The sequence below is a fragment of the Callospermophilus lateralis genome, chromosome 9 (genome assembly GCF_048772815.1).
Source record: "Callospermophilus lateralis isolate mCalLat2 chromosome 9, mCalLat2.hap1, whole genome shotgun sequence".
Taxonomy (NCBI): Eukaryota; Metazoa; Chordata; class Mammalia; order Rodentia; family Sciuridae; genus Callospermophilus; species Callospermophilus lateralis.
This window is the reverse complement of record NC_135313.1, coordinates 59,048,971-59,121,059: the sequence shown is the minus strand read 5'-3', so window position 1 is coordinate 59,121,059 and position 72,089 is coordinate 59,048,971. Positions and strand designations below refer to the sequence as shown.

At 34.1% G+C, this 72,089-nt stretch overlaps 1 protein-coding gene across 3 annotated transcripts; it reads left to right on the top strand.

Moving 5' to 3' along the window:
* The first annotated feature begins 13,692 nt into the window (after positions 1–13,692).
* On the top strand, positions 13,693–69,445 carry Dync1i2 (dynein cytoplasmic 1 intermediate chain 2). Of its 3 annotated transcripts, none has more exons than XM_076866683.1 (16): positions 13,693–13,829; positions 15,894–16,010; positions 19,107–19,224; positions 31,325–31,415; positions 37,719–37,834; positions 49,206–49,301; positions 49,507–49,669; positions 49,971–50,070; positions 50,760–50,885; positions 51,734–51,880; positions 52,264–52,377; positions 52,657–52,790; positions 53,636–53,780; positions 64,767–64,907; positions 66,748–66,873; positions 68,294–69,445. In XM_076866683.1, the coding sequence occupies exons 2-16, from the start codon at positions 15,903–15,905 to the stop codon at positions 68,405–68,407; spliced, it is 1,839 nt and encodes a 612-aa protein (XP_076722798.1). In that variant the 5' UTR covers positions 13,693–13,829; positions 15,894–15,902; the 3' UTR covers positions 68,408–69,445. The 3 variants fall into 3 exon arrangements, with proteins under 3 accessions (XP_076722798.1, XP_076722799.1, XP_076722797.1); XM_076866684.1 differs by lacking the exon at positions 13,693–13,829 and adding an exon at positions 13,841–14,075 and having other exon boundaries at positions 68,297–69,445; XM_076866682.1 differs by lacking the exon at positions 13,693–13,829 and adding an exon at positions 13,843–14,075.
* Positions 69,446–72,089: the final 2,644 nt, after the last annotated feature.

The following is a 72,089-nucleotide window of genomic DNA, read 5'->3' as shown; positions in this document are numbered from 1 at the left end:
GTTTGTATGTTTGTTTAATATTCATAGTTTAATAGCTACGTTTTTCTTCTATATCAAATATAACATATGTATGGTAAAGAGAACCCATCTTAAGGCTAGAGTTTTATTAATGTTTACAAATATACAAATTGGTGTAAACCCCAGGAGAGCAAGATATGGAGCATTACCAACATCCAAGAAATCTTTCCATATCCATTTCAACATCCCTTTATCTCAAAGGCTGCTATTCTGACATATCATTAAATTAGCTTTGCCTGCTTTTGAATTTCATACAGATGGTCCCCAATTTATGATGGCTCAACTTAGGATTTTCTAACTCTACCATGGTGTGAAAGCAATACACATTAATTAGAAACCAGAACTGGAGTTTTGAATTCTGATCTTTACCCCATCCAGCAATATGTGGTGTGATTCTCTCTGGTGATGCTGGGCAGTGACAGTAAGCTATACCCCCCAGTCAGTCACACATCCAGGAAGGTTAAACAACCAATGCACAGTGTTCTGTGTTGTGATGCAAGGGTGTTTGGTAGGTTAGGTGTTTTGTATCCATTTTTGACTCATGATATTTTCAAATTATGATGGAGTTATTGGGACATAATCCTATTGTAGATTCAAGAATCATCTGGTAAATGAAATCCTGCACATCAATATATCATTTAATAAAAATTTTCTGTAAGTTAGCATATTGAATTCAAGTATAATTCTAGATATGAATTGTTCAACAAATGCAATTATGTCTATTTACACCATCTCCAACAAACCATTCTAAGAAGCTTTTTGTGGCAGGGGGAGGGGCACTGGGGACTGAACTCAGGGGCACTCGACCATGAGCCACATCCCCAGCCCTATTTTGTATTTTTTATTTAGAGACAGAGTCTCACTGAGTTGCTTAGCACCTTACTTTTGCTGAGTTTGGCTTTGAGCTTGAGATCCTCCTGCCTCAGCCTCCCCAGGTGCTGGGATTACAGGTATGTGCCACCACATGGGGCAACTCTAAGAAGTTTCAAAATGCAAATATACCCCCTCAGAAAACCCACTTTAACACTAATATATACTCTGACCCCTTCTCAGCCCTGCCTCCATAAGAAGTAGCAAATACATAGTAGTTTGAATGAAGTAATATTCATTTTTTAGTCTGTTGTTAAAGTCTTTCTAATCATGCTGATAACGGATTTTTTTAAAGTATTAAAAATGAAACAAGATGGGATTTTTTTCCTTTTAGTTACATAGTCACATGTTTTTTAAAAAATTCAGGTGGGTCACAGGAGAAAATCTGCTTCATACTCTAGGCACCAAGACATCTCTAGACACTTCATTACCACTCACTTCTTGTGTGTTCTTTAAAAAAAAAAAAAGTACACACATGTATATCTTTCTTCTTTTTTACTCAAAAAGAATCATTCTATATAAATTACTCTACATGTTATTTTTTCAATTAACAGTATTGGACTCATTTGCCATCAGCATATGAAGAACTACCAGGCTAATTTTAATGGCTTCATTGTACTATGTTATATAGCTGCACCTTAATTTACTTATTCAGATATTGGATTTGAAAAATGGATACACATCCCCTATCTTTCCAGTGATTCTTTAATTATAACAAGATATAAATTTCAGGACACTAAAAGAGATTAGTCAAAGGATTTCATAATATCCATTAGTACCTATTAGGTAGATGGAAATTCCAAACAATATATATAGATATATCCTTCACCCCTTTCAGTTCCCTGCCTAAAAGCAGGAGTTTTCAGTCCCTGGAGTCCAGCAGTGACATAGTTCCCTGGATGACTAGGTGAAAATAATGACTGAGGGGTTACCCATGGTCTTAGAGAACCCAGACTGCATAGAAAGACCTAGTGTACTCTCCAAATTAAAGGAAGGAGTATTTAGGTCTTTTTAAAAATAAGTAGTTTCAAGAGTGGAAAGCTCTCTCCCCTAAGAATGCCCTCTTTCATCTCTCTCTGTTCAACACCGTACCAAAAAGTTCTCAGCAAGTGAAAGAAAAGGAAACCAAATTAGAAAGAAGTAAAGCTATCTAACTCTATTCACAAGTGACATGATCTTATATGTAGAAAATCCTAAAGAATCCACAAAAAGTTGTTAGAACCCAAGCAAGATAGTGTGCACATGTAATTCCAGCTGCTTGGGAGATGGAGGGAGGAGGGTCTCAAGTTCGAAGCCAGCCCTGGCAACTTTAGGAGAACTTGTTTCAAAATAAAATAAAGAGGGCTAGGTATGTACCTAGTAGTAAAGTACACCTGGGTTCATCTCCAGTACTACAAAACAAAAACAAAACAAATAAAATACTGTTAAAACAAATAAGTGAATCTAGAAAAGCTGCAGGATATAAGATTAACACAAAAAAACTTAGTTGATCTGCTTAGCAGTGAATAATCTAAAAAGGAAATAAAGAAAACCATTCCATTTATAACAGCATCAAAAAAGAATAAAATACTTAGGAATAATTTTAATCAAGGAAGGCAAGAATTTTACGCTGAAGTTTTTAAAATATTGCTGAAAAAAAATTAAATAAGACCTAAATAAAAGGAAGAACAGTTCATATTCATAGATTGAAAGACTTAGTATTGCTAAGATACTACTCCCCAAAGTGATCTAGAGACTCAATATACTCTCTACCAAAATCTTAGTGGCCATTTTGGGGGGCAGAAATAGAAAAACATCCTAAAATTTAGGTGGAATCTCAAGAGACCGCCCAAATAGGCAAAACAATCTTGAAAAACAATAAAGTTGAAAGGCTCACATTTCCTGACTTAAAAATTTGCTGTAAACCACAGTAATCAAAACACTTCCAAGAGAACAGGCCCAGAAACCTGCGGAGGGGCAGAGCCACCCCTGTGCCTACAAGGTAGGTGGACCTGCGACCCACCGTCAGGTCAGGCCCAGCAACCCGCAGAGGGGCACAGCTGCCCCACGCGCCTGCAAGGTAGGCAGAACCGTGACCACCGACAGAACAGGCCCAGTGGCCCGCCAGACACATCGCCCAGGTTTGGGGAGGGGCAGAGCCACCGTGCGCCTGCAAGGTAGGCGGACCTGCGACCCACCAGCAGAACAGGCCCAGGAACCCGCGGAGGGGCAGAGCCGCCCCACCCGCCTGCAAGGTAGGCTGACCTGCGACCCACCGGCAGGTCAGGCACAGCAGCCAGCGGAGGGGCACAGCTGCCCCACGCACCTGCAAGTTAGGCGGAACTGCCACCCACCGGAAGAACAGGCCCAGAAACCCGTGGAGGGGCAGAGCCACCCCACACGCCTGCAAGGTAGGCGGACCTGAGACCCACCGGATGAACAGGCCCAGTGGCGCGCCATCGCCCCGGTTGGGGGAGGGGCAGAGCCGCCACCAGCACCTGCTAGGTAGACAGACCTGCAACCGACAGACAGAACAGGCCTAGTGGCCCTCGGAGGGGCAGAGCCGCTGCCCGCGCCTGCAAGGTAGGTGGACCTGCGACCACCCGAAAGAACAGGCCCAGCAGCCTGCCGACGTGGTAGGCACATTGCCCCAATTGGAGGAAGGGCAGAGCCACCGCCAGCGCCTGCGAGGGAGACTTTGCAACTATACAAGAGCAATATAAATATATAGGGGGAAAAATCAATAACACAACAGTTTCACCAAGCAGAAACAAACACGAACAGTATGAAAAGACAAGGAAAGAAAGGACCACAAGCAATGCAGGTCAACACAACTTTAGAAGAGGTAATATCTTCAGCAGATGGAATGTCAGATAAAGAATTCAGGATATACATGCTTCAGATGATCTGGAGTCTCAAGGAAGACATTAGACAGCAAAATCAGACAATGAAAGACCACTTCGACAATGAATTACATAAACAAATCCAAGAAGCAAAAGATCAATTATACAGGGAGATAGAGGTTATAAAAAACAAACAAACAGAAATCCTAGAAATGCAGGAAGCAATAAACCAACTTAAAAACTGCCTTCAGGAGACGCATTTGATAGAAAAAGACATACATAGACTGAAGGTGAAAGGTTGGGAAAAATCATATCACTCATATGGACTTCGGAAACAAGCAGGAGTGTCCATACTCATATCAAATAAAATAGATTTCCAGCCAAAGTTAATCAAAAGGGATAAAGAGGGACACTACATATTGCTCAAGGGAACCATACACCAACAAGACATAACAATCATAAATATATATACCCCAAACAATGGTGCAGCTATGTTCATCAAACAAACTCTTCTCAAGTTCAAGAGTCTAATACACCACCATACAATAATCATGGGAGACTTCAACACACCTCTCTCACCACTGGACAGATCTTCCAAACAAAAGTTGAATAAGGAAACTATAGAACTCAATAACATAATTAATAACCTAGACTTAATTGACATATATAGAATATACCACCCAACATCAAGCAGTTACACTTTTTTCTCACCAGCACATGGATCCTTCTCAAAAATAGATTATATATTATGTCACAGGGCAACTCTTAGTCAATATAAAGGAGTAGAGATAATACCATGCATCTTATCTGATCATAATGGAATGAAACTGAAAATCAACAATAAGAGAAGTAAGGAAAAATCATGCATCACTTGGAGAATGAACAATAGGTTACTGAATGATCAATGGGTTATAGAAGACATCAAGGAGGAAATTAAAATATTCTTAGAAATAAATGAAAACACAGACACAACATATCGGAATCTATGGGACACATTGAAAGCAGTTCTAAGAGGAAAATTCATTGCTTGGAGTTCATTCCTTACAAAAAGAAAAAACCAACAAATAAATGATCTAATACTTCATCTCAAAATCCTAGAAAAAGAAGAGCAAAACAACAGCAAAAGAAGTAGAAGGCAAGAAATAATTAAAATTAGAGCTGAAATTAATGAAATCAAAACAAAAGAAACAATTGAAAAAATTGACAAAACTAAAAGTTGGTTCTTTGAAAAAATAAATAAAATTGACAGACCCTTAGCCACACTAACAAAGAGAAGAAGAGAGAGAACTCAAATTACTAGCATACGGGATGAAAAAGGTAATATCACAACAGACACTTCAGAAATACAGAAGATTATCAGAAATTATTTTGAATCCTTATACTCCAATAAAATAGAAGATAGTGAAGGCATCGATAAATTTCTTAAGTCATATGATCTGCCCAGATTGAGTCAGGAGGATATTGACAACCTAAACAGACCAATATCAATTGAGGAAATAGAAGAAACCATCAAAAGACTCCCAACTAAGAAAAGCCCAGGACCGGATGGGTATACAGCAGAGTTTTACAAAATCTTTAAAGAGGAACTAATACCAATACTTTTCAAGCTATTTCAGGAAATAGAAAAAGAGGGAGAACTTCCAAATTCACTCTACGAGGCCAACATCACCCTGATTCCTAAACCAGACAAAGACACTTCAAAGAAAGAAAACTACAGACCAATATCTCTAATGAACCTAGATGCAAAAATCCTCAATAAAATTCTGGCGAATCGGATACAAAAACATATCAAAAAAATTGTGCACCATGATCAGGTAGGATTTATCCCTGGGATGCAAGGCTGGTTCAATATACGGAAATCAATAAATGTTATTCACCACATCAATAGGCTTAAAAATAAGAACCATATGATCATCTCGATAGATGCAGAAAAAGCATTCAACAAAGTACAGCATCCCTTTATGTTCAAAACTCTAGAAAAACTAGGGATAACAGGAACATACCTCAATATTGTAAAAGCAATCTATGCTAAGCCTCAGGCTAGCATCATTCTGAATGGAGAAAAGCTGAAGGCATTCCCTCTAAAATCTGGAACAAGACAGGGATGCCCTCTCTCACCACTTCTGTTCAACATAGTTCTCGAATCACTGGCCAGAGCAATTAGACAGACGAAAGAAATTAAAGGCATAAAAATAGGAAAAGAAGAACTCAAATTATCACTATTTGCAGATGACATGATTCTATACCTAGAAGACCCAAAAGGGTCTACAAAGAAACTATTAGAGCTAATAAATGAATTCAGCAAAGTGGCAGGCTATAAAATCAACACGCATAAATCGAAGGCATTCCTGTATATCAGTGACAAATCCTCTGAAATGGAAATAAGGACATCCACTCCATTCACAATATCCTCAAAAAAAATAAAATACTTGGGAATCAACCTAACAAAAGAGGTGAAAGACTTATACAATGAAAACTACAGAACCCTAAAGAGAGAAATAGAAGAAGATCTTAGAGGACGGAAAAATATACCCTGTTCATGGATAGGTAGAACTAACATCATCAAAATGGCGGTATTACCAAAAGTTCTCTATAGTTTTAATGCAATGCCCATCAAAATCCCAATAGCATTTCTTGTAGAAATAGAGAAAGCAATCATGAAATTCATATGGAAAAATAAAAGACCCAGAATAGCAAAAACAATGCTAAGCAGGAAGTGTGAATCAGGCGGTATAGCAATACCAGACTTCAAACTATACTACAGAGCAATAGTAACAAAAACAGCATGGTACTGGTACTAAAACAGGCGGGTGGACCAATGGTACGGAATAGAGGACACAGAAACTAATCCACAAAACTACAACTATCTTATATTTGATAAAGGGGCTAAAAGCATGCAATGGAGGAAGGATAGCATCTTCAACAAATGGTGCTGGGAAAACTGGAAATCCATATGCAACAAAATGAAACTGAATCCCTTTCTCTCGCCATGCACAAAAGTTAACTCAAAGTGGATCTAGGAACTTGATATCAAATCAGAAACACGGCATCTGATAGAAGAAAAAGTTGACTACGATCTACATACTGTGGGGTTGGGCTCCAAATTCCTCAATAGGACACCCATAACACAAGAGTTAATAACTAGAATCAACAAATGGGACTTACTCAACTAAAAAGTTTTTTTCTCAGCAAAAGAAACAATAAGAGAGTTAAATAGGGAGTCTACATCCTGGGAACAAATCTTTACTCCTCACACTTCAGACAGAGTCCTAATATCCAGAATATACAAAGAACTCAAAAAATTAGACAATAAGATAACAAATAACCCAATCAACAAATGGGCCAAGGACCTGAACAGACATTTCTCAGAAGAGGACATACAATCAATCAACAAGTGCATGAAAAAATGCTCACCATCTCTAGCAGTCAGAGAAATGCAAATCAAAACCACCCTAAGATACCATCTCACTCCAGTAAGATTGGCAGCCATTAGGAAGTCAAACAACAACAAGTGCTGGCGAGGATGTGGGGAAAAGGGTACTCTGGTACATTGTTGGTGGGACTGCAAACTGGTGCAGCCAATTTGGAAAGCAGTATGGAGATTCCTGGGAATGCTGGGAATGGAACCACCATTTGACCCAGCCATTGCCCTTCTTGGTCTATTCCCTGAAGACCTTAAAAGAGCATACTACAGAGATACTGCCACATCGATGTTCATAGCAGCACAATTCATGATTGCTAGACTGTGGAACCAACCCAGATGCCCTTCAATAGATGAGTGGATAAAAAAAAAATGTGGCATTTATACACCATGGAGTATTATGCAGCACTAAAAAATGACAAAATCATGGAATTTGCAGGGAAATGGATGGCATTAGAGCAGATTATGCTTAGTGAAGCTAGCCAATCCCTAAAAAACAAATACCAAATGTCTTCTTTGATATAATGAGAGCAACTAAGAACAGAGCAGGGAGGAAGAGCAGGAAGAAAAGATCAACATTAATCAGAGACATGAGGTGGGAGGGAAAGGGAGAGAAAAGGGAAATTGCATGGAAATGGAGGGAGACCCTCAATGTTATACAAAATTACATATAAGAAGTTGTGAGGGGAAGGGGAAAATAAACAAGGAGGGAAATGAATTACAGTAGATGGGGTAGAGAGAGAAGATGGGAGGGGAGCGGAGGGGAGGGGGGATAGTAGAGGATAGGAAAGGTAGCAGAATACAACAGTCACTAATATGGCATTATGTAAAAATGTGGATGTGTAACCGATGTGATTCTGCAATCTGTATTTGGAGTAAAAATGGGAGTTCATAATCCACTTGAATCTAATGTATGTAATATGAGATGTCAAGAGCTTTGTAATATTTTGAACAACCAATAAAAAAAATGACAAAATCATAGAATTTGCAGGGAAATGGATGGCATTAGAGCAGATTATGCTAAGTGAAGCTAGTCAATCCCTTAAAAACAAATGCCAAATGTCTTCTTTGATATAAGGAGAGTAACTAAGAACAGAGTAGGGACAAAGAGCATGAGAAGAAGATTAATATTAAACAGGGATGAGAGGTGGGAGGGAAAGGGAGAGAGAAGGGAAATTGCATGGAAATGGAAGGAGACCCTCAGGGGTATACAAAATTACATACAAGAGGAAGTGAGGGGAAAGGGAAAAAATATAAGGGGGAGAAATGAATTACAGTAGAGGGGGTAGAGAGAGAAGGGGGGGGAGGGGGGATAGTAGAGGATAGGAAAGGCAGCAGAATACAACAGACACTAGTATGGCAATATGTAAAACAGTGGATGTGTAACCTATGTGATTCTGCAATCTGTATATGGGGTAAAAATGGGAGTTCATATCCCACTTGAATCAAAGTGTGAAATATGATATATCAAGAACTATGTAATGTTTTGAACAACCAACAATAAAAATTAAAAAAAAAAAAACACTCCAAAGACTGTTGCCTTAAAACAGCTGTTAGTTATTGTTCAAGCTTGCTTTTCAATGTAAAATCAGTGGTGAATATGTGAAAAAATATGTGAAAAAATTCTCAGTTTATAAATCATGGACATTGCATGTGTGCCTACCACCCAGATCAGAGCATGGACAGCCCTCAGCAGCCTCCTGGAACACCTACCAGTTACTCCCCTCCCTCATCTGAATGGCAAGCCCTGCTCTGACCCGTGGCACCGCACTTTATTTTTGCTGCTTTTACACTTTATATAAATGGAATCATGCAGGAAAAAAAAAAAAAAAACACTTCCAAGACTCCAAAAAGTTCCCCCTTGTTCATTGTCAGTCAGTCCTTCCCACCACAACCCCAGGCAATCATTGGTTGGCTTTTTGCCACTTTAGCTCTACCTTGTCTAGGATTTCATATTAATGCAATCATATAGCGTGTATTATGTAGAAGTCAGGCATATGATCTTTGCCTGACTTCTTTCACTTAGCATATTTTCAGAATTCTTTCATATCATTGTATATATGAGTAGCACATTTCTCTCGTTGCCAGTACTATACTATTGTATATGTGCATCATGATTTTCTCCATTCACTAGTTGATGGACATTCAAATTATTTCCAGGATTTTTTGTTTTGTTTTATTTTGTTGTAACAGTTTCACTACTGCATTGAGGTCTAGATTTCTTTTCATTTATCACATTTGCAAATTAATTGGAATTCTTGAATCTGTGGATTAGTGATTTTCACCAGTTATGTAAAACTATCTTTTCAGATATTACCTCTGTTCCACCCTCTCCCTATTCCTTCTAGAACTTCACTACTGCTTATTACACTTACTTCTATCCTCCATGTCTTCATATCTTTCTTACGTTATATCTTTTTGTCTTTCTGTATGGCATTCTTGATAATTGCTTTTTTTATTTTTTAAAGAGAGAGAGAGAGAGAGAGAGAGAGAGAGAGAATTTTTTTAATATGTATTTTTTAGTTCTTGGCGGACACAACATCTTCGTTTGTATGTGGTGCTGAGGATCGAACCCGGGCCGCACGCATGCCAGGCGAGCGCGCCACCGCTTGAGCCACATCCCCAGCCCGATAATTGCTTTAATATGCTTTTTAATACAAAATGTTTTTCTTCCAGATCTGCCCCTTTTATTTCTAGGACCCTGGGTAAGAGTACAAATGGAAGGCCACATACTGTATAGATATATTTAAAAGTTAAAACTCAAGGTAAGAAAGCATAAGATAAAATAATCTTACATCTTTCTACCTTGACCAAGTCCAGGTTTAAATTTTAAATTTTGGGATATCTATAGCTCTATAATACTAGATACTCTATTGTGCAGTGGCACAGGGAGAGCTGATTTCTAACTGCCAACTCCAAACCCCTCTTTTTCTACCCTCAATTCTATACTACACTGCAAAGGACATAAAGTGAACACCGTTATCTGGGCACAGCTGTGAACACCTGTAATCCCAGGTATTTGGGAGGCTGGGGTAGGAGGATTGCAAAATTTTGTAACTGCCTGAGGGCAAGAGCAGACTCCAAAGTGTAGCATCTAAGAATGGACCTTTCTTTCCTTGATCAAAGGATTACATTGGTATCTTTAGCTATGTTAAACATATTTGTTGAGTTTTTTAATTTGTTGAGTTTTTAACTTGAGTTATTATGTTATTAATAACTAGAAATTCTAGTTGGTATTTTTTCAAAACAGCTCTGTTGATATTTTAGTTCCTCCTTTTATTTTTTAACATTGATCATACTTGTTTTATATTATGTGTCTGTTCATTCCAAAACTTAAGTCTTCATGAATTTGACTCTGTTATTTGTTGTTTGGGTTGGCTCTTGGATCTTGTTTTGGATGCCTTATTTCCTGATTTTTTTTTTTTTTTTTTTTTTTTTTAGTTTATTTTTTAAAAATTTATAAATGTTGATTCCTTCAAAGCCTGAAATAAAGATTGATTGTTTCAAAACTGATTCTTCCAAAACACATGTTTGTTTCTCCCAAGCACTGGAGGGCATGACAAGTTTACAACAACTTTAAGCCAAATTTTTCAGACTGTGTTTTTAATGTACTCTCCAGGTACTGAAATTTCAAGCTGCAAATCATGTGAAGCTCCAATTGTGATTGCCTAATTCAAATCCAACTCCAACTTTGCCAAGATTGTTGGGCAATTTTCCAAGAGGGGGATGGAGGTGCTGGTTGATTTCTTACATTAAGGGTATATTAGGTTTCCTTTTAAAATCCAGTTTTGGATAGGCCTTTGGCTTTGTCTCTCATTCTCTAACCCTAAGCAAGTTCACCAGTTTAGGCAAAAGCCATCTGGGTTTCCGCTCCCGTGTGTGTGTGAGTGTGTGTGTGGGGGGGGTGCTGGGGATTGAGCCCAGGGCCTCTCACTCTGGGCAAGTGCTCTGCAAATCTACATCCCAAATTCTTTCTGCCTTCTTTTGTCCTAAATATTCCTTACTTTCTTGCCAGCTCATTGAAGCAAGAAGGAAGGTGTTATTGAGCATTTTACTGGTTTTCAGTTATCTGCTTTGTGTGTGTGTGGGTAGGGAGTACCAGGGATTGAACTCAGGCACTTGACCACCAACTCACACCCCCAGTCCTGTTTTGTATTTAAAAAAAATTTTTTTTGTAGTTGTGAAGGACAGCATGCCTTTATTTTATTTGTATGTGGTGTTGAGGAATGAACCCAGTACCCATCTACTTGTCTCAGTTTCCACTAAGAATACATTGATTTATGCCCTTATGATTTCAGACTATCCAAAAGTCTTCTAACTACATTCCATGCTCAGTCTTTACCCTTCCTCTTCTCCTCAAGCAAGTTGTATTAGTAAGGGTCTTAGCAAGAAACAGAATTCACCTGAGCTAGTTCAAATGAAAATACTTTGGTGAAAGAACCAGTTACAGAGGGGTGAGCACTGGTAAGAGAGCAAACAGGAGATGAGGCACTCAGAAACTAATTAGAGTGTTTTGTGACTTTTTTTAATATTTATTTTTTAGTTGTAGTTGGACAAAATACCTTTATTTTATTTATTTATTTTTACATGGTGCTGAGGATCAAACGCAGGGCCTTGCACATGCTAGGCGAGGGCTCTACTGCTGAGCCACAACCCCAGCCTGTGACTTTTTTTAGTTCTTTTCTTTCTTTCTTTCTTTCTTTCTTTCTTTCTTTCTTTCTTTCTTTCTTTCTTTCTTTCTTTCTCTTCTTCTTTTTTTGTTTTGTTTAAAGAGACAAAAGGAGACAATAATTACTGGACACCAGGGAAAACTAGATGGAAGAAGTCACACCTGATACAGGCATCAAGCGATGAATTCATTACTGGAATTGTGACATTCAAGGAGGAAGCAAGTAGGGAAGAAGTGTCCCAACTTCACTTTCTACCTGCCTTCTGATATACTCTTCTAGGTCTGTCTCAATTCAAATCTAACCACAAGTTGGTCCTTAAAGAAGCCAAGTCAACCTCCAGAATCATAGATGTTGGCAAAGAAGGGCAGACAAAGAATTTAGGGGACAAAGAGAAAATAACCTGTACATCAGTCTTTCTCTAGGCCACTTTGAAAGAACTATCTAAAATACAAACTTTATTATACCATCTTTTTACTTAAAATTTGTCAGTGGATTCACATCTTTTGTACAGCTAAATCTAAACTGGGATATGTGACTTCACCCTTGATTATGACTTCATTCCCCAGTTCTTGTGTAGGCTACAGTTTTTTTAAATTATTTCCAGATTCTACCCTATTGTATTCTCTCATATGTCTGTATTTTGGGCATACTTTTTCTTCTTTAAGGTTTTGTTCTGCATAGTCTTTGATTAACTTCTACTCAACTTTTCAGAAGACATCTTGAAATCATCTTCTCCTAAAAAAGTTTTCCTTTCCACCGTGTTTCTGTAACTTCTTTACTTACGTTCATCAAAATACTTAGTTGACCTGAGATCTCTGCCTTTCTCCATTGAAAAGATAGATGTGTGTTTTATTTCTTATATATATGACACTTAGCACCATTACTGGTACATGGTGGGCAATTAATAACATTTTTGTCAAATGAATAAATGAAAACCAAATATTAAGAAAAAGCAAGACAATGTTTGTATATTTCTAAATCTCTTTGAAATTTTAAGTTATGAGGAATAAATCTTCAAATTTGAAGTTTTCTTTTCCAAATTAATTTCTGAGACATTTATATTGTATATAGGCATAGAAAGAAAAGGAAAAGATGATAAGCCCACAGACTGCGAATCTGAATCCCAAAGATCAGTCCTAAACTTGAGTAATGTGCTCCTTATCAGTTTTTTATAACATAGGAAAGATATTGTTTTGATGTTAGCTCTAATTCTTGACAAATAATACTCTAAATAATTTAAATATATTAAAAATATGTATCAATCCATAAATTTCTGGTAAATGATATATAAGTTATCTAACAATTATTTATATATTATATATTTGTATATTAAAAAATCAAACGATTGTGGAAACCATTCTTGCTTGGTTAAGATTCCAATAGTACAAAATGTTTTCTTATCAAAAATTTTGTTCCCTACGACACTGGGAACAAAATACTAGATTTTTCCCCAGATGCCACGCGAAGCCTCGATAAAGCCTCCCCCTCCCCCCGCCCTAGAAATTTTACCTATGGATTATATATCTATATCTATATATCTATCCTAAAAATGTTCTTCACCCTAAAATTCTGCCAATGTTGGGCCAAAAATCTCTCCCCCTCTGCCGGGTGCAGGTTCTCACACATGCTAGACAAAAGATCTCATATTGTAACACATACAGCATTGGGAGCATTGCCCAGCGGACATTGCTCTTTAAAGAGAGGGGCTATAAGCATTTCACTGGGATTTTGAACCCTCCAAGAGGGAAAACGAAAAGTCTATGACACATACTACGGATCCCAGCATACCCTGCGGTGACCAGTGACCACAACTCCCGGGATGCATTGCTCGCCGCATGCAGGTTTCTCTGGCCGCTGGGACTTGTAGTTCTCCCAGATAGTGTCAACTTGATCGGGGAGGGCTGTGGTTGCGTGCTCAGCCCCAAGATAGTAAGGGTGACTTCCCAGCTTTTGGTAACAGCCTAACACTTCGGGGCCCTGGGCCGGTTGGATTCTTTGTTTCGTCTCTCGGATTTAGCTTTACATAGGGTAAGTCACGGAGGGGCTACAATTACCCACTGCAGGGCCCCATCCTTTATTTCTGAGAGCGACCTCGTTCTGGCGGAGCCATTTGTCCCTTAGCTCTCGCCGTAGCAGCCGCCGCCCATCCCTCTTTGTGTGCGCTGGGAAGCCGCCCGAGCTTGTGGTGGCTACAGTTGGCGTTGGGGCTTAGACTAGGGACGTTGCCGGGAAGTTGTAGAAGGGACGACTCTTCCCCATCCCGCCACCTGACAGGTGAGTTGATGGTTCTTTCCTCAAGGCCCGTGTGCCTGCTGTGTCCCAAGTCTGAACTCGCCAGGTGGCTTAGCAGTTCCTGCTGACAGCGCCGGCCCGGCTTCTGGGAGGAAAGGCCGGGGGAACGCGGGCCGTGACTCAGGAGGTCTGGGGAGAGGAGTCAGCTCTTTTCTCTTTTTGACCCTCCAGGGGCATCGCGGGGCGCTTTGAGCTTGTCTGGCGCCCCCTGGCCCTTCCCCGGACGCCCTAGTCTGGACCGCGCCCTCTTGGCCGTAAGCCCAGGAGGAAGGGAATTCCTTTTCGCCTTGCTCCATTTTACGAATAAAGGTCGTTGCTGCTTGCTTGCATAGCGTTTCTATTCACCTTGTATATGTTGGAAAGTCGCTGAACGCAGAGGGTTGTAGCACATAATTCTAGAGACACTCTTTTCCCTTAGAGTTTTAAGAAAATGAAACGTGTCCGTCATGGAGCAGAGGCTGTGGGCTCTCTGAGGATGGGAGGGCCGGTCCGCTATAGCTCAGCCTGACAAACTCTTAGTGTTTGACCAAAAATGCACTTACTTCAACATGCATATTTGTATTGGCATCTCGTTGACGCTGAGCAAAAATAATTAACAAAAATTAGGCGTTGTGCCTGGCATACAAAGTTATGTATGGAATTTCTCTCCAGCTTATTAAGATGAAGCTTTTTATCGGTCCAGAAAAGGAGGAAGACCCACAGGTCTCTTGTGGGCCATTCGTTTTAGTTTGTTTGAATGAATCATGGTAAATATTACATGCGTATTTAAGGGTCTACTGTGTCAACTTTTCACCGTTTTTATATACTTGAAAATTCATCTCTCTTTTTGGTCTTTTGAAATTTCCTTTATGCATTTATTACTAGAGGGAATTGCGCCTTAAGCAACTTAAACTTTATTCAGATTTAATAACTGTTTTTTAAGAGATTCCTCCCAAATAGTTTTCCAGAGGTTATTCTTTCACTTTTCTTGATCTTAAAGCATTTAATATTTCAGTTATACAGAGACATTGACAGCTTGATCATTATGTTAAATCAGTAATATAGAGAAGGCAACAAGTTCCTGGCTTCTACCTTATGCTCAGCCCCTAGGTTACTTTTTTGCAGTTCAGAAAAATTCTAATCATGCTTCCTAAAACTGAAGGCCAAGTAGTGCACATGTAATTTTTTGAAGATATTTGTAACTCTGACTATCTTACCTATTACTCATTTATCCAGTGTCGATTTAATGTTAAAGTCACTCTGCTGGAAGCTATGAAGATATCAAAAATGACTAAAACACAGTCACTGATTTCAAATACCTTACACTCTAATATGGAGCATTTTAGGTGTGTTCACAGATAATTGTTCTAAAAGTGCCATATGATATGTAGAGAGATTTGATTTGATAATGCTGGTAGCTTGTGTTTTGTTTGTCTTTAATAGTACTATTTTTAGAATTTATAGGAATCTCCTGTTTTCCCTTCCATTGTTTCTAGGAACAAAAGCAAGACTTATAGTTTTCATCCATGTTATACAGCTTAAGATCCTCTCTACCTCTTAATGCCATCCCACAATGTCTGTTCTCGGTGCTAATTTTGACCTTTATCTCCAGTGACTTAATATATTGTCATCAAAAAACAAGACAATCTGTTAAATTTGGGAACATGAACATTAAGGCATTTACTATGTGCCAGCTATTGTGCTCAGTACAGGGTAGTATTTCTTACATACATGTGTTTATAATTTTTCTCAAGTCTTAGTATAAAGTATGCTGCTTTTACCACGGTAATGATTATTGTAAATAATTATATGCTTCTTAAGGTCACAAACATGTCGGACAAAAGTGAATTAAAGGCTGAATTGGAACGTAAGAAACAGCGATTGGCCCAAATCAGAGAGGAAAAGAAGAGAAAAGAAGAAGAAAGGAAAAAAAAAGAAGTATGTTTGACTTGGGGGGGGGGGAAATAATCTCAGTGTAAAATAATTGGATTTTATTTCAAGTACTTTTACCTTTAAAAATTTCAAAATAGTTAAAAATCTAGGAGTTGTGATGGCAAATATAGCACTACAAGTAAATCTTACTTTAAAGTAATCTTACTTTTAAAAAAGCCAGATTTATGAAAATGGCAAAACTGAGAAAATGTAGGTTTGGGGTTATTTTTACTGAATAAAAGTAATATAGATGGATACATTTATAAGATTCAATTTTTAGAAGTTCAACTTATATATGTGGTCTTTAAGGAAGGTGTTTGTTACACAAAGTAAGGGGCATCTGCATTGTATTAGACATAGGGCATATATACCACAATTGTAATTTGAACTTTGAACTTATTTATCTGTATATTTTGCTGGTCTAATATGCCAGTAATTTTGTCAGAATTTATAATATTAATGACAAACATATATGTGTATGTGTATATATATGTGTGTGTATGTGTGTGTGTATAGTAGATAGCTTACTTGATTATGTGTGTGTGTGTATAGTAGATAGCTTAATTGATTGTAAAATTTGTACTTGTCTCTTTTAAAAGAGTTAATCGTTGAAATATATTTACTGAGTAGTAGGTTTGATAGTGCCATAAAGGTAAACCAAATACTTTGGTCTTACAATTTTTGGTATCATCTATTTCATCATATATGCATATACATTGTCCTTGAACTGCAAATATTTTACTTATTCCTGTGTTTAAGCACACATTTATCCCTTTGGAAACTCTTTAGACATATTTATATACTTTCAAACATGGATATGTTTTAAATAGCTAGTGTAAGATAGTTTGTGCTAAGTATGCCTTTAGTATCTAGTTTTTTTTTTTTGTTTGTTTGTTTTGAGAGAGGGAATTTTTTTTATTAGTTGTTCAAAACATTACAGAGTTCTTGACATATCATATTTCATACATTTGATTCAAGCGGATTATGAACTCCCATTTTTACCCTATATACATATTGAAGATTCACATAGGTTACACATCCACTTTTTTACCTACTGCCATACTAGTGTATGTTGTATTCTGCTGCCTTTCCTATCCTCTACTATCCCCCCTCCCCTCCCCTCCGAGAGAGAATTTTTTAATATTTATTTTTTTAGTTTTTGGCGGACACAACATCTTTGTTTGTATGTGGTGCTGAGGATCGAACCCGGGCCGCACGCATGCCAGGCGAGTGCGCTACCGCTTGAGCCACATCCCCAGCCCCAAGTATCTAGTTTTTAAATGTAATAGTCTAAATAATAGCCAAGGCTTGTAGAAATTGCTTAAGGAAAAAAATCAGTTGGAAAATATCAAAGTTGTGGCATTGCTATGATTCTGTAAAGGTCTATAATTGAAGAATTTGCTAGTTTATGCTGAACCTTTCTATCAAACACTGTTATAAGAAGATTGGAGCTTTATATTAGATATATCATTAAAAATTAACTGATAGACCCAGGTGTGATAGTGATGCCTTGAAATCTCTTGGGAGGGAGCAACTTGGAAGGCTCAAGCAGAAGGATCGAAAGTTCAAGGCCAACCTCACCAATTTAGTGAAACTGTGTCTCAGAATTAAAAATTAAGAAGGACTGGGGATATATATAGCTCAGTAGTAGAGTACCCCAGGTTCAGTCCGCAATACAAACAAACAAACAAAAAAACGTGCTAATTGGTAGAAGCATGATTAATATCAATAGAGCCATTCCAAATACTGTCTGTGGCTTTAAACTCTCTCCAATGCTGAACACAAATTCAATTTTTGGTTTCTAAGTTGGGCCATAAGCAGCCTCTAAGGGATTTCTACTACATGATATCTAATTTAAAGTTTATATAAAACATTACAAGAGATAATAGTAATAAACAGTCTAGTAGATTATAAACAGGAAAGTTTTAGCATAGTCTATTTTGCTATCTTCATTGAATAATCTGATGACTTTAAGTTAAAATATTATAGAATATTATGATGAACAAAATTCACTCACTATATGAGTAGTAGTTGTCTAGTTGACATCATTTGAGACATATATGTATGTATATGTTATGTAAATTTTACTTTGAAAGCTTGAATTGTACATATGATATTTTGTGTGATCTGAGAATGTTGAAGTTTATTCAATTTAACAAGATTTTACTAAAACCATAAATAACTGAAATTTAATGGGCAAAACTTTTCATAACAAAAAAATGTTTTTATGTGCAAAAAGTAATACTTAATTTTAACTAAACCCAACATTATATTTATATTATTAAAATAAAACCTGAAATCTGGGCAGAGTGACATTTGCCTATAGTCCCAGCCCTTCACGGGGCTGAGACAGGAGAGTTGTTTGAGCCCCAAAATTTAAGGCCAATCTGGCAACTTACAAACTGGTCCTGTCTCTTATTAAATTAAAAAAGAAATAAAATAAGCCATGTAGTTTAAAAAATAAAAACTTTCTCTTGACAAACTTTTAATAAATTCTCTATGTAAAGTTGCATAAAAACGATGAAGATTTTATACAGAAAAGTTTGAAATAGTCATACTTTTTCAACAAATCAAATTGTTTATTCACTTAAAATTTCTTTTAAAATTAGGAATTTTAAGTTAATTTATTAACATATGCCAGTTTCATCTAATTTTTTTTCAGTGTTATGACATGGCTAAGCTTTTAATTCTACTCTGGGAGGAGATTGCCATGATTCCTGTCCATGGTCACCGATTTTATATTCAAAGTTGACTGTACTTTTTGAACTTATCTATCAGGGAAGGTTTTGTAAAAATTCCTTGATTTCATATAAACATGGCTCAATTCAGTACATATTATTTGGAAAGTATTTACTAGAACTCCTGAGAATGACTGTCTCATAAAAATATACAGTGTTAGCACTTTATTTAAAAAATACATTTTTTGCACATAGAAATATTTCCTACCATATTCAAACTTGAATTTTTAAAAAATTTTTATTATTTCTTTTATACATCACAATAGAGGAGTGCATTACATTCATAATTTTTTTGCATTACAGTTCTTAATACACCTTTATACCACAATTTATCAAACTTGAATTTTTAACTTAACATTTTTAGACTGATCAGAAAAAGGAAGCTGTTGCTCCTGTGCAAGAAGAATCAGATCTTGAAAAGAAAAGAAGAGAAGCTGAAGCATTGCTTCAAAGCATGGGGCTAACTACAGAACCCCCCATTGGTAAGAATAAGAATATATCCATTTATGAGAGATAAGCATATAGTCTGTTCAGCTGAGACATAGCAAGATAAGTGATTTAACTTGATATATTTTGCATATTTTTCTTATTTGTATCTCAATCATTAATCTTATTTATTTGGAATTGCCTTTTTTCAGATGTGCTAGTACATGGTTATTTTATTTCAAAAGACTTGCAAGATTAACTGTATTTATTAACATATACCAAACTACCAATTGACTCTTCTTAATTAATGAGTAATTTATTTCAGCATATATTTTGTTGAACAAGTTTTGTGTGCCATACTATGACTATTTCACCGTAATTGTATTCTTTTCTATAGGTTAGGTAAATTGGGGAGATAAAATCAGTAGCTTATTTTGGCAGATTTGAATTGTTCTTTTTCTGGGTTATTCATTTTAATACCTATGCTAAACCAAGATGCTGAAATAGTAGAGATACTAAGGACAATCTAAATTACATATCCTAAAACATTTAATGCTTACTTAGAAGAGGCCTGTGCTGGGTGCTGTTATATAGTATGTAGTTTAGTTTAACATGGCCTTGGTCCTTTGGGGACTGAAAATTTCAGGGTTAGTTTGATCTAGTCCAGGGGACAAATGCCAGAGACAGTAACTGGTGAATGCTTGTTGTGAGATTGCAACACAGCTGTCCTTAAAGCTGATGTTTCTAAAAAGTTTCAGGATGGAAAAAGCCAATTGCTTTCATGGTCTGCTTTGTTATTACTTCTTTTTTATTTTAATATATTTTTAGTTGTAGATGGACACAATACCTTTATTTCTTTTCATGTGGTGCTGAGGATTGAATTCAGTGCTCACACATGCTAGACAAGCACTCTACAACTAAGCTACAACCCCAGCCCTTGTTTATTATTTCTTTAAGCTTATTTTCCTTTTCCTTATTGGTAGAATTTGAAGACTGATTTTTTTCAGTGTTATGACATATGTAAGCATATTGATATTGATTTTTATGTCTGTAAGAAGCTTATTTGCATATTGGTTGTTTTGTTTTGTTTTTTAGGTGGTAGTGTTGGGGTCCAAAACCAGGGACTCAAGTGTGCCATGCAAGCATTCTATCACGTACCCCTAGCTCAATATATTTCATTTTTAAAAGTAAATAAATTAGAACACTTTTTTTTTTTTTTACCCAAATAACTGAACCACATTGCTTGTTATTTGTTAGATGTATAGTCCTTGAATGTTCTCTTTCTTTGTGTGCCATTAGCATTTATTTATTTATATTTGATACAGGGTCTCACAGTGTTACTCAGGCTGGCCTTGAACTTGCAATCCTCCTGCCTCAGCTTCCCAAGTCTCTGGGATTATAGGCAGGTTACAGCATCTAGCATACCACTGGCTTTTGTTTTCTTCTGTAAAAGTTTTTAAAAATATATTTTTAGTTGTAATGAATATAATATCTTTATTTATTCATTTTTTTAATGTGGTGCTAAGAATCAAACCCAGTGCCTTACGCATGCTAGGTAAGTGTTCTATCACTGAGCTACAACCCCAGCCTGGGTTTTTTTTTTTTTTTTCCTTTTCTGTTCAGTTTTACTGAATTCACTTATTTGTGTTTTCAAGTCTCACCTCTATACACTGATTTTTAAAAGATCATTGTTTAGGGATGTGTGTGTGTTTTTTTTCATTGTCTTACCCCATCTCCTGTCCCCTTCTTCATATTGGTGCATCAATTACACACTTCTGCATTTTTAACATACTTTTACATACTTCCTTTTTTCTGTCCTTTTTCAAGGGGTATTGCATATCCACATGTAAAACATAGGTTTAATATACATAAGAGCATTATGCTATATGTCTCATTCTATTTATTCCATGTTGCTACATACATATCTAGTTAGTAATTTCTGACTGATATAGAGTATTCCATTGTGTACCATATTTTTGTTAACCGGTTCCCCCAGAACTATACACTTAGATTGCTTCTCTTTTGCTACCATAATCCACACTACAAAGAATATATTCTTTTCCCTTGAGGACTAGAAGAGTTTCTTTGGGGTATATGGCCAAAAATTGACTTGCCATGTTATTGTATGTAGGCTTATTTAGGTTCTGTGTATCACTCTTAAGAATAGCTACAGAAGTTTATCTGCCTTCTAATTTTTGCCAACTTGATGGATATAAAGGGATATCCCCAAAATGTCTTAATATTTGTTTATTTGATTATAATGAACTTGACCATCTTCATATGTCAGTCATTCAGATTTTCCTTTCTGCAATTACATATTTGTATCCTTTGGTTAGCTTATTGTTTAGGTTTTCTTTATCATCTTCTTCTTTTTTTTTTTTTTTTGGTGAGTGTGTGGTATTGAGAATTGTATCCAGGGCCTCAAGCATACTAGGCAGGTACTCAACCACCGAACTACTTTCCCAGCTTTGAGGTTCTTCATCTTATGATTTGTAGAGTCCTTGTATATTTTTAGGATATCACACCAGCATATTTTTCAATTATTGAACTATTAATGACACTAAAATTGAATATTCATTTATGATTGTGATAACCAGGTCTTTCCATCATGGTTACTCCTTTTGACTAACAGGTAATATCTGGAGGTGATTCTTTGTCACAATGTGGATATTAATTTTACCATTAGTTTTTTTTAATCTAATACTATAAATACTTGATCTTATCTAAGTTATATTTAAGAGTTGCAAAATTGTTTTGTAATTCTACCATTCCCTCTGCACGTACTAACTGAAGTTCTTCTGGAAAGGGAAGATTTTCCTCAACAACTAGACCTGTTTGGTTACCCTAAGAACACTGCCAATAGAAAAATAGGCAAGTTGTTTCAGTTTAATTATACTATTCTTTCATTACTTGCCCTTATAAGTCACAAAGCACCACTTCATCTTTACATTGGAAGAGAATCACTAAGTCCAGCCCACATTCTTGAAAGAATTTGTGGGCATTCTTAAAACCACCAAAATATTTACAACAAATTCATAGTTTTCTTCATATTTTGAGATGATCACATTTTTTTCCTTTTAGTGTATTAATGTGGTTAACATTGATAGTTTTTTATTAATGTAAAAGCATTACAGTCTGGAAAAAAAACAACATTGTTATGAGATATATTTCTTGTGTATGTTGCATTTTTGTTTGATACTATTTAGGAATTCTTCATCAATACTCAAGAGAAGCAGTCTTCTTTAATTTTTTTCCTTTTAATGTATTTTGCCTGGATCATTAAATGAGTTATACAGTTTTTCTTTCTTCTTTTCTCTGGAACGGTGGTATAATTTTGAAATTATTTACTGAATATTTGTTAGGAATTTCCCATAAGATTATTTGTGTTCTTTTATCAGTTTTGACATTCATTTCTCATAGGAAATAATTCAGTATTCAGTTTTATTGACATACAGGTATACATGATTTCTTCATAATTTTGGACAGGTACCGAATATTGAACTCAGGAGCACTCGGCCACTGAGCCACATCCCTAGCCCTGTTTTGTATTTATTTAGAGACAGGGTTTCATTGAGTTGCTTAGCACTTCCCTGTTGCTGAGGCTTGCTTTGAACTCACAATTCTCCTGTCTCAGCCTCTCGAGCTGCTGGGATTACAGGCATGTGCCACCACGCCCAGATCTTCATAACTTTTTATTCTTATTATACCTAGAATTATTTTTTTCTTTTCTTTTAAGAGTTTGCTAACCTTCTTTTCTTCTTTTCTTTTCCTGTGCTCAAATCCAGAGCCTCCCACATGCTAGGCAAATACTTACCGCTGAGCTACATCCCCAACCCCTGCTCTTTTATATTTTCTTGCAAAAGGGTTGTCTTTTTACCTTTTGTCAAATAACTGGCACTTTCATTTTTCTTTTTCTTTCTTTTTTTTTTTTTTTTGTGGTGCTGGGGATTGAACCCAGGGCCTTGTGCATGTGAGGCAAGCACTTACCAACTAAGCTATATCCCCAGCCTACACTTTCATTTTTCTTACAAAATTTTCTTACCACATGTCTTGTTCCCAAGCTCTTCTATTCATGTACCAAATATTCTAAGTGATCTGTGAGGGTATAACTCAGATCACATTTTTACAATACAGTCAGAAGACAAACAAAATTTTAAAAATTGATATAGACCACATTTGATAGAATTTGGAGGTAGTGGTATTTAAGTTGCATGTTAAATCTCCATTTTTGCTGAAAGACAGATGAACTTTAAGTATAATTGGCTTTTTGCATAATTTTTTTTGTTCTGTGTTTTTTTAATTCTTATGGTAAAACTCACATTTCTTATCCTGATAGTGAATATGCTATTCAAACCCAGGAAGAAACTGTAAAAATAGTTAAGCTTATTTATTTTTTAAAAAATATTTATTTATTTACTTTAGTTTTAGGTAGACACAACATCTTCATTTTATTTTTATGTGATGCTGAGGATTGAACCCAGTGCCTTACACATGCTAGGTGAGTGTTCTACCTCTGAGCCACAACCACAGCCCTAAGCTTTTTTTAAAATGTTGAAATCTCATAGAATATCCTAAAAATGTATGTCTTTGGATTGATAAGTGAATATTATTTGTGAAGTATGATTTTTTTTGGTGCCCGTATCTATAGGATTTCAACATATACTAATGGTAAAGGAGAACCTTTCAGGCAGAAGAAATATGAGGAAAAACATGAAAATTGAAAAGATTAAAGTGTACTGAGAAATACCAATTTATTCACTTTGCCTGGCTGGCAGAGTAGAAGAAAATAAGGGAAGTGAAGGGTGAAGTTAGACTTGGAAGGAACTGTTAGGAGATCACACAGAAATTTTCCAGCTAGGAAAGGGATGTGATCAGATTTCATTTTATCCATCATAAAGTTTTTTAGGTGGATATGGTGGTACCTGTAATCCCATTATAGGCTAAGGCAGGAGGAAATCAAGTTTGATGCCAGCCTCAGCAGCTTAGAAAAAACTTGTCTAAAAATAAAAAAGGGCTGAGGATATGATGCAGTACAGGGTTCAATCCCTAGTACTCTCTCCCCCATAAAATCAATCCTAAGAGTATACACACACATTCATTCATTCTCTCTCTCTTTCTCTCTCTCTCTCTCTCTTTCCCCACTCTCTTCCTCTCTCTCTTTCCCCTCTTCCCCTGCCCCTTGGGCTGGGATAGAATCATTTTACATGACCATTATCTGATTATATAACTAATATGGGATAAATATATAATATAGATTCAGGTGACTTGAAATATTTCAATATATTTGACTTTCTTTTGACACATTGAAAACAATTTGAAACATTGCTTTCTGAAACTCAGTCGTATAATATTTATTTAGTTCTACTTTAAAGAACAATACAGTTAAATCTTGCTCTTTTGGAACTTATGATGTTCCTGTAGGGGAGATATATTATTATGATGATATGATAGCATGAGACTATGAGAGGTGACAATAGACAAAGTGTTCAGGAAGAGCTATATAAGAAATAGACTTATAAAGTGAGAGGTAGGATCCAGCCATGCTAAGGTTGAGAAGAGGATCATTCCATATAGAGGAAGTAGTGAGCACAGAGTTCCCAAGTAGTAGACCCTGGTTTATTTAAACTGGTATGGTTCTACTATTACCTAGAGAAGAGAGAAGAGCAGAAGTGGAGGCAGAGATCAGGTTGTATAGGGCCTTAGCTGTGATGAAGTGAATTTTCATATTAAGAGTTTTAAGCAAAATGCCCTTGATGGGTTATGAAACCAAGTTATTGCAGAGATTAAAGGCTGGCTTGTTTTATTATAACTAACCAGTCTTCAGTTATCAGTTTTATAGCCTCTCTCAGGAACTGATTTTTGAGAGTTAACTCTAAGAAAAATTATTTAATTATTTAATGAATATTTAATTATTGGATAATTTAATATTATTATCAAATATAATTTTTAAAATATTCTCTAATGGACCATTTTTAGCCAATAACAATGATTTTATCTTAATCAAGCAGACCTAGAAAAAAAGTGTTTTTAGCTGAGGTAAATATTATTGTATTAGTACTGTATTTTTATACATGTAGCATGTGTGTATTTAGACTAAACTTGAAAAGGATGCACTTAGAACTCATTCCCTTGATATTTTTCTTTATACCAAGTTTTTTGGTTTTTGAATGTATGTATGAGAGAAGAAGGGAGAGTGAAAGAAGAAAAATATTGCCAAGTCTCAAATAATTAGTTGAGTATTGTTGCTAAATTAACCTAGGGAGAAGCATTGTAATAAATTAGTTTTTTTTTTTTAAATGTGGTTTATGTGAGATTCACAAAAAAATATTTCTACTGAAAGATTTTAAAGTTTTAAACTTTTTCTATATTTGGAGAATAGGGAAATATAGTTTTATCTCCCGTCATTTTTTTAAAAATATTTTTATTTTTCTAGTTGTAGTTGGACACGATACCTTTATTTATTTATTTTTATGTGGTGCTGAGGATCGAACCCAGGGCCTCGCATATGCTAGGCAAGCCCTCTACCGCTGAGCTATAACCCCAGCCCTCTCCTGTCATTTTATAAGTAGATTATTAATACATTTTTTTACAGATAACATTTTTTTTTACAGATTACATTATTTGCAGCAGAAGTTTTTTTTTTTAAGATATGAGAGAGTAGTATCTTCTTGATTAAATATCAACTTATCTATTATACTATTTGATAGGTTTCAGTTGTCAGTAATTAAAGAGATTCAGTTCTGATGAGGATAGAACAGTTTAAGGGAGGAGTAAACAGTATGCTTTGAAAATACTGTTGAAAAAGTAGTGAAAGATTATTGCTTTCTTTTAGCTCATGATAGTTATTTGAAATTTTAAATAATGTAAAGATTATATTTTACCAAAGTAGTATAAGCTGATTAACATTGAATTAAGAGTCTCTTCAAATAGCTAGGTAAATGGACATAGGGCCTGCTGTTCCTTCTTAGATAATGTTAACACTGCATTTAGGATTTTATCATGTAGGGTTCCTAGTCAGATCGCTAGACATCTTTTCCTCTGAGTTTCTGACTTCTAAACTATTTTCCACCTCTTATTAAGCACATTTACCATCATAATGGAATCTATTAAGGACCAAAGGCCTTATGAAAATTTTACTGTCTTCAAAAAATTTAAGCTAAATGCATTTCGTAATCCTTAAAACATATGCCTAAACCTCCAATGCTAATGTCCAATGTATATTTATATAGATAAAGGCTAGACTGTGGTTATCAAGCTTTTTTTTTTTTTTCCAATAATGCACCGTTTAAAAAATACATATTTTGGGCTGGGGATGTGGCTCAAGTGGTAACGCGCTTGCCTGGCATGCACGGTGCGCTGGGTTCAATCCTCAACACCACATATAAATAAAATAAAGATGTTGTGTCCACTGAAAACTGAAAAATAAATATTAAAAAATTCTCTCTCTCTCTCTCTCTCCTCTCTCTCTCTTTAAAAATAAAAAATTTTAAATACATATTTTTTGTCATAACCCAGGGTAAATAAATACTTGGTTCTCTTTTCATTGTAGAAATACTCCTTGAGTACTTATTAAATGTTTCAAATTACAGAAATAGAAAAGCACTGCTAGAATACTCAAGAGGGTTTATTAAAAACATTGTTTTTCTAAAATTGGTTTTCTTTCTTTTTTTAATTAAAAAGAATTTTTTTAAAAAAGGTATTAGTAATAAAACCTCACAACTTTTATTTGCTGCTAGATTCTGATTTATTTAATCATTTGACTGATTATTGAGAGCAGAATCTTTCATTTTTATTCCTGGTGCCAGTACTGGCTAGACACTTAAATATTTGTTAGATTGTTATTAGGTCACTTGTCTTTCCACCTGGTAAGGCCAGATAAAAGCCATCCTTCTTTAAGATATAACAACAATCAAATCTTGTTAAATTTTAGGAAAATACATGATGGAAATTGAAATTTAAATATTTTGTAAAATGTGAGGTTTAACTTTCTTCTTTCACAAAATTTAAGTATTCATTCTCTAGAAGCTAATTTTAGGTACAGCTTTTAAGATATTTTGTATCAAATATGGAGTTCTTTTATATGAATGATGTTTAAAAAAATAACTTATCTGTGTGTGTTTATAACTACTATTTAACCATTTTTGTAAAGTAATGAAAACAGATATTGTCAGTTACTCTGTATCCTTAGACTGTATCAAGAGAGTAGAATACATATTGCTATAATTTAGTATCTGAATTTTCTTTTATAAGAAAGAAACAAAGTAAGTTTGCTATGTCAAAAAAGCATGACTTCATTTTTTTTTCCCCTTTCCTTTCCTTGAAACTTTTAAATATTTTTAATTAGAATTTTAGAATACTTTCCACACTGCCAGGTCATTTTTTTCAAGCATAGCTTCATTTTTACAAATTGTTATGTGAAAAGGAATATTGGTTACTTATGGTATTTTTAAAAAATATTTGTTTTAGTTGTAAATGGACTCAGTAACTTTATTATTTTTATGTGGTGCTGAGGATTGAACCCAGTGCTTCACAGGTGCTAGGCAAGTGCTCTACCACTGACCCACAACCCCAGCCAACTTATGGTATTTTAATACAATAAAAATTTTATTTTTAAAAAATTTAATGCTCTGAATTACAATGAAGATACTATTTCATCTTCATTTTTAGGAGAAGGGGCATATGAAAGGGAGAAATTAATATTTAAGGGCAACATCTTGCAGAAGGACAAAAAGTAATATATGAATAAAGTTAGTTTAAATGTTCATATTCTAGGCTATAAGCACTTGTATCCACAAGGGGGCATAATTATAATATGGACTGTGTTTGAGCCCTGAGTACCATTGATAAGCTGAAGAAACTTTATAACTTTGGGTTCTTCCTAAAGCTCACTCCTCCTGTTTCAATGTCTTCTACCAATGCTCCCACTCTATACATTCACTTTCTTTGGCTTTCTACCTTTTCTAGGTCCTTCTTCCTGGCAGAAGCCCCTTCTTTCTTCTACTTGAAAAATAATTGAGCTGTCATCATCCTTCATCCTTGAGATTTCTGTATAATTCTGAGTAGTTGACTCAGACTTAATGCTAATTCTAAATCTAGGTGCATTTCTTAGTGTCTTCCTGTTTTAAAAATATTCTGGTTGTTTCTTCACAGGCCAAAAGGCAGCAATGCTAATTGTGGTCCTTGGGAGGCCAAGGTCTTAACTGTCATGAAAGACCTTGGTCAGCTTTTTGTTCTAGAGAATTAGAGTCACATTCTTTCAATATTACTTACATGGTCAGTGAATTCCATGGTGTAATTTTTTTCCTATTTTACTTCATATATCTCCTCTCAAGGGAATAGTGGCATCTTTTTGCTCTAAACTCCTAAAAGGCTTACATTCATTATTATACTCACATGCTTATGTTAATTTCTTTATTTTGTACCATTTAAAGCCTGTTTTAGGCTACTTTATGCACAGAACTATGGAGTAAGGTAATATGAATCACCGTTCTTGCTAAGCAAATCATATTTCAAACACTTAACAAAAGCTCACTTTTCTTTTTTGTTTATACTTCCTTGAATACATGCCATTTCAATATTTCATACTACATTTTTGTATATTTTGTTAGATTACCAAACCCATTGTTTTCACTGCAGCATATATAAACCCCCTCTCAGGAATTTGTTGAAGTCTGAGAGTATAGTGGCATTACCTTACTGTGTGATTACTCTATGAATTTTTTTCAGGACTAATTGGATTCAAAGGTGGTAGTCACCAAATAACATTACCGTTCCTCCCCCCCCCCCCCCATTAACAGTGTTTGTTTTACAATGATAGTAATTTGCTTTTTCCAGGTTAGTCCCTGGAAAAATACATTATTTATATATTATTTACTATTGCAAGATGAAGTCGGTGAGCTAGATAATAGCTAAGAGTCTTTTATGAGTTCTCTGAATTGGTTGACTTTAAATTATCTTTCAGCACAAAAATATAGTTCTGAGATGGAGTTTCTTTTTTTTTAGTACTTTTTTAGTTGTGGTTGGACACGGTACCTTTGTTTTATTTATTTATTTTTATGTTGTGCTGAGGATTAAACTCAGGGCCCCGCACGCGCTAGGCGAGCGTTCTACCGATGAGACACAACCCCAGCCTTTATTTTGCATTATTTTGGTAAGAAACTGTGATAAGTTAGTAGCAGCACTCTCTTGATGTACTCTTTTTTTCTGAAACTTTTGTTTCAAAACTGACTTTGAGTAAATATATTTATTAATCTCTGTATAATTACTGTTGAGCCTTTGAAAAAAATATTTTCTCAAGTATGAACTGTGTAATTTAAAGATACAGAACTTTTCTTTGAAATTCTTTAATGTGAAAGCATGGTGGACTCACTATGATTCAATAAACATTTATTTGTGTTTACAGTAGGCAAACAACTCTTAAATAATATTCTTTATTATTGTATTATCTGGGACTTAGACTAAGAGGACATGAACAAAAAGATGAGGGAATGTGACCTAAGTTAATAACACATCTTTTACTTTAGCTGTAAGTCATTTTTAGCTATTTTGAATTATACATACAGCACCTAGCACAGTGCCATCAACACATGAATTATACTAAGCTGTCTGTGGTTGACATAATTGTTTCTGAAAGATTTAATCACAACATCAGAAATACTGGGTATGTTTTTATTGTCCTTTGTAATTTAAACAAGAATTAACCTTTGCATCTCAGGAAACAAACATTATAGTTGTAACTTTTTAAAAAAATCTTCTAATCTTATTGGTTACTAATAGAATTTGCTATTGAGAAAATGAAGGATGATCAGTTTTATATCTGTGTTTAAAATGCAGTTCATCGTTACTATTTTTGTAAGTTTTGTTAGATGACCAAACCTTTTGTTGTTAACTGTAGCACTTGTAAATATTTGAACCCTTAAATAATTTTAAGGGCTCAGTGAATATGACTTCTAAAAACATAGGCATTTAGTTAAATATATAATTCTTAAGTTCCTATGTAACTAGGAACTTAACCTTTTCTTCAGTAGACCAAAAGGCAGCAATGCTAATTGTGTGTCCTTGGGAGGCTTTTAGCTCAATATCAGATGTATTTTAGTCACTTAATATTGTACATTGAAAAATTATTTTAAAAAGATACTTGGTATTGGGGACATTTATGGTAAAATTTAACCAGAAGATGGCAGTGATGATCCTCCTATACTCCCTGCAACGGTAATCACAAAGTTTTCGAAATGTCCTGGCATGAAAAGTGCACGTTCAACTGCTATTGTGTAATATTAAAAGATGACAATTTAGGGGAAAGTGTTTGCTATTTATTTTATATACTATGAAAAATGTATTTTCTATAAGAAGGGATTAAGAATATTTTGGGTGTCTGTATCTTTGTCTGTACACTTCAGTTTTTTCTGAATACTGGGGTAAGGAAGTTACCATAAGTCTTGCCTTGTTTGCATGCATCACTTTATGTTATGCATCATGTATAGAAGGCATGCTGTATTATGGCCTGTTTGCATTTTTCACCCAAATTGCTGGAAACTAATGGACATTTTAAAGGAGCCATTCCTTTAGTTGTAGTCATTTCTCTAAATTTCCCCACTCCCACCCCCCACCTCCACTTTTTTTGTTTGAGGGAAAACGAAATAATTTGAAATATTAATTTTTGAAAGAAAAATCATTAAACAAAAGTTAGCATTTCAAAATTTTGGAAAACCAGAGATTAAATGACTTAATGAAGCAATTTCTGGGTTTTAATTCTGATAGCAATTGTAACTAATACTTAAAATCTGGTGGTCTTGAAAATAAGAAGTTAGAAAGGGGAGAAGGAATGCTCTCCTTTGAAAATTAGTAGCCACATTTGGTGATGAATGAGATGAAGATGCATCCTTTCATAATCTTGCCTTTTAAAAATTTTCAGAATATGAAGTCCAAATGCATTTTGCCAAAGAAATTGCATGAATCTTCAGCATGCATTGTTAACGGTGTCTTTTCCCCTTTCTTTCTACTGTTCATTTTCATTCATATATTTTTGTTTTTTGATTTGCCATTATTTTTTTCCTTTTTTGTTAATTACTTCATGTTAAATTATTTTTGAAACGTCATAAGCTGAGCAACCTCTCCGTGTAGTAACAGCGGATACCTGTCTGTTTCACTATTTAGTCCCTCCTCCTATGTCTCCATCTTCCAAGTCTGTGAGTACACCAAGTGAAGCTGGAAGCCAAGACTCTGGAGATGGCGCCGTGGGATCTAGGTACAGTAATTTTCTTTTAATATTTTAATGATAGAACGCATTCCGTGTCCAAGTACTGTCATTTCTTTAGAGGGATCCTAAATAGTTGAATTGAGTTAATTTTAACATGTTAAAATCTCAGCAATATAAAAATTCTGTTGTAAATTGGGGGAAATTTTTAAAATATTTTAGCTGTCATACTTTTATACTCAATAGTTAATTGATTTTATAAGTTGTTAATTCAATTTTTTTTTGTTTAAACATATCTGTTATTATGTGAATGTTTTGGTTATAAATAAAACGTTTATTATGCTTAATTCCCCATTCAGTAATGAAAAACCTAAATTAGTTAAGCAGTACAATTCTGTTTTATTAAATAACTTACTCTGCTAAGTAAGATAGAAAATGCATTAAATATGAAGAATAAGGAATAAAAACCAAGGAATTATTGAGAGAACTTACTGTAAAATTCTATTTCATGTTTGTTTTAAGATCCTGCAAACATGAATTGTTTTTCAAAACTTCAGTACGATTATAGCTTTCTTCCAAAGATAATGTTGAGAAAATTATTAATCCCCTCTCTCTCTTTCTCTCTCTCTCTCTCTCTCTCTCTCTCTCTCTCACTCTCACTCTCTCACTCTCTCTCTCTCTCTCACACACACACACACACACACACACACACACTTGGTAATAGCAAATCTTTATCATATTTTTTACTTCTGTATTATCATTGAAATGAGAGTAAACATAGCTAGTCAAATCCACAGCTGATTCAGAATCTTCACTTTAGCCAGGAAGTTAATTATCCTCCCTAGAATAATCGCTTACCATACCTTTTTAATAAAAATTCAGGTATTAGATATTTTACCTTTTTTGTGCCTGGGACCCTATGATTGAATATACAAGTATTCAATAATGAGTGAAAACAAAGAGCAAGAAAAAAGAAGCAAGGGGACTGGATGATCCATAAAGTCAATACTTAAATTAGTTCTTGAATAATCAGGTTATTAACAATTAAAAGGCACGTAAAGCTTACCACTTTGAATTTAAAATGTGCTTTCCAAAAATTGCAAATCTAGCATTATTGCTTTTGGAGGTAAATGCTATAATTCTTTTAAGAAAAAATCAAAACTTTCTTTTTACAAATAATATTATTATAAAATATTATAAAAATAATTTATTTAGTTCAAATTCATATTTTAGGCTAAATTTTTTCCTTCTTCTGCATTTTTTATACAAATATTTCAGTTTTTAGGGGTTAGGGATGTAGCTCATTAGTAGAGCACTTAATTTGCATGTCAGAGTTCAATCCCACCATAAAAATAAACATGTCAATATTCCTTTAAATAACTAAAAAGCAACAGATATTTTCAAGTGAAGGGCTTTTTTTTTCCTTCTAATACAAACATTACCATAGTAAAAATATTTCCCACAATTAAAATTTACTATATTAAATTTATTTGATAATAAACTTTATTTTTATATAGATATTATATTACAGAATGAACCCATTTTTCCTGATTTTGGATTGGAGTAAAAAGATTATTTTCATACAGTGTTAGCAAAATTTACCTTCAAAAGTACTGTGTAACATCTACTTTGGTTTGAAATAGATGTGAATTAAAATGTGTCCTGAGTTTCACGGACAACTTAGAGATTAATAGAGACCCTTTGAAATATTTTAAATTGGTTCAGAGAGTAAGTACTGGCAGAAAAAGCATTTGTGTATAGAACATTCATCAATATTGCATTAAGTACTATAGTTTACCCCTAAAACTAAAATGTTCAGGACTCTGCTCTTATAAAATATACATTCTCATGATGATTATATCATTAATTTAAAGATACTCTTCACTTTATTTAAAAGCTCTAAGGATAAGTAGTATATTAACTTATGTTTAGTATAAAATATAGATTTTTTATGATTAATTATAAAAAATGAAAACAGGTAGTTTAGTATCTTCAGAGGTATTCTTATTAGAGAAAGTACAAATTTAGTTGTATTATTTGTTTCTAACAGAAAAGGAAAAAAATCTTTTTTAAAAAATAAGGTGATCTTATATCTTGTATCTTAACAGTGTCTCATTTGAGAGCACTGACTCAACTTTGAAACATTAATTTTCAAGAGGACCCAGTATATTATTTTACACACATATAACAATAGAAAACTGAATTCCACTGAAGCATCTTGAGATTCCATAATGGAGAGATAATTAATGTTGTAGATGGTGATTTTGGCAGTGAAATACTGCATTTCTAAATATGTGGCATTTAAAGAGAATACTCAGATCTCAAAATTAAAAAAAAAAAAAACAGAGTGAACTCATATTGAGCAGGAATGATGATAATGGAAGAATAAAGACAATAAGGAAATATCACAGGAAAATGCATGAAGATGTAAAAGATGTATGTATATGTACACTCCATTAGTTGGCCAAGATGGTCTAAGATTAGTAAACTCAACAGTAGGAAAAGATAGATTAGACATTGCAAAACATATCTAAACGTGTTTGAACCACCTTTTCTAAATGAATTTCTATTGGGACTGGCAGTAATTTATGAAAAAGTATAAAGGCTATGAGAAGAGAGATTTCTCTAACTTTGCAGATTACTAAGTTGCATTTCATTAAGTTTCTTATTCACTTTCTTAGTCACTTCTGTTAGCTTTAAAATTTAGATAACAGTTATTCAGTTGGGTAATTCATGCTTGTTTCTTTTTCTATTTTTGATCAGTTTATTTCTAAGCCTTTTGGATTATTTTGGAATTGAACTTTATATATCTTAAGATGCCTTTGATAAGTATAATCATGTATGATGTACAATGTATTTTTAGTATGGCTATATTTTGAGGTAAAGTTTTATTTAATTTTATTTATTTAAAATTTTATTTATTTTTAAATATTTTTTAATTGTAGTTGGACACAATATCTTTATTTATTTATTTTTATGTGGTACTGAGGATCAAATCCAGGGCCTTGTTCATGCTAGGGCGAGCGATTTACCGCTGACGCACAACCCCAGCCTTCATTATTTAATTTTACATTAAAATAATATCCTCAACAAGGAGCTTAACATTACTGATAACAGCTAGAGCTTTTGTATAATGTAAAGACTGTTGACAGAGTATGCCTTGGAGACCATTGCATAGAATCCCTTTTGATTTAACAAAGCATAATTTTATTGTAATAAAAAGTAGGTCTTCTCTATAGTCTCTTTTTTCATTACATACACACAACCCTATTTAAATTCCAGTATCTTTCTTTATAGTTTTTAAATGAAGATTTTCTCTAGTTTGTTTCATCTGATTGTTTTTAGTGATTAATTATATAGGCAGGTAAGGTAAAGAAATCATTTGTTGTATATTGTAGCAGCTAAAATTCATTGTGCATTATAACATGTAAGTGAGAAATATGATAATACTACATAGAGTATTGAGCTTTTTTTATAGGAAGTATGAACACTATACAGTATTGCTAACTTATAAGGATGTCAATATGATATAGTACTTTCTTCTAGTAATGGCTAGATTTAGCTTAAGTGGAAAAAATCCTGTGTAAGATATTTAACTAATACTAAAACATCACTAAATACTTTGGTATTCTCCAAAAGTTAGGTAATTCTTTTGAACATAAAATATTTTTCCAAGGGAAATAATCTATTTTGTTTTTCCTAGAGACAGATACCTTTCGTGTTTGCTAAAGTAGATGACATGTAAGCCCAAGGCAGTTCTTAACCCATAAATTATAGAAGGATCACATTTTGGAAACTTTAGCTATTTTGTATCCCAGCGGGATAGTCTTTGGCTTTCTTACTAAAAGGATTATGTGTTGACTCATTTCCTTTACTAGTATGACAATTTCCTGCATTTATTTAATGCTTTGGGCAAGATGTTTTTATTAATGTTTTTTGAATTAGGAATCTTGAAATTTTAATTTTTATAGCCTAGCTTGTTCTCATCTATAAATAATGTCTTATTTGGGTTATCTGCCTTAGTTATTCTTGTCCATTGTTATGCAATATTAGTTTCTCATAATCTGAAAATAGTTTAGACTATTTTTCTTTATATGCTTGCATCTTTAACTGTATTATGCTTATTGCATGCACTACAGCATTGAGTGACACCTAATGTGGGGTTTTGTACTAACCAAAAAGTGTTTTTTAATTATAAACAGTAATTTAGCTTTAGATATTCATAGAGTGTATTTGCTTGACTAACTTATGGCCTTTTTTACTAATGCTTCATGGTTGTCCTACAACCATTTAGGACGCTGCATTGGGATACAGATCCATCAGTTCTTCAGCTTCACTCAGATTCCGATTTGGGGTATTGAATAGATTTATTACCTTCCCTCTTTTATAATTAATTTTACTCTTTGTGAAACTCTCCTAATTTTATTTTGCTTAAACTTCTAATATTGTAATATATAGTTAAAACAAAAGAGTTATATTTTACTGTGACACCTCATTTATCCTGTATCATTAATGAAAGAAATACTCCATGTATGTTGTTTTATAAAATCTATCCATTTGGATGTCCAATTCTTCATATTATTTTTATATTTTTGTGTGAATTTTTCTAAGATGTACAAAAAACTACCTTTTTTGGATTACTTTATATGAATCTGTAGTTTTGAGAGGAACAGAAATGTTGGTGTCTACATTATGGCCCCATGCTATTCATGCATTCACAGACTCTCATTCTAGGCTTCAATGAAAATTGTAAATGTTTGCTATTGCCTTTATACTGACTCAGATAGCTCTTTTCCCTGATAATTTGCAACTTCTGAAATGTAACCATACATTTGCAAATTATATCTAAAACTAGAATAAATAAGCCTTGAATGAAGGCATATAAGAAAAATATGTGAGATTCTTGTATACTAACCAAAAGCTTCTCTATTAGGGGCCCTGAGGTGTTTCACTTTCCCCTCCTATTGCTTCTTTATTTTCAGTAAAAGTGCTTTTGGATAAGCGAGGTATTACCTTCTTACCCTTCTCTGCCTATAAAATCTTGAAATATTTTGTTTGTTTCAGTATTTTGGCTTTTGACTATTAGGCTCCATTTGCATTCAAGTTAGTAGCTTGTTTGTAATACTATTGGAAAGACTTTTTTTTCCAGCTATGTGAATGATTTACTTTTTATATGATTTGCATGTTAAAAATCAGGATATAAAGTTCTTATTTCAAACTTAATTCTTATATTCCTGTAGATTACTTCAAATATACTAAAAATTTCTCATTTAATTTTTTGATTATGCTTTTTTTTAATCTTTAGGGCTAAGATATTTCTAAAATAGGTAACCTGTTATAAACTTCCTAATGCTTATGTCATGGACCTTACAGTAAATTTTTAAAACGTACTAATTATATAACACTCTTTTGTACAACATTTGAATTAATTATTAAATAAAATTTAAAAAGATGTTTATATATATTTAAAATCACTTATATTACCAGTGACATGTATATTTCAGATACCCCACTTGATATTCAGGAAGTTGCAGCTATATCTTTGTTAGATATCCTTTTAAAATAGCTTCATAATTGAGAACTTCCTTGGAAGTCTTAGACATCTAATATAATAATCGAATAAAAATCCCCCATATAGCTACTGAAATATTTTTCTGTTGGTCCATTTTCTTCAGCTGTAACTCTCTTCTTCCATGTCAAAAAATAATGCATTTCCTGCATTTAAAACATAAGTGACTATATTAGTTTTATTACATTCAGAAGATCTGTTGCTTTAGGGTAGGTATAGAATATCTGGATCTTAGTTTGACCATTATGAATCAAGGACACACTGATTGTGTAGAGATTTAAAAGTTTTAAAATTTAAATTGACAGTATAAGTCCAAATTTCTGCCTAATATAGGAAGTAGAAAAAGGTTTTCAACAGAAACCTTTTCTTTCAGTCATAGTCTGAATGAGATCCATATATCTGACTCTTCATAAACATCCAGAATCATATCCCTGTTAAAAACATCACTTGCAACCAGCCTTTTTCAACAATTTATTCTGAAATTCCCGTTCTCTTACTCTATTATTACCCATACATTTGCTCTACAAAATAAAATTATTTGCCTTTTAAAGTAAAAAATAAACACCCCAAAAGAGTCAGAAGTATCTTTTGTTTTAGCTACTAATTCTTTTATTAAATGAAAGTCAATTTATTGTTCATCTAAAATTTCTTGATTAAAATGGATTGAAATTCCAATGTTAGATGCACATAAATGTTCAATTCATATTTTCAAAAGTAACACGGTTTGATGTTATTAAAATTTATCATTTGTTGTATTTAAAAATATTTATATTCATTTAATTTAGACGAGGACCTATTAAACTTGGAATGGCCAAAATTACGCAAGTTGACTTTCCTCCTCGAGAAATTGTCACATATACTAAGGAAACTCAGACTCCAGTTATGGCTCAACCCAAAGAAGGTGACTATCCTTAATATGATTGTCATTAAGACCACAAGTTAAGTAAGTGGATTTGGGGTTTTTTTTCCTTTCTCTTATTTTTTTGTTTTGTTTTTTAGCATATTTTCTTAGGGAAACATTACAGAACTAATGCTTTATGGCTTCCATATTCATAACTTTGGGGTTTTTCTAGAGTTTTTAACCTTATTCTAGAAATTAACAGTATATGCTATGTATGTGTTTTTTTTGTTGACATAAATTTAAATCTTTCGCACTCATTTTGTCATTGGCAGATCCTCCATTTTAGAAGCAGAAAATCTTTAAGAATATTCTTTTCCTGTCATTTGAGTGTATTTCTTCCCCAGGAAAGATTGTGCCTTGTAGTAAAGGAAGTCATAAATTATCTTCTGTAAAGCTGATGTGCTGTCATTATTATTTATATTAATGAACAAATCCAGACCTCATTCTTAAACTTCATCTTTTATAATCTAAGGACTCCACTATATTACATAGTAGCCTTTAATCTGTGTGTCATTCCAGGAAGTATGCATAGACATTGTATTGGATATGGAGTCCTTTAGTTTTTAAATGACAAAGAATTGCCATTTTTTAGTTGAGAATTAATTTTAAATAGCTAATGATTTAAACAGAAAGTAACTTGCTAATCATTTTTGTAAAACCAATGAGGCTAATGAATTTATGTCTTACATAAAAAAAAAAAACTTTCTATGAGATCTCTAATACAGCTTCATTCAGTCTCTTACCTAAAAACCTATGGGGCCATTTATGCATTAGAATTCAGAATTTTTCAGATTTTAGAAAAGTGGCAAAGTATACATACCATACATTAACACTTCTGCAGCATCTTGAGCATTAGTATCTTGGCAGCAAAAGGTAATGAATATATTGAGATAAATAATGATTAGAAATAGTTTTATCTCTGATCATCTCAGGGTTTATCACCAAATCAGTAATGGATTTTAAAGTTGGTTGCAGTTTTGGAATTGTGGATAAGGTATTGTGGACCCATAATCAATAGTCTGTGCATAAGAAAATTTTTTTATACTTGCCCAGGAAAATATGTTCATGAAACCATCAATGTTTTAATTAATTCATCTTTAAAATTTCAGTTAAATTACCATGTTTCTCCACTAGGGAGAAACAAAAGTAATATTCATTGCAGAAAACCAAGAAAATACAGGTAAGTGAAAAAGACGGGTAGGGAGTGGGGATGGGGAAAGTAAATATTCAATTTTCTTAATTGTGTATATCTCAAAAGAAAATTAGAGTTATTACTGTTTGCCTTTTGACTTTACAGTAGATAATCAGATATGTTTTGTTTTTTTGTTTTGTTTTGTTTTTGGTACTGGGGATTTAATCCAGGGGTACTTTACCACTGAGTCACATGCCCGACCCTTTTTATTTTTGATTTTGAGACAGGGTCTCACTACTAAGTTGCTGAGGCTGATCTCAAACCTTCAATTCTCCTGCCTCAGCCTCCTAACATATACAACTTTAATAACTCTTCTTTTTCTGCCCTCCAAGGATGGAAATGGAATATATTTAAATACCATGGACATTTCCTTTCCTTGTTCCCAAAAGGAGTTAAAGCCATTGATGCTAAACTAGAGATATAAGCAACTTAAAAAAAAAAAAAAAAAAAAAAGAAGGAGGAGGAGGAGGAGGAGGAGAAGGAAGGAAGGGAGGGAGGGAGGGAGGAAGGGAGGAAGGGTTGAATTACCAGTATGGAGAATACTAAATCTGCAGGATTCCATAGTTTCCAGAAAATACTATTTTATTAACTAGTCCATTAATTTGAGTATTAAGTCTGTCTTTTTGAAGCTACATTATTAGATATATTAACTCAGAAAGTGGCAAAATTGCCAAAATGAAGGCACAGTGACTCATTTAAAAACAGATTAGACCTTTTTTTCTTTTTTGGGAAATTTGAAGATTGTATCTTTAGTTATACCATCATACTTATGAAATGCCTTTTGGATGTTTGAATTGTTCAGCATTGTAAAGGTATTTTTGATAATAACTTATAACTGTAATTACATTAAATTTAAGGGATGACTTTCATTTTTTAAAATAATTTTTTCTGGGGCTGAGGCTGTAGCTCAGTGGTAAAGTACTTGCCTCACATGTATGAGGCACTAGGTTCAATCCATTGCACTACATAAAAATAAATAAAGATACTGTGTGTTCATCTACAACTAAATAAATATTTAACAACAACAAAAATTTTTTTTGTAACTAAGAGTAGTAACTCTAGTAGTAACCTATTAGTCAGAATTTAGAAAGTACAGAAGTGATGTAAAGGGGAAATTGTGTGGTACAATTTTGATTTATTCATTGTTGATATTTTGTTTCCAATGAATATATTCAGTTTTCTATGAATATGTTTTCAGAAATTATATATTTGTGTATGTATAGATACAACTTGGTGTCCTTGAATTTATATTTTTAATTGCTTATTTTTAGATGCTTATAATTTTAAAATGTAAACATGTGATTTATTGCCCTCGAATTAATTTTTTTTTTTTAGTTATACACAGACACAATACCTTTATTTTATTTATTTGTTTTTATGTGGTGCTGAAGATTGAACCAGTACCTCACACATGCAAGCAAAGGCTCTACTGAGCTACAACCCCAGCCCCCCTCGAATTAATTTTAATATAGAACTGGCATAATACAAGACTGACATTTTTCAAAAAAATTATTTTTCCATTTTTGTAAGTATTTTAAAAAATAAAAAGATCATTTATTAGATAAACTGATGATCCACAAGCACAAGATAAACTGTGTTCTTTTCTGTTTGAAATTATTCACGGTGTCTTTTTAGCATCATTATACTTCAGCTTCTTTGCCAAATTTTCCATGAGCATAGGGACTATTTCTTCCTTACTGTGATACTTGACCTGAATAGTGTGTGGCATGTAGTAAATACTCAATAAATACTTGCTTAAGAAATAAATTGCTGTTACCTACTCAGGAGAATGATTTTGCCTATTTGGGATGTTTCTTTTCATGCTTTTACTCTGGAAGCAGCTACTAGAAAAATCACATTTTTTTGAGTATTAATGCTATAACATAATTATTGATGAAATTTGGATAAAGACTATGATTAGTCTCAGGTTTTAATATGACTGTAGACTAATCATTATTTGCTCTTCTATCCAAAAATGAAACCATTGGATTCTCCTTTATAGCCTTCTTGAATTCCATGTTTATATCAACACAGTAGTTTGTATCACGTATTTATCACTGGATTGATATAAACATGTGCTGTTACTTTATGTTTTCTGTATCCCTCTGAATACCTTGAACAAAACTGAACTTGTCAGCATCTTTTAAATAAATCATTCAAGTTATTCATTTATAACTGTTCTCCAAACTTAATGTTTAAATTGATGACTGAAAATTATTAACGGCAAAGAGTGCTCACTACATATGAGACATGGTATGAGCCACTTTATGTTATCCCTCGTCCTTTCATCAAAACTCTGAAAGTGAAGTTGGTTTTTATTTACACTCAAAGAAGCTGAAAGAGGTAATTCATCAAGGGTCACCTAGTCAGTAGCTATGATTCTAAAGCAAGTCTAATGGATTGATTCTAAGATATGCTTTTTCTCATGCCATGAAGAAGCAACTTTTATGCTTTTATGATAGTGAACTACAGTAATTACTTCAAGTTGTATTATAATCCAGTATAAACAGCTATAGTACATTCCTTTCTCTTATTATATTTAATTTTTTTAAAATGTTGACCATAACATGCTTAATTTATTGGTTTAAATCTTTAATTTGAAAAAACTTCATTAAAGGAGAGCATGGTTTAGTTAGCTTGTTTATTGATATTTCTGCATCAGGATAATATTTTTAGTGATAGTCTCAGACAGAGCAATGAATAAGCATCTTTGATCTTCCCCAGTGCTGAATAGAATATTTCTTACCTTCATTGATAGGAAGTGAAAATGATGAGATGGATGAAACTGAGCCCAGTTTTGTTGTTGTTTTTGTTTTGTGGTGTGAGGATTGAACCCAGGGCCTCATACACACTAAGCAAGTCCTGTACCACTGAGTCACATTCTCAGCCCATGAGCCCAGTTTCTAAGGGGAATGTCCATTCAGCACCATTACTTTTTCAGTTTTCTTACATAGACTAAACTTAGATGTTGATTTTATAAGAGTTCATGTTTGCTTATTTCTTTTTTTTTTATTTTTTTTATTTTTTTTATTATTTTTTTTTCCTCTTTCATACATTTGATTCATGTGAGTTATGCTTTTCCATTTTTACCCCAAATACAAATTGCAGAATCACATCAGTTATACATTCACCATGTTTACATAATGCCATATTAGTGACTGTTGTATTCTGCTGTCTTTCCTATCCCCTACAATCCCCCCTCCTCTCCCCTCCCATCTTCCCTCTCTACCCCATCTGTTGTTGTTCCATTCTCTCCCTCCCCCCCCTTTCCCGTCACAACCTCATATATGTGATTCGTATAACGATGTGGTTTTCCTTCCGTTTCTATGCAATTTCCCTTCCCTCTCCCTTTCCCTCCCTTCATTCGTTTCAGTTTAATGTTAATCTTTTTCTCATGCTCTTTCCCCCTGTTCAGTTCTTTGTTGCTCTCCTTAAATCAAAGAAGACATTTGGCATTTGTTTTTTAAGGATTGGCTAGCTTCACTTAGCATAATCTGCTCTAATGCCATCCATTTCCCTGCAAATTCCATGATTTTGTCATTTTTTAGTGCTGCATAATACTCCATTGTGTATAGATGCCACATTTTTTTTATCCATTCATCTATTGAAGGGCATCTAGGTTGGTTCCACAGTCTAGCGTGTTTGCTTATTTCTAATCTATCAAGTATCCATTGATTCTGAATTTATCGATTTTATGTTCTCTGTAGGTAAAAGCACTAGATTATCTTTTCTTTGATTTTTTTTTTTTGGGGGGGAGAGGGGGTACTGGGGATTGAACTCAGGGGCACTCAACCTCTGAGCCACATCCCTAGGCCTATTTTTTTGTATTTTATTTAGAGACAGGGTTTCACCAAGTTGCATAGTGCCTCACTGTTGCTGAGACTGACTTTGAACTTGCCATCCTCAGCCTCCTGAGCCACTGGGATAACACACTCAGCCTCTTCTTTGATTTTGTAGTCTTTTCAGTTATAAGTTAAGGTATATAAGTGAATGAGAATGAAAATTGTATTCTAATACTAAGAAACCATCCTTAGCCTTTGAAACTTCTTAATTCTTTCCTTTCTATATCATTACAGTTAATTTAATGTCTGGGGCTCTTATATGAACTTTCTTTTGCCAAGTTGTATAGGTTTTAGAAAGAGGAAGACCTTGAAATTAAGATTTTATAAAGCAAGACTGGGGATGTAGTTCAGTGGTAGAGCGCTTGCCTAGCCTGCACAAAGGCCCTAAATTTGGTCTTCTACTGCCCACCCCTGAAAAAAAAGAAATTATAATGCTATAAGGCATACACTTTGTGCTTAAATGTACCCATTGCTTTGATACAGTAGCTCTCAAACTCAGCATAGTTGGTTCTCACTTTAGAATTATGTAACAGATCTGGGTGTGTACTTCAGTGATCGAGTGATTACCTAACATGGATGCAGCCCTGGGTTTGATCTTCTGCACTGCCAAAAAAAATTTTGTTAATTATGTAATAAAAAGTAAAACACTTACCATGAGAAAATATTTTTAAAAAATCATAGTTGGAGTGTAATAATAAATTTAGGTAGGCAGTGTAATCATCACAGAAGTAGTGAGTTACCAAATTAAAGATAAAAATTGGTCTTAGTTCTTACCTGTCTTCCTTTTTTTTTTTTTTCTTTTTAATGGCTGAACCTGTTTTTTTTAAAGTCAGTTTTCATTCTGCCTTGTTTTTCTTTTTTCTCATTTTAGCCATCATCTTGCTTTCAAGTTTACTCTATAAGACGGTAGTACTGTTTTTGAACTGAGGTGCTTTGCTGTCTTAAAGCACCTACTGTGAATGAAATTGACTAGGACCATGTGACCTCAGTCAATTTCCTTCTCCACAGGCAAACAGTTTCTGGCTAGAGTAGTGCCCACAAATATACTCCAGGAAGTTACTTTCTTCCCTTTCCCTTTTAAAAGTTTTAACTCTTTGGAAAAATGCCATTATTTTTTCTTATCTACTGTTTAAGGATGGGTTTTTGATGTTATTTTTAGGAAAAAGGATTTTTAAAGGAGGAAGAAACCCTAAAGGTTGCTTAATCAGCTTATATTTACATCTGTGAAAACTGAGGAACTGGGAAGTTAACTGATAAATCTAAGTTAAATGTGAGAGGAAAAAAAAATATATAGCCGGAACAGAACCTGGGAATTGATTTCCAGTGAAATGCCATGTTTTTTTTTTTTGTTGTTGTTGTTGTTTTTGTTTTAATATTTATTTTTTAGTTGTAGTTGGACACAATACTTTTATTTTATTTATTGTATGTGGTGCTGAGGATTGAACCCAGGGCCTTGCACGTGCTAAGCGACCACTCTACCACTGAGTCACAGCTCCAGCCCGAAATGTCATGTTTTGTTGTTTCATTCCACTTTTTTACTATTGGTATTGGCTTGATGGCTAGATATGCTTTTCCTCAATAGCTGTTGATTAGTATTTATGATATATAAAGTTATTATATATCAATAACTCTTACTATTTTGTTGAATGGTCTTAATACCTGGAATCCATATTTCCCAAATAGGTCAAATTTGTAGGCCTTCTGGTTAAGATGGTATTGCCCTTATTTAAAAGGGATTTTTTAAAATAAAAATTCTGAAATAATATACTTAATAAATTAGTTTGAACCTTCTGTAAGAATATAATAAAATTGTGGCATCTGTTCTTAATCTTGGATTGAAAGACTTTAATTGGGATGTTTATAACTATAGCGGTAGAAAAATGTAATATTTGATGGGATCACAGATAACAGAATCTGTCATGCCAATACTTCCACAATAAAATCCAAATTTTACATTTAAAAAATGTTATGTAGAGAATCCATATTAAAATAAAGTGGTATAAACTACTATTCCTTATTTTTCCCCAGATTAGCATTATATCTATATTCAAATTACTTCCTCATTAAAAAGCCAGCCATATATTTTTCCCCAGTTGAAAATTTAGATTATTAAGGAAATAACAAGTGACCTTATGTCTTATTCTAGATGTTTAAAATAAGGAGTAGATTCCATAGAAGGATTGATGAAGCTTTGTTCCAATGAAGATTCTCTTAAATGTGAATGTTATTTTTATGATATAAGAAGATGAAATTATGGAAAATGGATTGAAATTGAGTAATTCAAAATTATGTTGATCAAAGAAAAAGATTATTCTGAAAATAAAAAGGGAAAAAATATTCCTATATAGCCTATATTTTGAACTAATAATTGAAGCATTTCCTCTTGTGTTCTTATAAATGTTTGCAAAGTTTTAAATTGAATTTTTTCAATTGAATCAATTTTTATAAGCAACAAATTTCCCAATTTTTAGAACTGATTATCAAATTTCTTTGTACCATGAATAATCAAACTATTTTGTAAGTTAAGAATTCTGTATAAGATATTAAATTATCTGAAAAGTATATATCAGTATAATAACACTACATAGTGAATTGAGAGCAAATGTATTTCTTAAACAACAATGCACTTTGTTTTTTACTTCATATTAAGAATCATAAGTGATATATTCATAACTAGCATGTATGTTAAGGATTTTTTTTAATCTTACATATTTCATTTTTAATGTGCTATAATGTTTTTAACTACTAAAAGTATGTTTATGGCTTATTTTATCTTAAATGTAATATGACATATAGAGAACACTTGTTTGAAGACTCCGTCCTTCACTTTAACAAAAGCCACCCATTTCATAGATGATTTAACTTTGATTAACCTATTCCATTGTAACAGATTATTCCAACAACTGGGATTTCACTGGTTGGTATTATTTCTAGGTGCAACTTAATTTACAGAACAGCTTTTCTTTCTATCTTACCAAAATACATCACAATTTTGAGGTTAACTCAAAGTAAAAATTCACTGGTTCATTAAGCCTCGTTGTAGAATTCATTGACAAGAGATTTGTCATTTCAAAAGTAACTGCTACTTTTCTGCACTCTTTTCTGCTCAGTTTGTAACCTTAGATTCCCTGTCAGAGAAAGCATGGAGTTAACCACTTAGCATATTGTAATGAATATTCATCAGTAAATTGATGTGCCATGGCAGTCCTGTTTTTCAGTCTTCTTGCTCTGTCTTTTCCAGTTTTAATATATTATAGCTTATCATGTAAAAGAGACTAGCTAAGAAAATCTTTAGAACTATAATACTATATTTTTTGGCCATGTTAATAGTCTTTTAGTCACTATTTATTAGTTTATGATAAGAATGTTCCTTGTTTCAAAGGAACATTCTTCAATCTGATGTTATCGAAGTTAGGCATTTTTGCTAGATGTTTTTGATATATGTTGATAATTGCTTAAGCTCAGCTTAGACAAAAAGTGTGACATTTTGAAATTTTTCAGAGCAGCATACCTGTTTTTATTTTCCTGGAAATTTATTTAGCTGAATCATTTTAATGAAGCTTGAGTTTAAGTCCCAATTATAATTTCTAAATTCACTTTTAATCCACATAGAAGGAGAAGTATATACATTGATTCTAAAGTAAAAATCTGAGATCATATATTTAAATAGTTGATACTCATTTAACTACAACTAAAATAATTATAGGACATGTGGCCCATGGCAATTGCTGTATAACAGGCAGATGCAGATCACTAACAAACTTCATCTACATTTTAAATACTAAAAGAAAAAGAATGTCTGTAAACAAGACCTTTTTTGTTAAATATGTAGATTATGAGGTCACTTAGCACTAAAATACTGGCCATATGCATTATAACAGGAATTTGACACCTGTCACTGGAAATGGTACTTAGAAGCCAGATAAGTCAACAAAGTTGATGGAAGAGAATAAGATGTGGGTTGGAGGCTGTAATTTATAATTCACAGTGTTTAAGAATGACCTGTCCAGGTAACTCAAAATCTCTTAATTCACTGTGGTTAAGAATGACCTGTCCAAGTAACTCAAAATCTCTCCTTGATTTTAGGATTTATATCCAAAGAACTCTACTGGTTAACAAAATTGATTAGGAAAGCTAACAGAATTAGCAGAAGATAAAATATATAATGTACTTTTTCTCACACTGAATATTTAATTGAAGTAAATGTCCTTTTCTAAAAGTCAACTTTTAAGTTAAATGTAATTAAATTATTTTATTACATTACACCTGCAGATGACTATGGCAGAATTTTATCCTAATGTTTGAGCAGTATAGTATAGCATCCCCAGCAGTTATACTGTTTTCAGATTAATAATCTGTCATATATGAGAATTCATCTAAAAAGGAGTAGTGTCTTTCTGTTTCTCTATGTGATTATTTTGCCCAAAAAAGCTTTCATTTTTTTAAGTAGCACAAAAGCTGTAATTGGCATGCTTTGTAAGGAAGTGTCAATGTGCAAGAGAGTGGCGATCACTAAGAATTCTTTTACGTGTTCTTTCCCCTTTGCACCACCGCCTCCTCAGCAGGGTCACTGAGATCACTAGCTTTTCTTGAAATGGCCATTTTCACTGGCAGGTGCATTATACCCTGTATTTTCAGATTGTTTTTCCATTCTGAATGTTTGGCAGGTTGATTGCTCTGGCTGCATTGACGGAGAAAGGGCTGACAAATGCGGTTGGGCTGGCTGAAAAGACAGTGATTACTGTTTTCCTTTGTGGCTGATTGAGGCCCTTGAAAGGAAAAATTTTAACCTTCACCATTTGGTTCAAAAGTATGAGCATATATTGAAATCATTCGTGCCATTTATCCTAGTTCTGTAAACTTGTCAGAACGTAAAAATCGCTCAATTTCAAGTAATGTAGGATTGGCATACGTCATTATCATTTTGATTAAGTTGGAGGTTGTATCATTGTGTGCATTATACAGTGTCATTTGAAGCTTTCTTTCCACAGGTACAGTTATATTTTTATTGCTTATACTATAGAGTTAGAAAGATTTTCATAGCTCTCTAAGCCTAACACTATGTGTGTGGTTTGGCAGCTGGTGTGGCCTACAAGCTGCATTTTGTTTGCAGGGTAAAGGCTTGTCTGTAGGCCTCCTGGAGTGCGGGTAATTGCACAGGCTCACCATTGGGGAGAGACACAGGATTGGAGGCAGTCAAGCGTAAGAATGTTATGCCATCCCATTGCCACCTTATAGCGGAAAGACACAATCCCAGCAGTGCCATCTGGTTGTTGCTATCTAGTCAGCTGGCCTGGCTGCTGGGACCTTGACTTGGCAGCTGGTTCCCATCCTTGACCATTCTTTTGTGCACATTGTATGTATGTGTGTTTTAGATGATTTTGTACATGGGTCAAGGAAATGACTATAACAAGTGAAGTCCCTATATCGAACAGGCTCTCATTACTTGAGATACATTCTGCTGCAGGTGTCTGCTGCCTCCCTTTATAGACAGATAACACATTCTTAGTAATGAAAATAAGGATTTTCTTCATAAAAAACCTATCTCCGTTTGTTGCAAAAGAGAAGGTAGACAAGGTTACATGTCCTGTAAAATTTTTTAATTAATTATTTTAAGTTACTTCCTGGTTTGGGAATGTGAGATTTGGGTAATTTAGTCTTTGAAACATATATCTTAATATGTATTTTTATTAAAACTAAAGAAAGCATTAGTATTATAAGTGCTTATTGCCACATCATACAATGATGGATAATGAGACTTGCATTTAAAATGACAGAATAGAAAATGTGGTCCTGTAGCTATTATCTTTAAAATCTGCCTCTCAAATAGCAACCTGAGAGTTAATGTAAGCCGTCTTTATGCCATATGAAGACCCATTAGACACTGATGGTTTCAGATCACAAGTAAGCAGCCAGCTCTGTGGGCTATTTTAGACATTTGATTTTCTTCATTCTACAGCATTAATGTGTCAGCATGCTATATAAAACTATGCAGGAGTTGCATGTTGTTCTGTCTGGAATGATAAATGCTTGCAAGCTTTTAGAGACTTCCATGAGGAATTCGTCCTACATGCTTATATATCTTGTTTCCGCTTATGTAGCTATAGAATTTAGTGTGACTGTTGATGAGGTACCACATAGGTATGTATAAAAGGCAAGAGGGTTCCACTTAATTCTTTAAGATTGTGTTGGGAAAGCTCATATTATTTGTACTTATTCTTGGCACAGTGGTTTGCTTTTGCTTTTATCTAGGGAGTTGTGATACCTTTGGAAATTACTACCTCAGAGTTACTAGCTATTTTTATGAAAATAATATTTGTGTTTTTCTGTTTTTTAGATGAAGAGGAAGATGATGATGTAGTGACTCCTAAACCACCTATTGAACCTGAAGAAGAGAAAGTTTTAAAAAAAGATGAAGAAAATGAAAGTAAAGGTAACTTAAAGAATTTAACTTTAAATTTTTTTTTATTCTTCTTAAGATTTATTATTTATTAAGCAATTAAAATAGAATGAAATGCTCTAAATAAAAAGAGGTGAATGTTTAAAAAGAATGTGTGGCATTCCCTGAATCCTGTTATACTGAGTTAACATAATTTGACTAACATAAATTATAGTTAAAAAAAATATTCATTTTCCAGCTCCGCCTCATGAGCTGACTGAAGAAGAAAAGCAACAAATCTTACACTCAGAGGAATTTTTAAGTTTCTTTGACCATTCTACAAGAATTGTAGAAAGAGCTCTTTCGGAACAAATTAACATCTTCTTTGACTATAGTGGGAGAGATCTGGAAGACAAAGAAGGGTAATGTTTAATTGATAACACAACAGCTTCAGCAGTGTTAAATTATTTTAAGATTAAGAATGGGTAACAGAATACAACAGTTACTAATAGGGCATTATGTAAAATTGTGGATGTGTAACCAATGTGATTCTGCAATCTATATTTGGGGTAAAAATGGGAGTTCATAACCCACTTGAATCTAATGTATGAAATATGATATGTCAAGAGCGTTGTAATATTTTGAACAACCAATAAAAAAAAAAAAAGATTAAGAATGACATAAGTCATAACAGTCTTTTTTTGGATTTGGTTTTTTCTGTAGAGAGATTCAAGCAGGTGCTAAACTATCATTAAACCGGCAATTTTTTGATGAACGTTGGTCAAAGCATCGGGTTGTTAGTTGTTTGGATTGGTCATCTCAGGTAAAATATAACAAAATTGGTTATTATTAAGTTTTTTAAAATTATAATTAACATGTGGTTTTATTTTAGTTATAGGAACTTTGTATGATTAAATCAGTATGTATCATTTAAAATTGAATAATGGATGATGGTTCTGTGTTACCATATTTCATTTCATCTTAAGTATTTTGGAAGAAACAAATGGAAATATTATTTATATTTGAAATTCAGAACCTTATGCCAAAACCTACTGATTTCAGTTACTCACAAAATACTTTGTATGAAATACAAACACATACTTCAATTAAATTTTTTAATATTAAAATATTTTAAATAATTAACTGTACTAATTTAAAATTGTAGTAATGCCAGGCACAGTGGCACATGCCTGTAATTCCAGCTAATCAGGAGGCTGAGGCAGGAGGACTCACAAGTTCAATGCCAGCCTGGGCAATTTAACAAAACCCCATCTCTAAAACAAAAAATAAATAAAATTGTACTGATATCCCAATTAATATAAATATAGAGATGTCTTTCTTAGAAGTATTAGATATTTGTACTTTCACAATTATCTGATAGATAGTCAAGTAAGAAAGAGATTTCTTAATTGGTGAAGTGGTAGATATTTGTACTTTTCAGAATAATCGGATAGTCAAGAAATAGTTCTTATTATGCATTCCCTTTCTTTTCTACTTGGTTCTGACGAGCAGTATCCCGAGTTACTTGTGGCTTCCTATAATAACAATGAAGATGCTCCTCATGAACCTGATGGTGTTGCCCTTGTATGGAATATGAAATACAAAAAAACTACTCCAGAGTATGTGTTCCACTGCCAGGTAAGATGGTCTTTCAACAGTCTCCCACAAGTTTAAGGATTCATTAATGAATTTAGACAGGTGCCTTTTTTTCTGTTCTTGTCAACATTATGATTTCATTGGATTGGCATTTACTAAACCACTTTATGTTTGCAAACAGATGTTAACAGAAAACTGACTTCTCAGTTCAACATAATCTGGCTTTTGTAGCTTTACTGACATGTCTTATAATGTTTAATCACACTGAAAGCCCTTTACAGTTATGATTTTCTGTTCTTGTGATTGATCATATATATGGAATCTTTTATAAAACGTATTTCTACAGGGAGTTTCTCAGGAACTTATTTACTGAATATACAATTAGATGGTTTGCCCACTGAATTACTTATACATGGCCTGAGGAATTGGAACTAGATAGTTTTAAGTAGAAACATATGGTTCAAGTAGGAAACAGCTGCAGATTTTTTAAGTGGATTTAACAGACAGAATTTGCAAGTCTTTTCTGGTTGCATCAGTTAAAATCTTTTAATAATGTCATAATCCTAAATAAACACTTAACCTGAATTAAAACTATATACACTCTGTCATATTACAGTCATGTGTCAGTTGCAAGGCCATTTATCTAATACTGCAATCAAATGAAATAACTTTTTACTTTCTTTGATAAATTGCTTTTAAAATATAGTTACATAGTAGGCATTACATTTTACTTTTAAGCAAAAAGTATTCTAAATATTTTAATGAATTTGTCTCAGTAGCTACTAATACCTATGGTGCAGATGGAAATATTTTGAATAATAAATTGATTTTATAACTTATTAAATTTTTTCCTTTTAAATCTGAAATATAAAAATCCTACTTACTTGCAGTCAGCTGTGATGTCTGCTACATTTGCAAAATTTCATCCAAATCTTGTTGTTGGTGGTACATATTCAGGCCAAATTGTGCTTTGGGATAACCGTAGCAATAAAAGAACACCAGTGCAGAGAACTCCACTGTCAGCTGCTGCACACACAGTAAGTATAATAAGGTTATTTTCCTTAGACTTCTATGCTCTTTCACTATTAACTACTTAGTAGTGTCTGTCTACCAGAGTGGTTTCAAAATGTGCTTCCTTTGGTGTATGAACTCCTTCTCAGATAGCAACCAAGAACGAAGGTCTTTTTTCTTTATTTTGGGAGATCTGTTTATCAGGAACTTATGTCTCTCCTGAGACAACCTTTTGTTAATCAATAGAATAGCAGCAAACTTCACGTTAAAAATAACCTCAAGTTACAACAGAATACCTGTGATTAACCTACAGTTTTTGATATGAAACAGAGTACCTATGATTAAGCTTCAATTTTTGCTTCTTTTTTTAGTAAAATAATCCATGAAAACTTTCTTTTCATGTCTTTAGCATCCTGTCTATTGTGTAAATGTCGTTGGAACACAAAATGCTCACAATCTGATCAGTATCTCCACTGATGGAAAAATATGTTCATGGAGTCTGGACATGCTTTCCCACCCACAGGTAGGTTAAACTTGAGAAACTGAAATTTTGAAGTATGTTGTTATTTTTAAACTGTGTATATACTCCAGCATATGTTTTTCATAGTGTTTCATAATATAATAACAGATTATAAATCTAAGCATGTGTCAAAAGTACTGTGCTGTGTATATCTTTTATTTTCAAACATGATTGCTTTAACTGTGGTTTATGTAAGTAATATATTAAATATCTCTTAAAATTATTTAGAACTAGAAGTTTTTCTTTGAAAATTTAAAATTGACTGTTTTCCACCCTATATAGGATAGCATGGAGTTGGTTCACAAACAGTCAAAGGCAGTAGCTGTGACATCTATGTCTTTCCCTGTTGGAGATGTCAACAACTTTGTTGTTGGGAGTGAAGAAGGTTCTGTGTACACAGCATGCCGCCATGGCAGGTAAACCTGAACTGGAATTTGCACTTATTTAAAATCCCCCTTGAATAATCTCATTGAAACAGGTTGCCCCTTATTTGAGTAGAAATTAGTCCTAGAACTACTCAATATTTGTGACAGGTTGAGTTCAGGCATATAAACTTAGAAGTTAACTTTTTAAGAAGTATCTCTAAATCATGATGTGTTCTGGATTTTGTGGATTGCGGTGTGTGCATGCACTCACAGAAGTTAATGGTAGGGAAGAAATCTAGCAATTATAAATACAATATGCATATGTCACATACTGGCTTTCAAATTTATAAATAAGATTTTCAGCTGTTTTCCCATTTTTTTTTTATTTGGACTTTGTGCTTTAGTTCAATCCTCCTGATAATCATACAGTAATGTCACGTACACATTTTAAATAGACTAGTACTTTTCCCGCTGTTCAATCTGTTTTGAAATTGTCTAGCTGTACCTTTATCAATTGCTTCCTTAAAAAAAATTGTCTGGGTTTTATCTCAAATACAGATCACCTTCACTTCAAAGCTTTTGATTTAAAAGTAGCCCAGATTGGCTCTCTTACATATAATATTTCTTTGTATCAATTCTGCCACCTCAGATATTGTACTTTTGAATTCTCATATCAACAGCATGGTATTTATGCTTCCAAAATGTACTTAGTCCTTTAGTAGTATTATCAAATCTGGACAGATAACACTCAACGTAAGTTATTCTGATGCATTATGAGCACAGAGTTAAGTTTGTGGAAATTAAGCCAAGCTCTGATATATAAACCCACCATAATATGTTTTTATAAGTGAACTGCTTTAAAAGATATCCCTAACATTTTTACTTTTGTGAAATAGCAAAGCTGGAATTAGTGAGATGTTTGAGGGACATCAAGGACCAATCACTGGCATCCATTGTCATGCAGCTGTTGGAGCAGTAGACTTCTCACATCTTTTTGTCACTTCATCATTTGACTGGACAGTAAAACTTTGGACAACTAAGGTATCTAAAATATAGATATATCTGCTCATTTGGTCAGATTTCTGACACAAGGTGGTGCTCTAATACTACATAAGAAAGATGGAAAGTTTTTAAATAGCTTAGAATTGTTTACTAATAAATCATACCTGGTAAGAAGTTACATAGAGCATGAGTGATGTTGTTGTTTTCTTAAAAGTATGCTGGCAAATATACCACAACCTCAGGTTTTTCAAGCACAGAACTGTTTTATCATGAACTGAAAATGGGGAAAAAGCCTCTGGATGTCTCACATGGTACCTCATATAGTTATCATTCAGCCCAACCCAAAAGCTATACATTTGCTCTTTGGAGAACTTAGAGGCTTATTCAGAGCTATAGTGACTCACAGAGCTGATAGGAAGTAGAGAAAAGACTGAAACGGATCTATAGTCCTAAGGCTATACATAATAAACCTTAATCATTAAGAAAGCATTGTGAAAAGGTATGGTCCTTTTTGTTGTTGACATTCTGTAATGGTTTGCTTTGGTCTTAGTAAACATCAGTTATTTGAAACACATGTTTATGTGATAAAGTGCTTCCTGATCCACCAGCAATTCCAATAAATACAACCTTGCCCTGTCTGGTTAAAAGTCTCAAGACAAATTCATGTAGGGAACAGTGCCTCCTATGACAGGCATTTTGTAGTTTCATTTGATCTCATTTTATGATAAAAGCACCTTATCTTTGCTGCACTATTGCATTGTTGGTGGTAAAACTGCATATTACACATATCAGATTCTATTTAAACAAATTAAAATTTTTTATACTTTATTTTTTTCTGTCCAGCTACCTTACCCTGAATGTTGACTTTTTGAATAATTCATCATGGATAGTTTAGAGTCCTTCTTTTGGTTATTCAATTTTTTTGAGAAAACCTATAGACTTAAAAGATGTCCTTCACTATTATGGTGAACTGCTGTTTATCTATTGAGTACTGCATTAGAAATCTGGGATAAACTCACTGTTCACTGTTGTTCTGTCTTGGTGCTTTCTTTCAGTCTAATATGTAATGAGTTAGAAAACTCTGCTTGTCTGCCTCTCAAAGCTTGCCTTTTAAAATTGAGAATTTTTAGGTTTGACATTAACAAATAAAAATAGTACTTACCTTTTTGGGGGGAGCAGGGGTACTGGGGATTAAAGCCTGGAAGCCACATCCCTAGCTCTTTTATTTATTTATATATTTATATATTTTAAGTGTGTGTGTGTGTGTGTATGTGTGTGTAAGATATTGGTAAGATACTGAGGCTGGCTTTGAACTCTTGATATTACTGCTCTAGGATTATAGGCATGTGCCACTACACCTGTCTAGCCCTTACCTTAACTAATAAGGAAGCATCTAGAAAAGTGTTTAATGTGGTTTTCAGCATATAATAGGCACCAATGTTCAGTTCCTTTTTCTCTATATATACGTATATATATGTGTGTGTAGTAATATGTTACTGGGGATTGAACTCAGGGGTGCTTAACCACTGAGCCATATCCCCAGTCCTTTTTTGTATTTCATTCAGAGACAGGGTCTCATTGAGTTGCTTAGGGCTCCTTTAGTTGCTGAGGCTGGCTCTGAACTTGCCATCTTCCTGCCTCAGCCTCCCCAGCCGCTGGGATTACAGGTATGCGCTACTGCACCCAGCTCCTTTTTTATATTTTATTTAGAGACAGGGTCTCCCTGAGTTTGCTTAGGGCCTTGCTAAGATGCTGAGGCTGGCTTTGAACTCGAGATCTTCCTGCCACTGGGATTACAGGCATGTACCACTACACCTGGCTAGCACTTACCTTAACTAAATAAGGAAGCATCTAGAAAAGTACTTAACATGGTATACAGCATATAACAGGCACCAATCTTCAGTTCCTTTTTCCTCTTAATGGGGATTAGACAGAGCCTAAATGCATTTTAAAAAAATGTTTTTAGTTGTAGATGGACACATTACCTTTATTTTACTTATTTATTTTTATGTGGTGCTAAGGATCGAACCCAGTACTTAACACTTGCGAGGCAAGCACTCTATCACTGAGCTACAACCCCAGCCCCAATCTAAATGCATTTAATAAACCATTTTCTTTCTTTCTTGGAAGGTTCTTGAGTTGGGAAAATGTAGATGAAGAAGACTCTTATAACCATTAGTAAATAAATGCATAATCTAGCTAGTAAAACCAAAGCAAGATACAGAATTAGAAAGATGAAGCTAATTATTTCTCTGTAAGGTTCAACAGCCATAAAAGTGGCTAGATTTCTGGATGTGCTTTTACCTTAGTAGTCCTGTGTGTAGTCACAGGAGATATTATGTCCTTGTTAGGTTTTAGCCAGCTTCCTTTTTTGGTAGTTGAAAAGAATCTTATATCAATTTGTAGATTGGTTGATTTTTTTAAATCTCAGGGCTTCAGTTTGCTAGTCTCCTTTTGGCTTTAAATTTGAGGTTTTCATCTTTATATACATTAACAACAGGATTTGAAATGAATATTTCATCTTGCCTAATCAAGAACAGAACTTATCTGTGATAGCAGACATATTGTTGTTTGGTTTTGTGATATTACACAGCTAGTTGATGGGTAATTGATATTTTTGTTCTTGTATTTTACTGTATTTCAACAGTAAATAAGGGTGATAAACTATCTTTCCTTGCTAATTAAGCTAGACATTGTTCCTTTATTTGTTCAACTGTGATACATGCCACTCCCCTGCCCCAACATCCTTCCAATATTAATGGCCAAAGGATGGACCAGCATAGAATAGGGTGTTTTTTGAGTGTCCCAAGTACCATCTAAAATGTTTACATTCTTTTTTGCACTTACATTCAAGTAGCAACAATATACTGAATAGATGTTTTTATAGGTATTCTGTGGCTCCCAGAGTTGTCATTTTTATCTTGAATTTACACTTGCTACTTTAATTATTGCTGGTATTTATTTCTACACTACTGAAAAACTTGAAGGAGCTGTAATAATGTTATAAACAATGTTAATAGACCATGAATGGTAATGTATAATAGGCAGTGTTTTAAAATCTCCTTTCAAAAACATTTTTCCAGCTGGGCCAGGTGGTGCACACCTATAATCCCAGCCACTCAGGAGACTGTGGCAGGAGGATTACAAGTTCAAGACCAGCCTGGGCAACTTAGCAAGACTGTCTCAAAATAAAAAATAAAATGACTGGGGATATAGCTCAGTAGTGGGTTCAATCCCTACTACTACTGGGGGTGAAAAAAATTCTATTTTAAGCTTTTTAAACCAATTGTTCACATTTATAATTTAACACACTTTAAACACTTTGCTTCTCTGCCTCTCCTTTTTAAAAGTGCACACTTTCTCTTGGAATTGAGTTCCTATAAAGTCCAAGAATGAATCATTAGATATTACTTTACCTTAATATCCATTTTAAGGGCCAGCTCCGCCTCAATAGCAAAACTAGATTCCTTTTTTTCCCTCTTATTCTATAAGTCCTCTAAAAATGTGTGGAAATCCTAGTTTGACACTGCCTCAAATTTAGTTTAATCTACTTCTGTGCTAGTTTCTAATCTTCGCCTGGGCAGTAAATTTATATTCAGTCAAATAGTTGTGGTTCATCAAATTCATCTGTTTTTAGAATAGAAGACAGGCAAAATTAGATTCTTCAACATATTGGTGATGTTTAAACCAATCAAGGATTGCTTCTAATACATTTGGTAATCACTGTTACCATCTCAAAATACCAGATTTGAAAATTCACAGCAGAAGCATTTTTGGCAGGTCTGAAAAATGGTAGGGAGAGTAAATGAGGAGTGGAACCTTCTTCAGGTTTACCAAGGATTGTGGAAGAGCTTGATTAGGGGTAGGCCTGGTAAATTAGCTGAATATTCCATCATCCTCAACCATACTTGTTACAGGTTACTCTTAAAATGTAAGAATTATTTCTTTGAAGGGCAAGGTGTTTTAATGTAGGTTTAGTATATTCTAGTTTCAGAATAAACATTCATCAGAACCATATTTGCCATGAAGTGCCAAAGTTAAGATTGTTAGTGTGATCGTTTCTTAAAATAGGTAGATTTAAGACTCTTATAGTCCATATACACCTTGAAAATTTCACAATCCTTGATGTCTCAAAGGCGCTCCTTATTTCAACAGCTTATCTTTTTTTAACTTTCAGATGATACTAGCATTAAAACAGGGTTAAAAACAACTGTGCACATAATAGAGTATGTAAAATGAAAAAATGCTCTGAAGTTGAGGTATTTCTTGGGGAAAGCTGACTGATGATGCAGACCTAGCCCTGTTTAGCAGCCTTTGCCTCAGTAACTTAGCACTGGCCAGTGTTGAGCCTTTCTTTTGAGCCTTTCCTTTGCATATTCAGAAACTCAGTTTTGTCATCCTACTAGAGTTGATTAGACAAAGGAGTGCTGAATGGAACAGGCTCCCAGGACACTGATCCATTGGAGAATATCAATTTATTAATTTACAGTGCTAAACCTAACTGCCAGAAGATCTAGATACTCCTGCTGGCTTGACCAGCTCATTGTTTCCCTGTAGACAATCCACATGGGAAGCCAAATTATAATCAGAAGATTGCTTGGTGAGCAAGGAATTAGAACAAAAGAAGTTTTATAATTTGAATATTCAGTGGCATCAAGCTAAGATAGCTTGATTCACTCATCTTCACATAGAGATAGCCTTACCATGGGGTAGTAATTCTAAGACTCCTCTCCTGGACAATGCTTAAATAGGTACTGTCTTCATTTTCCTGTAAGACTCTGCTTCTTTGTATTTCTAGGCTTTTAACAGACACATTCCACAAACTTTGTCTTCCGTTGGGTTATATAAGAAGTTATTTCTGAACTTAGACTAATTTCTTTTAAAAGGAATCTTTCTCTCTTCTGATCCAGGTTGAGGACATTTTTATTTCCCACTTCTCTTGGGAGCACCTTACTGTTATTGTCAAGTATTTACTCTAGAGAATCTCTTTGTTATTAAACTAGAACTCTATGGTTACCAAGTTTTGAAAAATTATCTTCATTAGTTTTCTGTTACTGCTACAACAAATTATTACATGGGTGGATTGAAACAACAGGAATTATTTCTCTACAGTTTAAGAGGCTAGAATTCCAAAACAAGGGTGTTGGCAGATTGTTACTTTGGGAGGTTCTGAGAGAATCTGTTCTGTGCTTCTCTACTACCTCCTGGTGATGGCTAGCAGTCCTTTATATTCCTTGCTTGCACCTGCTTTACTCTGATCTCTGCCTCTGTCATCAAATGTTATCTACCTATTTGTCTTGCCATGCCTCTGTGCGCATCTAAACTGTTCTCTTTTAAGGACACCAATCATGCTAGATTTAGGGACCACCCTTATGCAGCATGATCTCATCTTAACTTGATTACATTTACATCTATTTAGTAAATAGGGTAACATTTACAGGTACCAGGTAGAAATGAATTTTAGGGGGCACTCTCTAAACTTGTATATAACTTGAGCTTAGAAAAAAATATGACTTGTAGGTCTGAGGTTGTGGCTCAGCAGTAGAGCGCTCGCCTAGCACGTACAAGGCCTTGGGTTGATCCTCAGCACCACATAAAAATAAATAAATAAAATAAAAGGTATTGTGTCTAACTACAACTAAAAATATGTAAATGTTTTTTTAAAAAAGAAAAAAATGTGACTTGTCCCTTGACCAGACAATGGTTATTACCACTGAACCAGGATAAGCTATTTTTGCCTATTAAAATGCTGTCATTCAAAGAAGCTCTTTGTTTTGATTCATTCTTTTGGCAAATATGTTTTGTAAATTGTTTATGTGCGAAAATTTTAAAGCTTCAGAGACCTATAGACATATCTAGTTCAGTGGTTTTCAGTCTTACATATTAGAATCACCTGAACAATTTTTAAAACTTTCAGTGCTCACCTTTCATCCCAGACCAGTTAAACAAAAATAGGAGAAGACCTAAGTAACAGCATAATTTTTTAAAAATCCTCTAGGTGGTTACAATTAAAGTCAAGCTTCAGAACCACAGGTACAAAGCCTTTGTTTTATAAATAAGGAATTAGGGGCTTGGAATGATGTAGTGATTTTTCCAAGGTCTTGAAGCTAGTTAGTGGCAGTTCTGAGATGAGTGAGTACGTCCATTTTCAACTTTTCCCTACTGCCTCTGTATCATTTAGGCAGAAGTGCTTTAAATGTAAGGGAAAAAATATATACTTTTAAATAAAACATTTTAAATGATTCTTTTGGGATTTTAATTTGCAGTGTTGTTTACCCAAGTATAATGCATCTTTCTTTTATCTCTGCGTAATTGTCCACTCAATAGGTGAAATATTTGATCTAACCATTTCCTGAGATATTTAGCAATCTTCTTTTATTATAAATGTTTTATCTAATTTTCACATAGTTTTTTTATATTTTATAAAAATTAGTATGTACACATCCTTGTCTCTGGCTTCTCTTATTAAACATTATTTTTGTGAGAGTCATATTGTTAATAATTGTAGATTGTTCATTCTCTTTGCTCTATTCCATTACATAAATATATCATAATGTATTCATTCTGCTGATGGTATTTGTGTTAATTTCAGTTTGGAACTGTTATAAATAGTTGTGCCATGAGCATTCTGGTTATCGTTCAGTGGGCATAAATAGTCATTTTTATTGGGCATACACCTAGAAGTGGAATTACTTGATCAGAGTATATGCATACTTTCAGTTTTAATAGCTACCATGAAGTTGCCAAAGCGGTTTTGCCAGTTTATAATCCACCATTGGTAAGATCCTTTACTACACTTGCAAATTTTTGTGTTTCATTTTAACCATTTCAGTGGATATAGTTGCTTGAAGTAGTGGTTTTGTGTTACTGTCACACTAATGTGCTAAAGCACCCTTCCATGAGTTTATTGGTCATTTTGTGAAGTGCCTGTTGAGTCTTTGTCTCTTTTTCTTTTTCTGCCCCTCCCTCCTTCCCTTTCTCCCTCCCTCCCCCGCTCTCTTTTTTTTTTTTCCATTTGCTAGGGACCAAACCTAGGGCCTCATGCATTCTAAGTAAGTGTGCTACCACTTACATTCTTGATTCACTTGGTTTATTCAGTCCTCTCTTGTTGATGTCTGTTCAATCTTTTTTGGTCATGTATCTCAATTCTGTAATAGATTCCTCAGAAGATGCTCAAGGGTACAGTATTATCATATTCATGATAAAATCATATTATCATAATTATTTGATTATATATAGAATCCACGACATAGATTTTTTTTTTAGTACCTTAACTATGTTAGTCTGTTGTCTTCTGGCAAAGAGCATTGTCAAAAAGTCTGACAAGCTGATTTTGTTTTCCTTACTGTGACTTGGTCTTTTAAAAAATCCTAGGTTTTGAAATGATCTTTTTTTTTTTTTTTTTTCTTTTTTGAAGTAGGTCAGTTTTCCTAAGTACACAAGAGTACCCTTTTAATATGTAGTTTCACTGGGCCCTGTAGCACACTATAATCCCAGCTACTCAGGAGGCTGAAGTGGGAGCATCACAAGTTTGAGGCCAGCCTTAATCTTCAGTATGCACACACATATACAATCAATCAATTAATATGTAGTTTCAAAGGAGAGGGTTTTTTTTTTTTCTTTTTTCTTTTTTTTTTTTTTGGTGGAGGGGTTGGGGGGACATTTGTGTATGTGTGGCAGGGGTTGGTTGTTTTTGCAATGCTGGGGATTGAACCCAGGGTCATGAGATGAGCATGTGCTCTACCACTGAACTACATCTCAAGCCCCCTCTTATTTTTCTTATAAGAGACAGGGTTTTGCTATGTTGTCCAGGCTTGTCTCAAGTTCCTGAAATCAAGCCATCAATCCTGCCTTAGCCTCCTGAGTAACTGGAACCACAGGTGTGTGCCACCAGGTCCAGCTAGAAGAATTATTTTGGGTATTTGTTCTGTATTATTGCTTTTGTTTCTTTCTTCAGGATCTGCCAGTATAGATGTGTCTTTTTAATCTTCTTTGTGTCTATAACTTTTTTTAAAAATTCACTTTATCTTTTTTTTTAAGTTGACAGTTTTATTGAGATAATTTGTGTAAAATTAACCCTTCAAAAACATACAATTCAGGCCAGGCACAATGGCACATGCCTATAATCCCAGCAGCTCTGGAGTCTGAGGCAGGAGGATTGTGAGTTCAAAGCTAGCCTTGGCAACTTAGCAAGGCCCTAAGCAACTCAGTAAGACCTTGTCTCTAAATTTGAAAATACACACACAAAAAAAGTTACGATTCAGTGTTCTTCATGAATATTTCTGTGAGTATACTGTCATCAGTCTCTTTTGTTGTTATTGTTACTAGGAATGAACCCAGGGGCACTTAACCCCTGAGCCACATACTCATTTCTTTTTTATTTTTTAAGACAAGGCTTTGCTAAGTTGTTGAGGCTGCTTTCTAACTTGGCATTTCTCCTGCCTCCACCTTCCAAGTCACTGGGATTGAATGTTTTAAACATTTTCAGAAATTTTAGAAAGTTCAGAAAGAACCTACTATACCATTAGCTACTATCATTTCCCTTTTCACAGCTCCTAGAAACCACTAATCTATTTCTGTCTCTGGATTTGCCTGTTATATGGACAGTTTATGGACATCTCATGAATCATATAATATGTGCACTGATTTCTTTAACTTTACATAATGTTCTCAAGGGTTATCCATGTTTTAGCATATGTCAATACTTCATTCCTTTTATGGTCAAATAATGTCCTATTGAATAGATTTACTATGTTTTGTTTATCTGTTAATCAGTTAATGAACATTTGGAGTTTCTACTTTTCAGCTATTATGAGTAAGGTTACTATGAACATTCATGTTCAAATTTTCTGTGTGCACACGTTTTCATTTCTTTGGGGTATATACCTAGGGGTAGAATTATCAGGTCATTTGGTAACTCTAATTAGTATTTGTGGAATTGCAAAACTGTTTTCAAACTGGCTACACCATTTTACCTTCCTACCAGCAAGGTATGAGGGTTCTGATTTCTTGGTGATCATGGTATCTTTCCTGACAGGTAAGAAAGAGTTCTGACTTCTCAGATCTTCACCCACACATATTGTCTGTCTCTTTCATTCTAGTGATACTAGTGGTATAAAGTGATATCTCATTGTGATGTTGATTTGCATTCAGCTCATGACTAATAATGTTGAGCATTTTTTTCTGTCCTTAATTGGTCATTACTAGAATTCTGGATATATCATTTATAAAATACATGATTTGCAAATATTTTCTTTTTTTGGTACTGGCGATTGAACCCAAGGGCACTCAACCACCAAGCCATATCCCCAGCCCAGTTTTTGTATTTTATTTAGAAACAGGGTCTCGCTAAGTTGCTTAGCACCTCACTTTTTTGCTGATGTTGGCTTTGAATTCGCAATCCTCCTGCCTCAGCCTCTCAAGCTGCTGGGATTACAGGCGTGCACCACTGCACCTGGTGCAAATATTTTTTTCTGCAGTGTAAATTGTTCTTTTACTTTTTTGATTATATCATTTGAAACAGAATTTTTTTGTTTGTTGGTTGGTTTTTTTTTGTTTTGTTACTAGGGATTGAACTGAAGAGGTGCTTTATCACTGAGCCACATCCCCGGTTCTTTTTATTTTTTAAGACAGTATCTCACTAAGTTGTTTAGAGCCTTGCTAAGTTGCTCAGGCTAGTCTTGAACTTGTAATCCTCTTGCTTCGGCATCCCAAGTTATTGGGATAAGGTATGCACCACTGTGCCTGGGTAATTTTCATATAGAAGTTTATCTAATTTTTATTTATTTTTTTTCACTTGAGCTTTTTGTTTCATATCTAAGAAACTATTGCTGAGTCCAAGGCCATGCAGATTTACTTCTATGGTTTCTTACAAGAGTTGTATAGTTTTAGTATTTCCACTTAGATCTGTGATGCATTTATTTGTGTTCACCTATGTTCATAAACATAGGTGAGAGATGAGGAGTACAACTCCATTTTTTTTGCATGTATATATCCAGTTGTCCCACCACCATTTGTTGAAAAGACTTTTTCTTTAATTATCTTTATATCGGAGTAACTATGTATGGAATTAGACCAAGATCCTTTTCTGTTACTTATTACCTATTAGTAAAATAAATTTTTCTATAATCTTAAGACAGAACGAGCAAGGATAGGTTTCCGAGCTTCATGGTCTAGGTTAAATCTTTCTCTTCTGTGGTTTTTGTAAAGTGGAAATACAAATACATCTTGTCTGAGATGTATATATTCTGTTCTTCTGCACCACTTTTACCTGAACCTTCTCTTTTCCTTTGTCCGTTGTCCTCTATTTTACAACTTGGATTCTATTCCCAGCCATTTCTCTTTATTGGGACTTTATTGTGGAAGGGAGCATTGATTTAATTTTGAGAGCTTATAGGACCCAGATTCGGTATTGCATTGCAGTCTGGGGCATTTTTTTATAAATGTGATCTTAGTTTCTACTGCTATTCTCAGAGTGGCCCACTGTGCTGTCCAGTGAGCACCTGTTGACTATGAGGTTCTTCTGTATTTGAGCTGTCAGGACTGTTCCCACACAGATACAGATACTGTGTGGATCTTGTGGTTGTCAGAGGTTTGTTAACTCCTACTTATGCTTGGAGGTTTGTGTCCTGATTTTACTGTGAACATTGTGAATTTTTGGTTTGCCACGCTCATTGTTGTAATGGGTTTTATGGGGAGATTTAGAGGAGATTCAAAATTACACTGCCACTGCTATCATTTTCCTGGAATTATCTGACTAACAAATGATTTGAAGCACATTTCATTCCTTTTTAAAACCAATGTGGCATCTACAAATTAAAAGAAAAAAATGTGATTCAGTAGTTGATTCTTAGTTTAATGCCAAGTAATTCTGTAATGAATTACAAAAACTTTTTCTACTGTATTAAATATAATAAAATAGTATACCTGTTGAATATAAGCCATATTTTTTCCAGTGATCAGTAGTTTAATGATTTGTGAGTTGTCATGTTTTTACTGTACTAAGAATCAACTTTTCCCTTTCAGAATAACAAGCCTTTATACTCATTTGAAGATAATTCAGACTACGTTTATGATGTTATGTGGTCACCCACCCACCCAGCCCTGTTTGCCTGTGTTGATGGCATGGGGAGATTGGATTTGTGGAATCTCAATAATGATACAGAGGTGAGCAGGAAAATAACAAAAATTGCACTGAAAAATAGAAAATTGGAGATTTATTCAATAATTTGTGAATTCCTTTTATCCCAAAGAAATGTAGGACTCCGATTGTGGCTTCATCACAAAGAAACCAAATAAGCTTTGTACCCTAAATACAAACAGCATGCTGTGCAGAACTGAAGGGAGAAATAATGTTGCCATGAGCACTGGGGCATTTCCTTTAACTTATGAAAAGCAGTATCTTGTCTCTAATGTCCTGGCAAAGTCTCGTTCAAAAGGCAGCTGGGATATTTTCCATTCATAAGCTGGAAAATAGTTTCAGACTACTGAAGTAATGGTAACCTTAATCCTGAATTTCTGAATTATCCTTTTAGATGTGATAGAATTATCATTCATAAATATAAGTCTTAGCCTGCCTTGTTTGAATGAAGGAGAAATGTATTTTGATGACTTTTTCTGTGAAGGATTGAAGTCAGTTCTTGTACTATAAAATGAATATAGAAACCATCAGATTTCCTAATTGCTATACTCAAATAACATTAGCAGTGAAATTTAATTGCAGCTATCACTTATTTTTAGTCATGTGTTTTTATCAGCAGAGAGGCTAAAATGTTCTTAAGATTTCTGTGTTACTGTTAGTTGGTAGAAGTAATATTAGCAGTTCCATGAGTAATGGTTGTTGAGGAGAAACTCACTTGGTGCCTTTTCTCACATCTCTTCATATTTTTGGTGGCATCTTTCCAAATCCCTGAAGTCAAATGGGTGCTTGTGCAGGACAAGGAAGTTATATATTGGAAATGTAAGAATTTTAACATTGTCATCTACAGACTTAGTAATTTTGGGAGGTAGGAAAAGGTGTTAAGTAAGCCTTGCTGAATGATTAGAATTTATTTTACCTTTTACCTAGGTAGGTATTAGGTACTAACTTTATTTTCTTAGCTTTGATTTTGGTACCAGAGATTCGTGATTATAATTAAGTGTGGGTGTTTCCCATAATAGTTAAAGAACACACCAAAGTAGGTTTCTTATACTGTGGATGTAGCTCAGTGGTAGAGTGTGCTTGTCTAGCATGTGTGAGGCCCTGGGATTGATCCTTAGCACCACAAAAAAAAAAAAAAAGAAGAAGTTTCTTTATAACAATTTTGAGCTAATCATCTGGGGAAGACTGGTGTCAATTAAAGGATTATTTTGGCCACATTTCAAAACTTTAAATTTGGGGGGGGGGGGGCTTTTTAGTCTGAATTTATTTGCTTCATGTGTTTTCCTCAGCATAGGAGATACACAATCAGACCCAAAAGGCTGGTACTGCTGTATTAGTGCCATCCATCATCATGCCTTCATTCTGAGTTTGGGCAAATTAAAGGGTTTTGAAAAGATTCATGGTGTACCTTCAGTGTGAACTATTTTTAGGAACTGAGGATCAAACATAAGTTTCAGAGATCCAAGCTACAAAAGTAATTCGTGTCTGTAAAACTGAACCATGATCTGTTTATGAGGGCTTTTGAAATGTTTTCCTCTTAAATGGGATTCGACCATATGTTTTCAAACAGCTTGGCTACTTAAGTTAAAACAACAAAGAGTCCTTTATTAAAGAAAAGGTATTTCAAAATGGTATATCCAGTCATGTGAGAATTTCTTATAAAGGACTTATTTTCCCAAACCATGTTCAAGGATTGACTATAATGTCATTCATAATATAGTGCTGAATAGGAAGAGAGTTGGGAAAATTCTTTATCCATTTTCATCTATTTTTTTTAAACAGATTGGAAGAGGAAATACTGTTTTACATGTTTATAGAAATCTTGATGAAACTTTTAACACTGCACTATATTTTAAATGACTTTAGGTACCAACTGCCAGCATTTCTGTGGAGGGTAATCCTGCTCTTAATCGTGTAAGATGGACCCATTCTGGAAGAGAGATTGCCGTGGGTGATTCTGAAGGACAGATTGTTATATATGATGTGGGAGAGGTATGGGGCTTACTGTCTATAATTTTGACACATCTATTAAGTGACATTGTAGTGAAGGTATCTTTGTGGATCCTGAATTGTATAAACCATATGCTTGTATACTTCGTACCACAAAAGAAACTCTTGAGATTTTCTTTCTAAACTGGATGTTCTGTGTCCGTGGGCAGATTTTGAGACTAATATAGTATGATGAAAGTACTTTGTTTCTTGAAGAATAGGTTACAGGAAATCATAAATTCTTCAGGCAGAAAAAGAAATGTGGAGTTATAGATGGACACTGGAATTTTAAAGAACTGATACTAAGTTTTGTTTTGTTTTGTTTTTAATTATTCATACATTTGTTTGGGCCAGATAGTAAAAACCAAAAGTAGTATTTTTTGAGAATTATCTGATGACTGAAATGTGAATCTGGATCCTTGATCCATTATAACTGAATTCAATAAGATGAGATGCAGCTCCCTCATCTTTAGTGCTCTGATGGGCTATATGGTGGTGCCAGGATTGATTCCCTCCATTTTAGCCCTGGCTAGTAACTTTGTCATTTTTCTGTTGCTGTTTTATGATTCCTCATCCTGACAGAAAATCCCATGGCCTCTAGCAATTGAATCTGAAGGGAAGTAGATCGAATCATTTAGAACAGCCAGTTGATCTGCACAGATGGAAATGTTCTATGTCTGTACTAATATGGTAGCTATTAGCCACATATGGCTATTGAATAATTAAAATGTGGCAGTACAACTGAAGAACTGAATTTTAAGTTTTATTTAGCTTCAAATATAGTTACATTGGCTAGTAACTCCCCTATTGGATAGTGTAGATTTAGAAGGAGGAACATCCATTTACCACAGAGTGGCTTATGTCCTATCCTGATAGACTCGGTGATATTATTTTGGCAATTATCAAAAATTTTTTATCACCCAACTGCCTCTGTGAGGCAAAAGAACTGCGGTCTCTTTTTCTTTTATTATCTTGCTACAATGCTAAATGTGAAATAGTAGCATAGCTTTTTGTGAGGGAATCATGAAAGGTTATCTTCAGATGAAAATAATGCTTTAAAACTATTTCTAACTAGGAATGAGATGAGAATGAACTAAAAAAATTTTAAAGGAATTTCCCACCAGCAGAATCCATGAAATGGTACACAGGAGTAAAATTTACAAAGCATCATTGTTATTCTCTCTTGCACTGATGGTGATAATAGCAAAGTCATTTCTGAGGCTGTCACAACATACTTGACAAACACCATCTTTTGTTTTGAAATGTTGTAAATCATTGTTATAGTCCCTGTAATTATGGAAAGGCCGTTTAGGTCAATTATTACTTTTTAGTGGAAAAAATTATTTGAAAACAAGCTGAATAATAGCAGGTAAAATGATCTTTTATTTCAGTGTAACAGAAAACATTGTCTTTCTTTTAACAGCAGATTGCTGTTCCCCGAAATGATGAATGGGCACGATTCGGCCGAACACTCGCAGAAATTAATGCAAACCGAGCTGATGCAGAAGAGGAAGCAGCTACCCGAATACCTGCTTAGTTCCTAAAAAGAGGAGTATAGCCTTTAGTGGACTGGGGGAAGGCTCTACAGTAGATCCTAAGACTATTTGCATGCTTTTGTCTAAATGATAATTAAAGAGAAATTTCATGGATTAAACTGTTGATTTAATGCAGCAAGCAAATCTTACAGTGCCCCTTTTTATATTAACATGCATTTTTTTATTTGTCATTTTTAATACAGCTGACTGACTTTACAGAACACAGGGATATATTTAATACTATTCTTTTGAATTCTTTTCAATTTATAATACTATATACAGTTATTTCTAAAGCACAGATTAAATAAGTTCTGCATACTTTAAATAATCACAATTCCCTGTTAAACTTGTAATGTTCTCACTAGTCATAATATAAACATTGTTTCTTCTTAGTTGCAGCATGCATACACCTATCCAAGTTGCAATCTAACATCCTTTCTCTTTATAGTTCATGTGGTAGTTACCTATAAATAAAAGCAAATATGTGCTAACTTTTCATTTTCACTCCTTGCAATTTTAATTTTTCCATCACTTTGTAGTCTTTAATATATACATATATATTCTTTAATCCCTGCTGTGTGTGTGTGTATGTGTGTATATATATACACTACACTACACACACACACACACACACACACACACATCTCTTAATCCTTTAAAGCTTTGTGCCTTAAATATTCCATACAGGACATTATAGATCTCCCTGTGCATTAAGAATGGACGTCTGTATAATCTGTCAGTGAAAAATTTCCCCTAGTTTAACTTTTGTGCTGTTCTTTCCATCTATATTTACTTTAAAGAATAAATGGAGTAGCTGGAGTTGTGGCTCAGTGTGAGGCCCTGGGTTCAATCTTAATACCACATATAAATAAACAAAACAGAAAAAAGTCCATTAACAACTAAAAAATATTTTAAGAAAAGAATAAATGGAAATCTCTTATTATTTTCTTGATTGAGACTACTATGATTGTGACCTCTAAGAGTAAAGCCTCCTTTGAGAGAAACTGATTTCATGGTTACAATAAAGATGAAGAAAAGTGCTCAAATGACCCATACTTTGACATTGAACCAACTCAATACCTTCAGATCTGTTTCCACACTTTCTCTACAAGTGTGAAAGGTAGGTGACAAATATCTAAGAACTAGTATTGAAATCAACCTGTTTCAGGACTAGAGGAAAGGCCTATGATCTGATCTTGATTTTTTTAATCCACTTTACATTGTCCATTCCCTTGATCCTCCTTTGTACTTTTAAAGTTTAACTTTTATTCAACAGGATTTGAACTAGGAAGGAAGATTAGTAATTGGAATTTGAGCATTTTTAATAATTCTAACAAAGTCTACTTGGGATAGAATTCTAAATAATAACAAAACTTCCTGTGGATTTTCTGTAGTGTAAGGAATTATTGACCAGGAATATTAGACTCAGACTCTAGTTCTAGCTCTGGCACCTATGACAAGTATGATTTTAGCCATAAAATCCGTGTTTTCATTCTTTTCTAAGTTAATTAAGTTTGAATTAGATGATATCTGAATTTCTTTATGTCTTTAAAATTATTAATTGAAATTATGTCAAACAATTTCCCACTTTTATATATTCAGTTTTTATAAATTGACCCCCCACAATTGTTCAGTATGTACCAAAGATGATAACTCAAGTTATCTCATGGTGACAGAGTCAGAAGCTCATTTTCAGCAGGGTCACATTGTCTTTGTATAGAAAAATTCATGTATTCACTATAATAGTAATATTTTTACCCTCAATTTGTAAAAATGCCTAGAAAGGGGGAACACATAAATGTTAAAATACAGTGCTGAGTAAGGGTAGAACTCAAGAGATGTAGCAAATCAGATACTCACCAGACTCAAGTTGTGTTCAATTGTAAAAGAAAATAAAATTGGTAAGTAGTTGCAAAATACTCATCACCGAGGAGTTTTTTCTTTGGGAGAATAATTTCTCTCCCCCACTCCCAAAATCTTAATGTAGACCTTTGCCTATTCAATTTTAGTATACCTTTCTAGGAAAACATGAACTTATGTAAGGAATTATATTTACAGTTGACTATATATAATAGCAGAAGAGAAAGTACTGAAACTGTCATTGACGTAGAATTTTCTGATAAGATGTTGATTAGCTCTTACCCAAGAGCTAATTATAGCTCTTAATACTTTTAGAAATGAAATACAATTTTGAAAAACTAGTTACAGAAATTACTATCAGGTTTCCTTTCTTTTTTTTTTTTTTTTTTTTCCTAAGCAGGAAACAAGTTGTAGCTTTCTGGCTAATTTTTGTTGTTGGTTTTCCTGTTTGGAATGGGAAGTTAAAATATTATTACCCTTAGGTAGCATTTAAGCCAAATAGTCATTGATAGTTTTAAGGAGGAAGATTTCTTCCTCCTTATAACTACAGTTCCCTACAAAGTTTGGAAAAATGTCTTCATATAAAATGTAGTTGCAATAATGCTGAGATACTGCATTGTGAATGAATGAATAACTTGAAGTATAAAATCAAAAACTAAAGGAATGTAGTACTAGGGATGATTGATCCTAGTCTTTCAATGTTTTAAGAACATTGATTTGTTCTGTTCTGTACTAGTACAGATAGACTATAACCTCCATCAGTTGAACCATGTGGAAAGGAAGGCCTTAATGAAAATCTACTATAAAATATATCAATCTTCCTCTTTCTTTTGTGCAGTGCCTTTTAAATGTCTTTTCTACAACCAGTATTTCAACTTTGACATTGTAATTCCCCAAATAGAAAAGGCTGCATTAATCAGATGTATGTTAGACTGGAGCTCCAGTTACAACTCTAGCTGCTCATTGGTATCCACAGTGATGGTATCATGCTTCAATATTGGGCACAAGTCTAAATTAAAAAGTCAATGGCTGCTGGGCATGGTGGCACACTCCTGTAATCCCAGAGGCTCTGGAGACTGAGATAAGAGGATCCTGAGTTCAAAGCCAGCCTCAGCAAAAGTGAGACACTAAGCAACTTGGTGAGACCCTGTCTCTAAATAAAATACAAAATAGGGCTGTGGGTATGGCTCAGTGGATGTGTGTCCCTGAGTTCAAGCCCCAATACCAGAAAAAAAGAACAAGAAGTCAATGGCTTTTTTTTTTTTTTTTTTTTTTTTTTTTTTTTTTTTTTTGTAGATGGACACAATGTTTTATTTTTTATGTGGTGCTCATACATGCTAGGCAAGTGTTCTACTACCCAGCCACAACCACAGCCCTAGCTTTGCTTCTCTTGATCATTTGGAGTATCAAAAAATTTTTGATACTACATAACAAGAAAGGAGTTCTTTCTAGCTGTCATCTTGCTGATAGCTAGGCAAGTAGGGAGACCTTATAGGTTTGGAGAAAATACTCCCAGGACTGGAGTAGTGGCTCAGTGGTATTGTGCTTGCCAAGCACATGTGAGGTGTGAGGCATTAGGTTTGATCCTCAACACTGCATAAAAACAAAGGTTTAAAAAAAATATTCCCAAGTAGAACTGTATGTTTGACTCAAAGATTTAGAAAGATGCCCCAAAAGCAGTATAGGAAGAACATCCATGTTTAGTATTTATTTTCAAGTGGAAAATTACAGTTAGGAACATTCCTTTAATCTATGTCTTTAGTCTTATTGCCCTGAAGTGTTAATAATTTGCTTGTACTGTACTATATTTTAAAGTCCTTTCAT

Bases quoted from the DNA above. Each gene is read 5' to 3' on its own strand.
- Dync1i2 (XM_076866683.1), top strand. From the start codon at position 15,903: ATGTCGGACAAAAGTGAATTAAAGGCTGAATTGGAACGTAAGAAACAG. The intron at 31,416-37,718 runs GTACAGTAATTT...CATTTAATTTAG, and splicing joins GATGGCGCCGTGGGATCTAG to ACGAGGACCTATTAAACTTG. The intron at 37,835-49,205 runs GTGACTATCCTT...TCTGTTTTTTAG, and splicing joins TATGGCTCAACCCAAAGAAG to ATGAAGAGGAAGATGATGAT.